The sequence below is a fragment of the Anomaloglossus baeobatrachus genome, chromosome 5, assembly GCF_048569485.1.
Source record: "Anomaloglossus baeobatrachus isolate aAnoBae1 chromosome 5, aAnoBae1.hap1, whole genome shotgun sequence".
In the NCBI taxonomy this organism is placed as follows: domain Eukaryota; kingdom Metazoa; phylum Chordata; class Amphibia; order Anura; family Aromobatidae; genus Anomaloglossus; species Anomaloglossus baeobatrachus.
In genome coordinates, this window is record NC_134357.1 from 241,727,583 (window position 1) to 241,799,671 (window position 72,089).

The 72,089-nt window shown below is 45.9% G+C and overlaps 1 protein-coding gene across 2 annotated transcripts; it reads right to left on the bottom strand.

Annotated features, from left to right (window-relative positions):
- Window positions 1–2,135: 2,135 nt before the first annotated feature.
- LOC142311130 (gastrula zinc finger protein XlCGF66.1-like) lies at window positions 2,136–55,743 on the bottom strand. Of its 2 annotated transcripts, none has more exons than XM_075349270.1 (7): window positions 55,596–55,743; window positions 40,979–41,116; window positions 36,568–36,750; window positions 36,361–36,484; window positions 35,913–36,010; window positions 35,676–35,787; window positions 2,136–5,578 (listed from the first exon to the last, which is right to left on the bottom strand). In XM_075349270.1, the coding sequence occupies exons 2-7, from the start codon at window positions 41,057–41,059 to the stop codon at window positions 4,809–4,811; spliced, it is 1,368 nt and encodes a 455-aa protein (XP_075205385.1). In that variant the 5' UTR covers window positions 41,060–41,116; window positions 55,596–55,743; the 3' UTR covers window positions 2,136–4,808. The 2 variants fall into 2 exon arrangements, with proteins under 2 accessions (XP_075205385.1, XP_075205384.1); XM_075349269.1 differs by having other exon boundaries at window positions 2,136–5,581.
- Window positions 55,744–72,089: the final 16,346 nt, after the last annotated feature.

A 72,089-nucleotide genomic window follows, 5' to 3' on the forward strand; every position in this document is an offset into this window, starting at 1 on the left:
AGGTGATGTCAGGTCCAGAGAGGTAGATCTGCGTATCATCAACGTGATACTGGAAGCCGTGGGAATCTATGAGTTGTCCCAGGCCAAAGGTGTAGATGGAGAACAGAAGGGGTCCTAAACTGAACCTTGCGGGACACCGACAGATAGGGGGCGAGATGAGGAAGTAGTGTAAGAGTTTGAGACGCTGAAAGTTCGGTCGGTTAAGTATGAGGAGATCCAAGATAGTGCCAAGTCTGTGATGCCGAGAGATGAGAGAATCTCTAGTAGAAGGGAATGGTCAACTGTGTCAAAGGCAGAGGACAGGTCTAGGAGGAAGAGAACAGAGTAGTGTCGCTTGGCTTTGGCGGTTAGTAGGTCATTAGTGACTTTGGCTAGGGTAGTTTCAGTGGAATGATGCGGTCGGAAGCCAGATTGTAAACAAAGAGGGAGCAGGAAGAGAGGTGTGAGGACAGTTCAAGATGGACATGCTGTTCCAGTAGTTTTGAGGCATAGGGGAGAAGTGATATTGGGCGATAGTTTGACACAAAGGAAGGGTCAAGGGAGGGCTTTTTGAGGATGGGTGTAATGGAGGCATGTTTAAATCATGAAGGGAATACACCAGTTGTTAGTGATAGGATGAAGAGATGGGTTAGGGCTGGGATGAAGACTGTGGGGTGATTGGGAATGCGGTTAGATGGGAGTGGATCAAGCAGGCAGGTTGTGAGATGTGATCTTGAGAGTAGAGTGGAAAGATGATCTTCTGTCATGGTGGAGAAGCTGGATTTGGGGGAAGAAGGCTGAATAGTTGTGAGGAGGGGCTGTGGTAATTGTGGGCCAAAGCTTGCTCTGATGTTGTCAATCTTCTGCTTGAAGAAAGAGAAAAGTCTTTAGCTGAGATGAGAGGACAAGGAGGTGGTGCTGGGGGACAGAGAGGAGAGTTGAAAGTGTTGAATAGTTGTTTAGGGTTGTGAGAGGATATGAAAGATGAGAAGTAGGTTTGTTTTGCAGCAGTGAGTGCAGACTTGAAAGCGGTGAGGGCCTGTTTGTATGTAATGAAGTGCTCGTCGGAATGAGACCTCTTCCATCTGTGCTCAGCGAGTCTGGAAGCCCGTCTCAATTCTTTAGTCTGACTTGTGTGCCAGGGTTGCCTGTTGATTGTGTGGGTTTTGGTGTGTGTAAGAGGGGCAGCTGATTCGAGAGTTGCAGAGATGGTGGTGTATAAAGTGACAGCAGCATTTGCATTGTGCAAAGAAGCAATGTCTGCAAGAGGGAAAAGGGACTGAGAAAGTAAGTGTAAATCAAGGTGTTTGATATTTCTGCGAGGGTGGGAAAGTTTGTGGAGGAGGTTTGTGTGTTTGGAGAAGAGAGGGAAGAGAATGTGAGTAGATTGTGGTTACACAGGGGGAGAGGCGCGTTAGAGAGGTTAGATAGGGAACAGAGGCGGGTGAAGATGAGGTCCAGTGTGTGGCCATCTTTGTGAGTAGCTGCAGAGGACCGTTGGGTGAGGCCGTAGGAGAAAGTGAGTGTTAGAAGTTTAGAGACAGATGAGTGGGAGGTGTCAATGGGGATGTTGAAATCACCTATGATGATGGTGGGGATGTCGGTGGAAAGGAAATGTAGTACCCAGGTGGTGAAATGGTCAAAAAAGGCGGTGGCTGGCTCTGGATTTGAAGTATTGTGGGGTTTTTTTTCTTTTTCAAAACTGCAGCACTCGTGGTTTTTTGCAGTCTTTTTCACCTATTCAAATGAAAGGGAAAATTGCAAGGAAAAAAGTATTTTAAACAGTGTTTTTCTTTTGCAACGCTTGTTTTGGTGCAAAAAGTTCTGTTTCAAATACTCAACATGTGCACGTACCCTGGAAGGGTTTTCTGGTTTCGGAATAAGTCTGGTCCCCCAGCTGAGGTTTGTTTCTTAAATAAAAAAAAACAAAAAAAAAAACAAAAAACCTTCCCCAGAGTCCGGAGCTGCATCTCCACTGCTGCTCCCAGGGTCTGTCACTGTATGCATCGACAATGTCATGTCGACCGCTCTGCAGCAGATAACTGAGCTCAGGTGGACCCAAAGAGGGTGAGTAAAGCACAAAATTGTTTTTCTGAAATCGGAAAACCCCTTTAATGTATTTTTCAGGGATACTCTCCCACATGACGTTGGGTATGTTTTCATTGTCTTTCATTGCAGACACCAAACCGATGCCAAGTGAATACCGAGCATAGGCCCAATTCTAAATAATGGGACTTTTGCACGATACTCGTTGGCATACTTTTGCATTTGTCCACACCAGCAGGGTATACCTGGACAATCACTGTATTAGCTACTTATGTTTAAATTAAAGAGTTTTAAGAAAAACTAATAATGCTACCAAATTCACAGTATCTAAAAGTAAGAAAATTGTCAAGTTCATAGTGGGCGTCACTGTTTTTAAATGAGAGTTATGATGATAGGAACGTTTCCAATGTATCATATGTTTTAAATACATTTAGTTTTGGTGGAAACAGATATTTCAGATTTTTCTCTGGATTTATTTTTTTTTTATTTAAATTTAGCACTTGCTCCAATTGGTGCTGCACCACTCATTACTGGAAGTATTGCTTCTTCTTTTGTGCCCCTCCATTCCAAGGTAATGCTGACCCAAACTAAAAATCCAAATGTTCTCTTCCACCAGCTGGGCGTACAGCACAAAACTTTGCAGTGGCTGCAGACAAAGGGAACATTTCCTTCTTTATTGGGGAGGTAAAACTTTGGAACAGAGCAGCACAGAGGAAGTACAGAATCAGTGGGGCACCTCCAATTTAACAAGCTTTCTACTGTATTTCTTGACTTATATGAAACAACATACTGCTAGTACCTATAGTTCTCTTCACTGGCCCGGTTAGAAGCACAAAATAACATACAAATAATACTTCAATCTGTCACTTATACAAATGGCTTATAAAGTATGTCATACCAATGACATACTGAGTTACAGTATATGAAAACTGGTCTGAAAGTAAAATCAAAAGTTCGAGTTGAACATGAAAGAAACAGAGGTTAGCCTTTATAAAGTATTGGTAAGCAAAACATTTATCAGACATATTCAATAAATTGTATTAAAAGTATCACTAGGCGTTCCTATCTCAGTGTCCAATTGCAGCACAATATTACATTACTCCACCAAAATAAGTATATAAATATGGAACCATTATGGCTCAATAATAACTATCAGTGCATATGGAATATATAGAATTGTAACACCAATTATTGATCTTAGTATGGTTTGATACCAGCAGATTGGCTCTGTAAGAGACAGATCACAGGCATGTCCACAGTTTGATTCTGGGTTTGGGCGATGAACTCCCATTCGGTGTGTGCCAATTAGGAAGATTGGAAGCATAGCGCGTCTCGGCTGGAGCTGCGCTTAAAATACTGCTTCAATCTCAAATTCTGTTTAAAGTGATGTCACTGTGACAGAAAAATGTATGGACCAATTCAAGATCCTACGTGTTATAGAAAAATCGGTTTCCTTAGTCAGGGAATCCTTTGGTCCTCATTGTTTCTTTATACAGTTAACAGGAGTCCAATTTACTATCAGCTTGTTCTAATGGAAAGTAAATAATTCAATTTTGTTGTTCAGTCCTTCATGCATGAGAGTATCAGGTCAAAGATCCATGTACTTTCAATTCGGAACATTTTCACTCAATAATCACCCCTCCTCCAGTGTTTTAATTATCTGAATGTCTGTAGAAACAGACCCTGCAACAGATTCTCTTCCTATTTGGCACATACCGAATGGAAGTTACCTCCACCCAAACCCAGGATTAGATTGTGGACTGTGGATAAACCAGGGTTGCCAACTAGACCTTTTCTTTTTTCTGGACAGTGAATCAATATAGACACATTGATAAACCATAATAAATCATTATGACTCGCTGTCAAAATAAGGGTACTTTCACACTCGCGTTTTTTTCCTTCAGTCGCAATCCGCCGTTTTGGAAAACAGCGCAATTTGTTAACGGATTCCACTGCTTCCCATAGACTTGTATAGAATATGCATTGCGACTGATGGTCCTGCGTTGCATCCGCCAGCCGACGCTGCGTTGCATCCACCGGGCGGAAAGAACACAGCATGTAGGGTTTTTCTACGCTTCCCAGAGCGTAAAAAAAAACGCAAGGTGCTGGATTCTGTCGGCGTCCATCATTTTTATAATGGAAGCCTATGGTGGCGGAATCCGTCGGAATCCGTCATTTGACGGATTCCTTTGACGGATCCGTCTTTACACAACTGCGCATGCTCAGTTGAGTAATTGTTGAAAAAAAAGCTACAGCGGATTCCATTGTTTTGCAGGATCCGTCGCATCAGTTGTGCCACTATATGCAACGCATCCGTTACATCCGTCACACAACGCAATGCGATGGATGCCGCACAACGCAAGTGTGAAACTAGCCTTAATCTGTATAAGTTCCCTCAGCTTCAACAAAATCATGAACGCCTTAAATATTTTTACGGACAAGGCAAACAATGCCCTATTGATACCAACTTTACTGGATTTTCTGGACAGTTGGCAAACCTGGGACCTGTTTTTTACAGAATCGATGAGCTGGTTTGAAACCATAAAAAGGTCGCGAACTGGTATTACACTTCTATATAATTCATATGAGCCCATAGTTATCAGACGTAGGTAGAGCTTGACCAAAAGAAAGTCTATGTGAAGAAACTGGATGCAAAGTTTAGCTTATGTGAAGTCTTTTTCTCTACAACATTTTCCATGTGATCTCTGTATCTTCTCTGAAAAACGAGTTCAGTCTATTTGACTCGAGCCCATAAAGATGACGTATCACCTGGAAACAGAATTTTAGCCGGTGTGAAGTCTCTGATGATAAATAAGTTCGGATCTCTGAAGAAAACATTTTTCACATTCACAGTAAGGCAGTGGAAAGTCAACTGTGTGATTTGGAAGATGAGCCATAAGGCTGGCTTTTTTACTGAAACATTTCCCATAATTGAAGTTTAAATATGGCTTTTCTCGAGCATGGATTTTCTGATGTCTCTTCAAATGAGTTTTCTGTATGAAAGACTTCCCGCAACGAGGACAAACGTGAGGCTTCTCCCCTGTATGGATTTTCTGATGACGGACTAGCACCGATTTGTGACTGAAGCGTTTTCCACAGTCTGAACATGGATAGGGTTTCTCTCCTGTATGAAGTCTCTGATGATAAATTAGATCGGATTTCTGTACAAAACACTTATAGCAGTCAGAACATACAAAAGGTTTCTCTCCCGAGTGAATTTTTTGATGCCTGACCAGAACTGATTTATGAGTGAAACTTTTACCACAATCGGAACATGAATATGGTTTCTGTGTTGAGTGGGTCTTCAGATGCGAAGCTAGACTAACTTTTTTGCTAAAACATTTACCACATTCAGTGCAGGAAAACAGATGATTATCTCTATGAGGTATACCAAGAAAAAAGGGATCAGAAGATAGCTCTGAGCTGTGAAATGCTGGATATATAATTGACGAAATATCCTCTTCTGGGGAAACTATGTTGTCCATATCTTCTATTTCATAATCTTGAGGTAATATAAGATGTCCTTCCAAAGTATTCTGATGTGCCAGTCCATCTGCTGGGGTAATATAAATATTTGTCAATATGAACATTAAAAAAAAAAAAAGGTTTTCTGAAAAATATAAGCAGTCATCAAACATTTTCAAAGTTGGCTATAAACATGCTGACATACTTGATATGATATATAAGCATACTATGTTTGTTCACGTTGATAATTATATGTTAATAGGAGTCTATATTCCACAAATATTGCCAGTAATAGGTTATAACTATACTGGTGTAAAATATGTAAAATATGAGAAAATGAAAATGAAATGTAGGAATATTTTAACCCTTTCACCCTGAAACATATTTTCACCTTTATGACCTGGACAATTTTTTTCAATTCTGACCATTGTCACTTTATACAGTAATAACTCTACAATGGATCCCAGTGATTCTGAGATATTGTTCCTCATGTTAGTGGTGAAAATATCAGAAACACGGGGAAATTTTTTTCACTTTCAAACTTTGAATTTTTATGCCCTAAAACCAGAGTTATGTCACACAAATAGTTAATAAATAGCATTTAAGGCTACATGCGCACTCTGCATCTTTTTGTGTTCACAAACTGCAGCCAAAACTGCAACCATACTGCAGCCAAAACTGCACCTTGTCAGAGGGAGCCTGAAAATGTCACTAAAAATGCTTGTAAGCAGTGGCGTAACTAGAGTTTGATGGGCCCTGGTGCAAACTTTGGACCGGGGCCCCCCTCCATGTACACAACACTTAGGGTACGGGATAATGATGCTGACACTTGGCTTTTACCCACAGCACCCAGGTTTCCCATGATCTAAAATCCCTCTATCAGCACCCTGCTTTCCCATGTTCTGTCATACATCTTTCCCTCAGCACCCAGCTTTCCCATATCAGAGCATGGGAAAGCTGGGTGCTGAGAGATGTATAGCAGATCATGGGAAAGCTGGGTGCTGAGAGATGTATAGCAGAGCATGGGAAAGCTGGGTGCTGAGAGATGTATAGCAGAGCATGGGAAAGCTGGGTGCTGAGAGATGTATAGCAGAGCATGGGAAAGCTGGGTGCTGAGAGATGTATAGCAGAGCATGGGAAAGCTGGGTGCTGAGAGATGTATAGCAGAGCATGGGAAAGCTGGGTGCTGAGAGATGTATAGCAGAGCATGGGAAAGAGCCCTTTTCCCTCAGCACAAAACATTCCCATCCCATCCTTGTATCTTTTTCCTCCCTCATATATAGTTCTCCAAATACTATAATGGCCCCCACATAGCCTTCCATATAGTATAAAGGGTCCCATATAACCCTTTATATATTAGAATGCACCCCCATAGTCCTCCATGTATTATAATGCATTTCCCATAGTTCTCCATATTTTATACTGCACCACAGTCCCCCATGCTTTATAATGCACCCCCACAGACCATGTGTAAGGTAGCCTCCATAGTCCTCAATATATTATAATGTAGCCCCCATAGTCCTATATGTATTATAATGCAGCCCCATAGACCTCCATGTATAATGCGCTGCTATAGTCTATGTATAAGGTGTCCTTCATGTTTATTATGCAGTCCCATAGACCTCCATGTATCATGCAGCCAGCACCCCCAGGCCTCCATGTATTATGCAGCCAGTCCCACCAGGGCCTCCATGTATCATGCAGCCAGCACCCCCAGGCCTCCATGTATTATTCAGCCAGTCCCACCAGGGCCTCCATGTGTCATGCAGCCAGCCCCACCAGGTGTCACGCAGCCAGCCCCACCAGGGCCTCCATGTGTAATGCAGCCAGCTTCCCCCGGGCCTATATGTGTCATGCAGCCAGCCCCCCCAGGGAATCTATGCGTCATGCAGCCAGCCCCCCCAGGGCCTCTATGCGTCATGCAACCAGCCCCCCCCAGGGCCTCTATGTGTCATGCAGCCAGCTTCCCCAGGACCTCCATGTGTCATGCAGCCGGCCCCCCCAGGGCCTCCATGTGTCATGCAGCCAGCCCCCCAGGGCCTCCATGTGTCATGCAGCCATCCCCCCCAGGGCCTCCATGTGTCATGCAGCCAGCCCCCCCAGGGCCTCCATGTGTCATGCAGCCAGCCCCCCCAGGGCCTCCCTGTGTCATGCAGCCAGCCCCCAGGGCCTCCATGTGTCATGCAGCCAGCCCCCCCAGGGCCTCCATGTGTCATGCAGCCAGCCCCCCCAGGGCCTCCCTGTGTCATGCAGCCAGCCCCCAGGGCCTCCATGTGTCATGCAGCCAGCCCCCCCAGGGCCTCCATGTGTCATGCAGCCAGCCCCCAGGACCTCCATGTGTCATGCAGCCAGCCCCCCCAGGGCCTCCATGTGTCATGCAGCCTGCCCCCCCAGGGCCTCCATGTGTCATGCAGCCAGCCCCCCCAGGTGTCATGCAGCCAGCCCCCCCAGGGCCTCCATGTGTCATGCAGCCAGCCCCCCCAGGGCCTCCATGTGTCATGCAGCCAGCCCCCCAGGGCCTCCATGTGTCATGCAGTCAGCCCCCAGGGCTTCTATGTGTAATGCAGCCTGCCAGCCAGCCCCACCAGGGCCTCCATGTATCATGCAGGCAGCTTCCCCGGGCCTATATGTGTCATGCAGCCAGCAAAATAAAAAAACAAGTACCTCTCAGCTCCTTCTGACCCCTGCGACTGCGGTCGTTATGCCCCCATGTGTCATGCAGCCAGCCCCCCCAGGGCCTCCATGTGTCATGCAGCCATCCCCCCCCAGGTGTCATGCAGCCGGCCCCCCAGGGCCTCCATGTGTCATGCAGCCAGCCCCCCCCCCAGGGCCTCCATGTGTCATGCAGCCAGCCCCCCCAGGGCCTCCATGTGTCATGCAGCCAGCCCCCAGGGCTTCTATGTGTAATGCAGCCTGCCAGCCAGCCCCACCAGGGCCTCCATGTATCATGCAGGCAGCTTCCCCGGGCCTATATGTGTCATGCAGCCAGCAAAATAAAAAAACAAGTACCTCTCTTCTCCTTCTGACCACTGCGACTGCGGTAGTTATGCCCCTGCCCCCATATGTCACACACCCTGCTCCCTATACAGCCTGCACCCCCATATCACACACACACCCTGACCCACATATCTCACCCTGCCTGTACCCCAACTTACCCCTCTCAAACACTCTGAACCCCTTCACATGCTTCTGTCACAGTCTGCAGCCCTCATATCCCACTCACCCTGCAGCCCCCTTCCCCCTCATGTCCCCTCTTTTCTCATTACCACTCAAGTGTTTGAAGTATCTTCTGCTTTCTCCCCGGCATCCTGTGTCTCCTCCCACACAGTCACATGGGCGTGACGTCATCGCAGGTCCTGGTAGGGATGGTTTCCGTCTGCCGTGCAGGAGCACATATCCTCTGCGGCAGGTCAGGAACGCCTGGTGGCCTCTCCAGCTCAGGGGCCCCTCTGCCCCACTGCAGACACTGGGCCCCCCTGACTCACAGGCCGGCCCCCTAACGGTCGCGCAGTCGGCCACTACATAGTGGCACTACACATAGGGGCCCGGCAGCCGGCTCTGCAGAGCGGCTGCCGGGCCCCTATAACCCTGCGGGCCCGGTCGCAGTGGCGACCTCTGCGACCGTGATCGTTATGCCCCTGCTTGTAAGGCTACATGTGCATGCTGCATTTTTTGCTGCGTTTTTGCTGCGTTTTTTTTTGGTGCAGTTTTGTTGTCAGAACTTTCTGACATTTGACTTCCCAGCATAGTCTATGAGAAGTCAGATTTGCTATGCGCACATTGCAGTTTATTTGTCAGTGTTTTATTTGTCAAAAGTTTGAGACAAAAAAAATGCCGCATGTTCATTCTTCCTGCATTTTTGTCAACATTTGTCACAAAAACGCAGCAAAAACGCATGTTGTGAAAAATCGTTAGTGTATGCCATGTCACGTTTGGAGAGACCCTCATGTGGAAACACCCCACAAGTGACTCTATTTGAGAAACTAGACCCTTCAAGAAATTTATCTAGATGTGTGCTGAGAACCTTGAACCCCCAGGTGCTTAACAGAATTTTATAATGTTGGGCAGTGAAAATAAATAATGACATTTTTCCCACAAAAATGTTGCATTAGCCCTAATTCTTTTATTTTCACAAGGGCAACAGGAAAAAATGCATCATACAATTTGTTTTGCAATTTCTCCTGAGTACGCTGATAGCCCATATCTTGTGGAAAACTACAGTGTGGGCACACGGCAGGGCTTGAAAGGAAAGGAATACTGTTTGACTTTTAAAATACAAAATTGTCTTGATTCGATAGTGGATGCCATGTTATATTTGCAGAGCCCCTGATGTGCCTAAACAGTCCCCCACAAGTGACCCCATTTTGGAAACTAGAAAATGTTGCTTTAGCCCCAATTTTTTTATTTTCACAAGGGTAACAAGAAAAAATGTACCATACAATTTGTTGTGCAATTTGTCCTGAGTACGCAAGTATGCCATATGTGGTGAAAAACTACGCTTTGGGTCACAGCAGGGCTCACAGGGGAATGATGGCCATTTTGGCTGGAATAGATTGCGAACAGCATGTCAATTTTAAAGAGCCATGATATGCCATATCACCAGAAACCCCCAAAAGTGACCTCAATAATAGGGTAATTGGAGAAAATGAGTGATACAATTATTGCTAAATTTTTCCTAGTAAGCCAATATTTGGTTGAAAAACAACTTTTGAGGCACAGTACAAAGCTCAGAAGGGAAGGAGCGCCATATTGGACTAGATTTTGCTGGAATGGTTTGAGGGTGCCATGACACATTAGCAGAGCCCCTGAAGTACAAGTGCAGCAGAGCCTCCTTATAAGTGACCCTATTTTACAAACTACACCTCTCAAGTCATCTAGGGGTACAGCTATCATATTGACAACACAGGTGTGTACAAAATGTTATACCATTGTGCAGTGAAGAAAACTTACTTACATTTTTACCACAAAAATTTAGTTTTAGCCCCAGATTTTAAATTTTCAGACAAAGAAATGGGTAAAAATAGCATCACAACTTATCACACAATTTCTGCTGAACCTGGCAATACCCCATATGTGGCTGTACAGTATTGCTTAGACACACAACGAGATTCAGGAGGGAAGGAGTGCTATTTGACTTGTGGAGTACAATTTTTTTTACAATAGCTTGCGAATTCCATATACCATATTTTTCATTTTATAAGACGCACCCCAAATTTAGAGATAAAAAAGGTAGAAATAAAAAAAAATATGGGGTCCATTTTATAATCCGATGCTGTGTTACCGGGGAGGTGGGGCAGCAGCGGTGGTGGAGCGGGGTCACAGGAGGCAGGGGCTGGAGTACTGTGAGGCTGCAGGCAGTGCAGGGGGGGACCCAGATACTCACTGCGGGCTGCGGCTCTGTGCTGGGACAGCCAGCGCCACTCTATACTGATGCTCACTGTTTGCGGTGAGGTACTGGCCATTCTGAAGATGTCAGTGGTGTTGGCTTCAAAGAAATGGCGACCGCAGTCAGCACGTGCACAGATGAGAACTTGAGCCAAGAGCTCCATCTGCGCATGCGCCAACTCTGGGCGTCATTATTTGAAGCCTGCATTGCTGACATCTTCAGAATTGCCCATGCCTTACTGCCCACCGCACATAGGCGCACCAAGCGTCGCTGCCTGCCGCACTGAGCCTGTAATGCCCATACATTCTGCCCAGCTGGTGTTTCCGGAGAAACACAACCCATAAATTAAGCAGGCTCTCCTCACTAGAGATGAGCGAACCGGTCGCGGTTCGGCTAGAGTGGAACGGACGTCTCGTTCGAGTTCGGTTCGGCAAACCACTCGAACCGCATAGGAAACAATGGGAGGCAATCACAAACACATAAAAACACCTAGAAAACACCCTCAAAGGTGTCCAAAAGGTGACAAACAACTCACAACACAACACAAACACATGGGAAAGTGACAAGGACATATACTCATGCGAAAACAAAAGAGCTGGACAAGGAAAAAGAGGAGGAGACACAGATATAGGCATGGTATGCCCTTCTAAAATCATGTAACACACTGCAAGGTTACTCCAAGTGGAGTCTCCCTTTTTTCAAAAAATTGGGCCCCACACACACCCACCCCTTCAGTGGCAGCACTTGTGCCCCAGTTGTACACTTCACAGGTAGATTTGCATTAAGCACATTCAAAAATACGCCATCCTTAACCGTCCCCAGGATGACACCGGGGTAGGTAGCTAAGTCTTTCCTGATCCCAGCTCTGTTCATCTTGGCTCCTTTTAAAAAACACAGCAAGCAAGGGTTACTCCAAGCGGAATCTCCCTTTTTTCCAAAAATTGGGCCACACACACACACCCACCCCTTCAGTGGCAGCACTTGTGCCCCAGTTGTACACTTCACAGGTAGATTTGCATCAAGCACATTAAAAAATACACCATCCTTAACTGTCCCCAGGATGACACCGGGGTAGGTAGCTAAGTCTTTCCTGATCCCAGCTCTGTTCATCTTGGATCATTTTTAAAAACAAAGTAAGCAAGGGTTACTCCAAGCGGAGTCTCCCTTTTTTTTTCCAAAAATTGGGCCACACACACACCCACCCCTTCAGTGGCAGCACTTGTGCCCCAGTTGTACACTTCACAGGTAGATTTGCATCAAGCACATTAAAAAATATGCCATCCTTAACCATCCCCAGGATGACACCGGGGTAGGTAGCTAAGTCTTTCCTGATCCCAGCTCTGTTCATCTTGGATCATTTTTAAAAACAATGTAAGCAAGGGTTACTTCAAGCGGAGTCTCCCTTTTTTTCCAAAAATTGGGCCCCACACACACCCACCCCTTCAGTGACAGCACTTGTGCCCCAGTTGTACACTTCACAGGTAGATTTGCATCAAGCACATTCAAAAATACGCCACCCTTAATCGCCCCCAGGATGACACCGGGGTAGGTAGCTAAGTCTTTCCTGATCCCAGCTCTGTTCATCTTGGATCATTTTTAAAAACAATGTCAGCAAGGGTTACTCCAAGCGGAGTCTCCCTTTTTTCCAAAAATTGGGCCCCACACACACCCACCCCTTCAGTGGCAGCACTTGTGCCCCAGTTGTACACTTCACAGCTAGATTTGCATCAAGCACATTCAAAAATACGCCATCCTTAACCGTCCCCAGGATGACCCCGGGGTAGGTAGCAAAGTCTTTGCTGAACCATGACTTGTTCATCTTGGCTCCTTTTAAAAAACACAGCAAGCAAGGGTTACTCCAAGCGGAGTCTCCCTTTTTTCCAAAAATTGAGCCCCACACACACCCACCCCTTCAGTGGCAGCACTTGTGCCCCAGTTGTACACTTCACAGGTAGATTTGCATCAAGGACATTCAAAAATATGCCATCCTTAACCCTTCCCAGAATGACACCGGGGTAGGTAGCTAAGTCTTTCATGATCCCAGCTCTGTTCATCTTGGCTCCTTTTAAAAAAACACAGCAAGCAAGGGTTACTCCAAGCGGAGTCTCCTTTTTTTCCAAAAATTGGGCCACACAGACACCCCATCAGTGGCAGCACTTGTGCCCCAGTTGTACACTTCACAGCTAAATTTGCATCAAGCACATTCAAAATCCACAAGCATTTACTCTCCCCAGGATGACACAGGGGTAGTAAATTCCTTGTGGATCCATTACTTGTTCATTTTGATGAACATTAGTCTGTCCACATTGTCACTGGACAGACGCGTGCGCTTATCTGTCAGCACACACCCAGCAGCACTGAAGACATGTTCAGAGACAACGCTGGCAGCTGGACACGACAAAATCTCCAAGGCATAAGTGGAGAGCTCTAGCCATTTTTCAAGATTTGAAGCCCAAAATGAGCAAGGCTCCATTTGCAAAGTAATGGCATCGATGTTCATTTGGAGATACTCCTGTATCATCCTCTCCAGCCGTTGACTATGTGTCAGACTTGTTATCTCTGGTGGCCTTGCAAAGGATGGTGTAAAAAATTATGAAAAGATTCAATAAAATTGCTGTTACCAGCACCAGATACGGTGCTACTGGTACGGGTAGACTGTTGAAGATGACGAGACCGTCCCATGTTTGTCAAGTTACAACTGGGAGATTCACTCCCTGCACCACGGTTGTTTGGTGGAAAAGCCATGCTAAGATCGAGTAACAGCTTCTGCTGATACTCCTGCATACGTGCGTCCCTTTCTATGGCTGGAAATATGTCACAAAATTTGGACTTGTGTCGGGGATTTAATAGTGTGGCAAGCCAGTAGTCATCATCACTTCTAATTTTGACAATATGAGGGTCATGTTGGAGGTAGTGCAGCAAGAAGGCGCTCATGTGTCTTGCGCAGCCATGCGGACCAAGTCCACGCTGTGTTTGCGGCATAGAGGTGATAACCGTTCTTTCTTCCTCTGACATCTCCCCCCAACCTCTTTCAACAGAAATTTGACCAAGGTCTCCCTCATCCGCTGAGTCTTCCATGTCCATGGACAGTTCGTCCTCCATTTCTTCATGTTCTCCTGCACCTGCCTCAACATTTCGCCTGCTACTATGCGCCCTTGTTGATCCCTGTTCCCCATGGTCCCATGCCTGCTGCGTTGGTGATGATGAACGTCTGGACCTTGGTGATGTTGTTGTGTCTTGCGCATATGAATCCTCCTGTAGTTCCTCCCCTTCCTGTTGTCCCACCCCCTGACTCCGAATAGTGTTTAGCGTGTGCTCCAGCATGTAAATGACTGGAATTGTCATGCTGATAATGGCATTGTCAGCGCTAAACATATTCGTCGCCATGTCGAAACTGTGCAGAAGGGTGCATAGGTCCTTGATCTGAGACCACTCCATCAGGGTGATCTGCCCCACCTCTGCATCTCATTGGCCCAGGCTATACGTCATGATGTATTGCACCAGGGCTCGACGGTGCTGCCACAGTCGCTGTAACATGTGGAGAGTCGAATTCCAGCGTGTTGGCACATCGCATTTCAGGCGATGAACCGGCAGGCCGAAATACTTCTGGAGCGATGCAAGTCGTTCAGCAGCGGTGGTTGAACGGCGGAAGTGAGCAGACAGTTTTCGTGCCCTGTTCAGAAGGCCATCTAAACCGGGATAGTGTGTTAAAAATTGCTGGACAACAAGGTTCAACACGTGAGCCATACAAGGCACGTGTGTCACCTTGCCCAGGCGAAGGGCCGCACCCAGGTTTGCAGCATTGTCGCACACGGCCTTACCAGGCTGCAGGTTGAGTGGAGACAACCATTTATTAAACTCAGTCTCCAGAGCTGCCCACAACTCAGCCGCTGTGTGACTCTTATTTCCAAGACATTTCAAGCTAAAGACCGCCTGATGCCGTTGCGCTCTGCTGCCAGCATAGTAATGAGGGGTGCGTGATTCCTTCTGCGCAGTTAGAACGCTGGTGGCCTGACCAGGCAGGCTTGGGGCGAAGGTGGAGGACCCAGACGAGGTGGAGGAGGCAGAAGCAGTGGCGGAACTTGGACAGACAGAGGATTGACACACAAGTCGTGGGGACGGCAAGACTTGTGCAGCAGACCCTTCACCATCTATCACCATAGTTACCCAGTGCCCAGTCAGCGACATGTAACGTTTCTGTCCATGCTTACTGGTCCAAGTATCGGTGGTGAAATGCACCCGTTCACACACAGAGTTTCTCAAGGAAGTAGTGATGTTGTGTGCAACATGCTGGTGTAGCGCAGGCACACCTTTCTTAGAGAAGTAGTGGCGGTGGATGGTTCGCTCCGCTAGACCACATTGCAGCACGGTAAGCTTCCCACTGGGACATATGATATTTATTCATGTGATAATTCATGGAAGAAGTTGTCAAACTGCTGAGGTTTTGCCCTCTACTAACAGAATCACGACAAATTTTACATATCACATGATTTGGGCGATCTTTTTCTATCTCAAAAAAGGTCCAGGCTAGGCAAGGCTTAGAGGGCATGCGACCTGCTGAGCCCCCCCGACTAGTGCTCAGAGGCAGAGTGGTGGCTGAGGATGCAGTTGTAGACGTGCTACCAGTACTACTCCTCTGTCCAGGAAGGCGCAAGGTAACTTCGTCGTCAGTAGCATCCTCCTCCACCTCCTCTGTTGACCTCCTCGAGTGCCTGATTGTGGGTTGACAGTAGGTGGGATCTAGAACTTCCTCATCAAGCATTGTGTTTGCACTTCCCTCACCCTCAGACCGAGCCTCTTCCTGACGTGAACCAATATTTAAGTTGTCATCCCAATCTGGTATCTGCGTCTCATCGTCATCAGTATGTTCCTCATTGTCTATAACAACAGGTATTACAGTTTGTGAATAAGGGTCAACATTATGCTCAGAAACTTAGTCCTCACGGCCTGAATCAGAGTCACAAAAGTTCTGGGCATCACTGCAGACCATTTCCTGGTCTGTACTCACTGTAGCTTGGGAGCAGACATCTAATTCCCAGGCTATAGTGTGACTGAACAGCTCTGCAGACTCAGTCATCTCAGTTCCACCATACTGTGCAGGGCGGATGGAGACTTCAGAGCTGGGAGAAAGCAAGTGTGATTGGGATGACAACTCAGAGGACTGGTGTTTTTTGGATGCGGTAGTTGAGGTGGCGGAGAGGGCACTTGTTGGACAACTTGAGATCCATTCAAGTATTTTCTTTTTTTGGCCATCATCTACCTTTGTTCCAGTTGTTCGTGTTCTTAAAAAAGGGAGCACATCGGATTGTCCACGGTAAGTAGTAGACATCTTACTTTTGCTGGAAGATGGTCTATCTTCAGCAGATGTTAATGGAGCTTTCCCACCTTCCCCACGGACAAACCCTTTTTTTCCTTTTCCAACACGCCTCTTCCCCTTTCCACCAGCATCTGTCATTTTGCCACTCATTTTGATTGCGACAAGATTGTGCACTTAAAATGTAGTAGTAAAAATTGAGAGGTGGTGTAGTTTGCAGCGGTGGTCTATCTTTATTAACAGCAGAATAAACAACAATAACTATCCCTGACAATGCAACTACGGCCCTTAAACTGGCAGCATAGTTTGCTAGTATAATGGCTTAGTAACAATGAGTTTGAGTGTGCAATGCAGAGGTACTGCAAATAGATTTGCACCAGTGGGACACTAATGGAAGTCCAACAGCCACTTTTAGGATGCCACTAAGTTTACTCAGTGTTTGCTAGTATAATGGCTTAGTAACAATGAGTTTGAGTGTGCAATGCAGAGGTGCTGCAAATAGATTTGCACCAGTGGGACACTAATGGAAGTCCAACAGCCACTTTTAGGATGCCACTAAGTTTACTCAGTGTTTGCTAGTATAATGGCTTAGTAACAATGAGCTTGAGTGTGCAATGCAGAGGTTCTGCAAATAGATTTGCACTAGTGGGACACTAATGGAAGCCCAACAGCCACTTTTAGGATGCCACTAAGTTTACTCAGTGTTTGCAAGAATAATGGCTTAGTAACAATGAGCTTGAGTGGGCAAAGGGCAGGAGGGTACAGTGGCAGGGTTGTGGGTCAGTGTACAGGAAAGGAAGCCTCACTTTCTATCCCTCCTAATGGGGAAAGGCAGCGAGGAAGTCCCTGACCTTAGCTACACAGACGCTGTTATCTTCTGTAGCTGTTAAAATCTGTTTCCACGGACCTGACTGTCACCTATGGCTCTGAGCCTGCTGTTATTAGCCCTTACAAGGGCTAATAGAAACTTCTATCCCTATTCTGTATAGCGCTGTGTGTAGAGCGTACACAGCAGTATCGGAGACAGGAGCTACGCCAGCGGTGACTGACACCCAGACGCAGAAGAGATAATGGCGTCCGGACGGGCAGATACCCGTTTTTATAATGCAGTGACATGTGACATGGACATCCTATCACACATGCCGTTGCTTCTCTGGCTAAAAGTCCACTTAGCTGTGTGTGTGTCTGGGATTGGCTGACATGTTGGCACGCCCCACTACACGCGCGCGCTTAGGGAAGGAACACAAGGGAAAAAAAAAATGGCCATTATCCCAGCAACAGTGATCTGAATGCGCTGTTGCCGCCCAATATACGCTGAAATTTCAGAATAGTGTGAGTCACAGAGTGACTTACACTATTACAGTGGAAAGCCAGCTAGTAATTAGCTTGGCTTTTTGCTGCTAGAACCGTTCTCGAACGTAACTAGAACTATCGAGCTTTAGCAAAAAGCTCGAGTTCTAGTTCGATCTAGAACAGCCACCAAAATCACTCGAACCGCGAACTGGAGAACCACGAACCACGAACCGCGCTCAACTCTACTCCTCACAGAAATGCCACCGCTGGATTATAGGAAAAACTGATTCCAAGGTCACTCCATCTGCCTCATTAGAAGAAATTTTCTGTCAAGGGTTCCGTCTGAATCACGTATTGCACTCAGCGTAGAGCAAAGGATAAATGTGACCCAAGCCTTACGATAATCTTTGGGACTGAATAAATCAACAGCAGCTCAAAAAATGCTTTATATATTTTCACCGTGCAATATAAGTGATTAGGCAGCTTTATTCTTTGAGATAGTGTGATTACAGCAATACCAGATTTACAGTCCCTGACAGAAGTTCTGTCGCTTACCTATGTTCTGTAAATAAAAGCTTATAACCTGACTTTAAATTCATCCATTGATTTAATAAATTTCTCTTTTGAAAGCTGAAACCCTGCCAAATTTGGTTTAGGTTATGAAAATAAAGTTTCTGCAAAGCTGAAATATTGATCAGTTAATGAACACAGAAAGGTCAGATTTTGGCAAGACAAAAGATTTGTCGCCCACAGAAAGTAATGTGAAATTCAAACAAATAATTAACTTCTAATACAAAGATATATTGCATAACATTGGTGAATGAAGTTGTGGTGTTATTAGAGCCATATTTAATATTTTGTGTGACTTCCATGAGCTTGAAGGACTCCATCCATGCAGTTCAACAATGATTCATACAATTTATTGATGAAGTCATCAGGAATAGCAAAGAATGCAATCTTACATGCCTCTCAGAGTTCATCTAGATTCCTTGGTTTTGTCTTCCAAGCTTTCTCTTTCATCCTACCCCAAACATGCTCAATGATGTTCATGTCTGGTGACTGGGCTGGCCAGTCCTTGAGCACCTTGATCTTCTTTGCCAGGAGGAACTTTGTTGTAGAGATGGATGTATGAGATGGAGCACCATCCTGCTGCAGAATTTGACACCTTTTATGATTGGGAATGTAAGAGGTAGCTAATACTTCTTGATATTTTAGGCTATTGATATTGCCTTCCACCTTGAAAATGTTTTGCACACCCCCATACTGAATGTAACCCCAGACCATGATCTTTCCACCACCAAACATAACTGTTTTCTGGATCCATACGGGCTCCAGTAGGTCTCCTCCAGTATTTGCGGCAGCTGTGGTGTAATTCAACTGAAGATTCATCAGAGAAATCCACCTTCTACTACTTTTCCAGCGTCCATCTGTTTAGCAGGCTGTGGGACTTGGCAAATGCCACACGGTTTTTTAATTGCCTTTTGTTTAGTGCTGGCTTCTGGGCACTTATTTGACCATGGAGGCCATTTCGAGACAGAATCCTACAAACTGTTCTAGTTGACACAAGGCCTTGAGGTGACCAGGCCTTTTGGAGCTCTGCTGCAGTGGAAGAGGGGCTGGCTTTGGATTTTCTAACCAACAAACGTTCTTCCTGAGCAGTTGTCTTGCGGGGTCTGCCGGACCTGGGCTTGTCAAAAACATCTTCAGTCTCTTCAAATCTTTTTTGAATTCTTTGTACTTGACGCTGAGACAAATTAAAGGTGCCAACCACCTCTGCAGTTGATCTGGTCTTCAGCCACTTGATAATCAAGGCTTTGGTCGCAGGGTGGATTTTTGGCATGTTGTCACAGGTCAAGTTGCAGTTCAACTGAAGGTCTGGGGTGCTGGGTTTATTTTTATACACACCCACTAATTAACCGATCATTTAGTGAGCACAGGTGAGGATGTAAACTAGGATTGGGTGCATTATATGACAAGGCGACAAAACTTTTGTCTTGCCAAAATCTGACCTTTCTGTGTCCATTAAATGATCAATATTTCAGCTTTGCAGCAACTTTATTTTCATAACCTAAACCAAATTTGGGAGGGTTTCAGATTTCAAAAGAGTAATTTATAAAACCAATGGATGAATTTAAAGTCAGGTTATAAGCTTTTATTTACATAACATGGATAAGCGACAGAACTTGTCAGGGACTCTATATAGTTGTTTTTTATGTTTGGCAATGATCACACACTGAAAAATGTTTTGTTTTGTTTTTTTTCTACAAAAAAAGTTTTTGCATTGCCATATTTTGAGCGCTATAATTATTCAAGATTTCTGCTGACAGTTATGAGAGGGCTTGTTTTTTGCAGAATAAGTTGACGTTTTCATTGTTATCGTTTATGGGCACATAACATTTTTTGATAATTTCAAGGTAATTTCTTGATTGCATCTTTTTGGGAGGCAGAATGAACATGAAGCAGCAATTCAGGAATTGTTTTTTTTTTTTATGCCGTTCACTGTGTTATAAAAATAATAAGACAGCTTTATTCTTCAGGTTAGCCTGATTAGAGAGATACCACTTTTTTGTTGTTTATGTTTTGATGCTTTTACACAATAAAAACAATTTAATAGAAAAAAAGATTTGTTTTTGTATCGCTATATTCTGAGAGCTATAGTGGGTTTTTTATTTTTATGGAGCTGAATAGGAGTTCATTTTGTTGTGGGAAAGATTACGTTTCCAGCTATGCCATTTTTATTTACATCCAACTTTTTTTATTGCATTTTACTACATTTTTTACCACATTTTTTTCTTTACGATTTTCACTGAAGGAGTTAACTAGTGTCACAGTTTTATAGAGTGGGGCGTTCTGAATGTGGCAATACCATGTACTGTATATGTACTTTTTTTATTTGTTTTTCCATAAGTATATATATATTTTTACTTTTTTTATTTTGTGATTTTTTTTTTTTTATAAAAAAATATTTTTTACAATTTTTAAAAACTTTTTTACTTAGTCCCAGTGTAAGGAAGTGGACTGAGTGCTGTCTCATTCCTTCCCTTGAAGACATCAATCGAGTTATTTTATTGTTATCATGTAGTGTAATATAAATCGTGTCATGCATCTTGTAGATATTTCGATGTGTGCATTATATTGGAATGTAAGGGTACTTTCACACTTGCGTTAATTTCCTTCCGTCGCAATCCGCCCTTTTGGAAAACAGCGGAATCCGTTAACGGATTCCGCTGTTTCCCATAGACTTGTATGGATGACGGATTGTGCCAAAAGTACCTGCGTTGCTTCTGCTGGCCGACGCTGCGTTGCGTCCGCCGAGCGGAAGGAACGCAGCATGTAACGTTTTGTGAGCGGCGGAATCCTCTATTTTTCACTGCGCATGCTCATCATTTTTTTTTTTTTATCACAGAAACTTTATTTTGTCTCTCGGTGGCCAAACGTTCAGCTGAGCGCTCGGCAGCCGGCATGTGAGAGCGCTCAGCTGAGCGCCCGGCCGCCGGCATGTGAGAGCTCTCAGCTGAGCGCCCGGCAGCCGGCTATTGAGAGCTCTCAGCTGAGCGCCCGGCCGCCGGCTATTGAGAGCGATCAGCTGAGTACCCAGCCGCCGGCATGTGAGAGCTCTCAGCTGAGCGCCCGGCCACCGGCATGTGAGAGCGCTCTGCTTAGCGCCCGGCAGCCAGCATGTGAGAGCGATCAGCTGAGCGCCCGGCCACCGGCATGTGAGAGCTCTCAGCTGAGCGCCCGGCCGCCGGCATGTGAGAGCGCTCAGCTTAGCGCCCGGCAGCCGGCATGTGCAACGCATCCGTTGCATCCGTCACACAATGCAATGCAACAGATGCCGTTCAACGCAAGTGTGAAACTAGCCTAAGAGGTAATGTGATGTGACGCGACATGTTACAATGTTGTCAAGAGAGATGTTGTGCACTGTCCTGTTGAATTGTGCCCAGTAACAGACAATGAGCAGGGTCAGAGACAGTTAAAGCGTAATTGTCATTTTTATTTCCTAAATCAATAGTACACATGAAAACAAGCAATTTTGTAAAATATCAGACAAATTTGCTTCTTTAGAATTGATCAGTCATTGAGGTAAAATCTGTATTCATTGAAGACTTTTTTCCATTAGTGCGTTAGGAGATAGGAGATGTTACGGAGGAGGTTCTATGGAGATAGAAAGGGAGGAGGTGTGAAGCTCTGCCTCTAGCTCTTCCCTCTAGCTCCTCCCATCATCATAGAATCCCATCAGTAACAGCCGCTACTTCCTATCTCAGTAATGGGAAAGTGTTCACTGAATACAGATTTTACCTTAGAATTCAGAATTTTGATAATGACTGATCAACTCTGGTAGAGAATGAAGCAAATTTCTAATATATCTTATAAAACAAAGTTGATTATTTTCATGTGTACTATTTTTTATTAAATAAAAATTAAAACGACAGTTACGCTTAAGTGTTGGGACTTAAGAGGCCTATAAGTGGCCTTAAGTGGCCCATAATGGAGGGTTTATCTGATAGGGAAAGAGATGGTTCCTTCTTGAAAATTAGTGACGAGCTAGGGTGCGAGAGATAAGGATGGATAGTTTGTAGGTCACATACAGTGGCTGACTTGTGGCAGCAAAAAGGAGACTGGAGACGAGATAATGTAATCCCTGAGAGCTGACCTAGACACGATAACAATGCTGAGGCTAGAGACCAAGCTTCGAATGGAACAACCCCAGACAATAGGTTCCAGAGGACGGTACTCTAGTGGCCAGGCTCCTATCCATCAAGGTAACGGGTTAATGGATAAGTGACATGTGAAAAAAGTTAGCTACCCTGGCAGTTTCCCTCCAAGCGTCCGAGAGCACAAGATTCTGCTCTGGCAGTTGATGCTATCACTTACCCCCCTCCTCTATGCAAAGATAAGACATGGATATGGAAACGTCTGTGAGCACAAGGTTCTACTCTGGTCATAATGACAGAACCCTAGAACCACGCCTGTACTAGGAAACTGTATGTGGAGCCACTAAAAGGGAAAGTGACTGTAGCGTTAGGCTGGGTTGTGATGGGAATCACAGGAACAGTAAGATTGAAAGCAACCCAGTGGGAACTAAGGGGTACTTTGCACGTTGCGACATCGCTACTGCGATATCGTCGGGGTCAAATCGAAAGTGACGCACATCCGGCCCCCCTAACGACGTCGCAACGTGTAAAGCCTAGGAGAGAAGATGAACGAGCGTGAAACAGTCAAAAATTGGTGATATGTGTCACGTCGTTCATTTCCATAATTTCGCTGCAGTGACAGGTACGATGTTGTTCCTCGTTCCTGCGGCAGCACACATCGCTGTGTATGAAGCCACAGGAGCGAGGAACTTCTCCTTAACTGCGTCCCGCCTGCAATGAGGAAGGAAGGAGGTGGGCGGGATGTTTACGTCCTGCTCATCTACGCCCCTCCGCTTCTATTGGCCGCCTGCCGTGTGACGTTGCTGTGACGCCGCACGACCCCCCCCCCCCCCCGTAGGAAGGTGGCGGGTCGCCGGCCAGAGCGACGTCGCAGGGCAGGTAAGTGCGTGTGAAGCTGCCGTAGCGATAATGTTCGCTACGGCAGCTATCACAAGAGATTGCATCTGCGACGGGGGCGGGGACTATCGCGCTCGGCATCGCTAGCATCGGCTAGCGATGTCACAGTGTGCAAAGTACCCCTAAGAGTGTGTCTGAATATGTCTTGTACAATAAAAATGTACAGGAAGATATGTGCCCTCTATCTGATGTGAAAGTTGGTGCTCAAGATGAACTGTTGAGTAAAGTGCTGTCGTTTAAATAAATTGGTAGTCTCCATTTGGAAACGAGTCATCATTCGGTCCTGAGCAGCCGATGTCAGTGGCAATATGCAGCCTACATGGGTTCACAGCCTACAAGACACAAGTTCACACACCCAGTCAGGATCAGCTCTTTTCGTAGTGTGCCGGGAAGTCTGGAGTCTACACCAGGATGGGACATCAACTTCTGTGCCTAGATCAGTGATTGTCACAAAGGCAGGAAGCATGTCAGGTCCTGCTCAAGGAAGGACCTTACAGGCCCCGTAACTGGGTGACCCCCGTGGCCATTACTCAGCCTGGGGTCACCATGGAGACCACTGGCAAAATGCGATTGCATTCTTCAGTTGGGAATTTTATCTGGATGACAATTTTCAGAGATTTACATGTTATGCCCGGTGTAAGTGCTCACCATAGAGCGTAGGATAAATATCAGCCGTTTAGTACTGTGAAACAGAATGAACAAATCAACAGCAGTTGAAAAATTGGCTTTATTTATTTCTTATGTTACACACCGTGCGGTATAAGTGATTATGTGACATTATTTCTCTGGTCAGAACGATTACAATGATACTAGATTTATATAGGGTTTTTTAGGTTTGGCTGTCATGCTAAAAAACGTTTTTTTTTTTACAAAATAAAGGTTTTATGCATCACCAATTTTTGAAGGCTATAGCATTTTTATTTTTCTGCTGACAGACTCATGTGAGAGCTTTTTTTTTTGCAGGATGAGTTGGAGTTTTTATTGGTACCATTTTGCACCACGTAATGTTTTTTGATCGCTTTCTATTCCGCTTTTTGTGAGGCAGAATCAAGACGAAACAGCAATTCAGGAATTGTTTTTCTTTACGCCATTCACTATGTCGTAAAAGTGATAAGACAGCTTTATTCTTTGGGGCAGTACAAATAGAGCTATACCACATTTATATTTTTCTTTTATGTTTAGCCGCTTTTACATAATAAAAAACAATTTAGAAAAAAATAGCTTTTGCATTTTTGTATTTTCAGACCCATAGCTGTTTTTTTCTTTTCTGACAACTGAATGGCAGCTTGTTTTTTTTTGCGGGACAATATGTAGTTTTCATCAATACTATTTTTATTTACATGTGACTTTTTGATTGTGTTTTATTCCACATTTTTGTCAGCTTTATGATGAAAAGACATAGTTTTTGCTAGGTTTGTTTTTTTTATGGTTTTCACTTACAAGTAGTGATGGGCGATCCTGAACTGTAAAGTACGGAGTCTATTATACTTGATTCCTAGTGTCTTGCATGCACCCTGAACACTGACTTCTCAGGACAGTCTGTGTAACTGTTTTTGGGTTCGGCCACCCAGATAATTAAAAAAAGGAGAAAGAAAACAAGGAATAACGTAGGACCGTTATGCACACTGACCTTCCCTGCGGCTGTAACACAGCTTCCGGGTCAGCTCACTAACACTCAAACATATTCACTGCTTCCCCTGCTCACCATCAGTCCCAGTGCCTGTGACCGTGAACATGATCGCACACTGCAGCTTCAAGCAGAGACTGTACCATGTATATGTACATTGTAGCTGAGAGCGGTGATGTCACTGAGTTTATGTGCGGTCATAGGTGGGGTACTGTGGTAACTTCCAGCTGTGACCGCACATAAACTCAGTGATGTCACCACTCACTGCTGCACTCAGTCTGTGCCTTGATTTAAGGGAAATGCAATTCAAATGTGCATAAACCATCTTAATTGTCTGTAGTCACTAGGAGTCATTAGGAGTCAAATATCTGCATGCATGCAATTTATCCACAAAGACCAACAGGTTTGCTTTGATCAAAGCGGAACAAGACTAATTTTATTAACCGATTACTTGCCAAATTAGAAATTTTCATTTTTTTTTATTAAATGACAGATTTTTAATGAAAAATAAAATTAAAACTGGAAATGAAATTTAAACAAAATTAATGAATGTAATGTATAAATTAAATAAATTAATGAATGATTAATTAATTTAATTTAATGAATTTTAAGCAAAAGATTAGGTGTCCCAAAAAAAGGACATTGGTAGATAATAGGTTAAGGAAGTTCAAAATCTTATAGCCAAATCTCTTGGATAGAATCCAAGGGTGCATATTTTTTATACTATTGGTCAAGCTGCAAGAAAGAACTTCTACTGATAAATACATGCATACATACATACATATATATATATTTCATCATTTTATATTAAGCTAAATCAGCATGCATCACCAAACATCTTATGATTAAGTCTTATGATTTCTGAGTGCAGACATGGGTGCGGTACACAGTTCAAGCGCCATTTTCAGTACATTTTATTTTGGATATCTTCATATTTTCTTATCCATAACAGCCTGAAGCTGCAGCATGCAGTCATATGTTTAAATGTGCCCCTCGCTGTGACTTCAGTACATAGCAGAGCTTGGATCATCGTGGGACCTCGTATGGATTACGTTGGAACTGTTTTTTTTGGGTTAAGAAATTGGATAAAGAGGGCGGGTTTTTTTGTGTACTATTTCTAATAAAGGATTTTTCAAAGTTTGTTTACTTCTTTTCACTTACAGGATTAATAATGGGGGTCTCATAAACACCTCCTGTAGCACCCACAGGGCAAGGGGTTAACTTTACTTGTCGCCGGGCCGGTGATATCGGGTCTGGGGGATGTCATGGGTGGCCCTGCCCGGCTCCATGGCCCCGAGGCACACAATAAAAGCGAGAATGATTGGATGGTAATTTGTCTCATGACGCTACCTGTGGTACGCGGCCAGGGATTAGCCGCTGCTGCGGGTGATGTCCTCCGGGGCTGATGGTTTCGCTGCTAGGGTGATTCTGCTCCCCACAGGTAGTGCGGGCCCCGGGAGGATGAGGGACTGTAACAGCCGTTGACACCTAAGCGCGGGGCGACGGCAATAAGAGGCCGAGTCAGCTGCTGTGGTTCCAGGTCTTTTTACTCACAGTTCAAGTACAGCCTCAGGGTACCAGTCTCTTCTGTTATGGGCCCCAGCCGATCCCGGATCCTTTGGAGGTCAGTAACAGTCCGGTAGTCTGTGGGGCCTTCCTTCAGGTGCTAGTATAGATGAATTCCCGTGGCCTGAAGCTACTTGGGGATCCCGGTCCTTGTAGTTTTTGGCTCCCGTCCTATGTGCAAGTGACGCGGGTCCGTGGTGGGGTCGTACTTGTTATCACGACCCCGGAACCTATGCGCCACTGTGCTCCAGGAACTGGTGGCGGTCAGAGGGATGTACAATCCCTCTGTCCTGAAGATTCTGGTGATACAACTTAAAGTCTGTTCCACTCTAGGGCTCTGCACCCTGCACTGTGCCGGTCCCGAGGGAGCAATGAAGCTCTCCACCCCCAGCGACCGAATTGTCTCCTATGTCCCACAGGAGCTACTAAAGAACCTGTCTTCTCCTTTCTTCTCCTGCTGGAGAACTCCTTCACTGTTGTGTTGCTCCTAACTCCCCCTGGTGGCTGCTCCTCCCCCGGTTCCCTGTCACTAGTGGGTGGCAGCCCCAATGTTTGGTGACTACCTTAAAACCCGACTCTAGCCTGGTCCCCAATGGGGAGGGCAACCTAATTGTGTGTATGAGGTTGTGTGTTGTGGAACCGGTATCAACCTCCTCTGGACCCAGGATGAGTACTTTAAGTGAGGTGCAGTACCCTGTGGCGACTGAAGCCTTAGGGGTGTCACACTCCCATTACTAATGTAGGGCTTAGTGGCAGCTGCGAGCTGTCATTAACCCCTTATATTACCACGATTACCACCGCAACAGGGCAATCGGGATGAGCTGGGCAAAGTGCCGGAATTGTCACATCTAATGGTTGCGACGAAGGGAATTTTGTTACTTACCGTAAATTCCTTTTCTTCTAGCTCTTATTGGGAGACCCAGACGATTGGGGTATAGCTACTGCCCTCCGGAGGCCACACAAAGCACTACACTAAAAAGTGCAAGGCCCCTCCCCCTCTGGCTATACCCCCCCGTGGTATCACGGGTTCTCCAGTTTTAGTGCCAAAGCAAGAAGGAGGAAGCCAATAACTGGTTTAAACAAATTAACTCCGAATAACGTCGGAGAACTGAAAAACCGTTCAACATGAACAACATGTGTACCCGCAAAACAACCAAGAAATCCCGAAGGACAACAGGGCGGGTGCTGGGTCTCCCAATAAGAGCTAGAAGAAAAGGAATTTACGGTAAGTAACAAAATTCCCTTCTTCTTCAGCGCTCTATTGGGAGACCCAGACGATTGGGACGTCCAAAAGCTGTCCCTGGGTGGGTAAAGAGATACCTCATGTTAGAGCTGCAAAACAGCCCTCCCCTACGGGGATGTCACTGCCGCCTGCAGGACTCTTCTACCTAAGCTGGCATCCGCCGAAGCATAGGTATGCACCTGATAATGTTTGGTGAAAGTGTGCAGACTCGACCAGGTAGCTGCCTGGCACACCTGTTGAGCCGAAGCCTGGTGTCGTAGCGCCCAGGACGCACTCACGGCTCTGGTTGAATGGGCTTTCAGCCCTGAAAGAACCGGAAGCCCTGCAAAACGGTAGGCTTCCAGAATTGGTTCTTTGATCCATCGAGCCAGGGTGGCTTTAGAAGCCTGCAACCTCTTGCGCGTACCAGCGACAAGAGCATCGGAACGGCGTACGGGCGCCGTGCGTGAAATGTAGATTCTGAGTGCTCTCACCAGATCTAGCAAACGTAAATCATTCTCATACCGGTGAACCGGATGAGTGCAAAAGGACGGTAAGGAGATATCCTGATTAAGATGAAACGAGGATACTACCTTAGGGAGAAACTCCGGAATGATGCGCAGCACTACCTTGTCCTGGTGAAACACCAGGAAGGGAGCCTTGGATGACAGAGCTGCCAGCTCAGACACTCGCCGAAGCGATGTGATCGCAACGAGAAACGCCACCTTCTGTGACAGGCGAGAAAAGGCAACTTCCTTCAGAGGCTCGAAAGGCGGCTTCTGGAGAGCAACTAGAACCCTGTTCAGATCCCATGGATCCAACGGCCGCTTGTACGGGGGTACGATATGACAAACCCCCTGCGGGAACGTGCGCACCTTAGAAAGACGTGCTAGACGCTTCTGAAAAAACACGGATAGTGCTGAGACTTGCCCTTTGAGGGAGTCTAGCGACAAGCCCTTTTCTAACTCCTATTGTAGGAAGGAAAGAAAGATAGGCAATGCAAATGGCCAGGGAGACACTCCCTGAGTAGAGCACCAGATTAAGAAAACCTTCCACGTTCTGTGGTAGATCTTAGCAGACGTGGGCTTCCTAGCCTGTCTCATGGTGGCAACGACCCCTTGGGATAATCCTGAAGACGCTAGGATCCAGGACACACAAGCCACACAGTCAGGTTCAGGGCCGCAGAATTCCGATGGAGAAAACGGCCCTTGAGACAGTAAGTCTGGTCGGTCTGGTAGTGACCCCGGTCGGCCGACCGTGAGATGCCACAGATCCGGGTACCACGATCTCCTCGGCCAGTCTGGTGCGACGAGTATGACGCGGCTGCAATCGGATCTGATTTTTGCGCAGTACTCTGGGCAAGAGTGCCAGAGGTGGAAACACATATGTGAGCCGGAACTACGACCAATCTTGCACTAAGGCGTCTGCCGCCAGAGCTCTGTGATCGCGCGATCGTGCCATAAATGCCGGGACCTTGTTGGTGTGCCGAGACGCCATTAGGTCGACATCCGGCCCTCCCCCCAGCGGCAACAGATTTCCTGAAACACGTCCGGGTGAAGGGACCATTCCCCCGCGTCCATGCCCTGGCGACTGAGGAAGCCTGCTTCCCAGTTTTCTACGCCCGGGATGTGAACTGCGGATATGGTGGATGCTGTGTCCTCCACCCACATGAGGATTCGCCGGACTTCCTGGAAGGCTGCTGACTGCGTGTCCCTCCTTGGTGGTTGATGTATGCCACCGCTGTGGAGATGTCCGCGATTTCCAGCACATCGAACTGAAGGGTGGACTCCTGCTGAGTCCACGTCCCCTGAGCCATGTGGCGGAGACAAACTGCTCCCCACCCTGACAGACTCGTATCTGTCGTGACCACTGCCCAGGATGGGGGCTATGGCAATGAGGTGGGAATAAGCCACTATTGCAGAGAGTCCTCGGCCGTCAGGGAAAGGGAGACTTCCCGTCCAGGGAGGTTGACTGCCCATCCCATTGGCGGAGAATGTCCCATTGCCGTTGGCGCAGATGAAACTGCGCAAAGAGAACTGCCTCGATGGCTGCCACCATCTTCCTTAGGAAGTGCATGAGGCGCCTTAAGGGGTGCGACTGGCCTTGAAGGAGAGACTGCACCTCTGTCCGCAGTGAACGCTGCTGGTTCAGCGGAAGCTTCACTATGGCTGATAGAGTATGAAACTCCATGCCGAGATACGTTAGTGATTGAGTCGGAGACAGATTTGACCTTGCCAAATTGATGATCCACCCGAAAGTCTGGAGAGTCTCCAGCGTAACATTCAGGCTGCGTTGGCATGCCTCGAGGGAGGTTGCTTTGACGAGTAGATCGTCCAAGTACGGAATCACCGGGTGTCCGTGAAAGTGCAAGACTGCTACCACTGCTGCCATGACCTTGGTGCCCACCCGTGGGGCTGTCGCCAGACTGAATGGCAGAGCTACGAACAGAAGATGTTCGTCTCCTATCACAAAACGTAAAAAACGTTGGTGCTCCGTAGCAATTGGCACGTGGAGATAGGCATCTTTGATGTCTGTTGAGGCAAGGAAGTCTCCTCGAGACATTGAGGCAATGACGGATCGGAGGGATCCCATCCGGAACCGCCTGGCGTTCGCATGCTCGTTGAGCAGTTTCAGAACCAGAACAGGACGGAAGGAACCGTCCATTTTTGGAGCCACAAAGAGATTGGAGTACAAACCCTCGCCCTCGTTCCTGAGGGGGGACAGGGATCACCACTCCTTCTGCTCCTAGAGCGTCCACCGCCTGCAGCAGGGCATCTGCTCGGTGGAGAGGTGGGGCCGTTCTGAAGAATGGAGTCGGAGGACGAGAACAGAACACTGTCCTGTGCACGTGAGCACAATGTCCGTCACCCACCGGTCTGTGACCTGTGGCAGCTAAATGTCGCCAAAGGCGGGGGAGTCTGCCATCAACCGCGGATGCGGAGAGAGAGAGAGAGAGCTGAGAGTCCTGAGGAGACCGCCTTGGTAGCGGTTCCTCCGACCGCCTTCCTTGGGCGAGATTGAGCCCGGCCGGAATCTGAGCCCGTCTGAGGTTTTGTAGCCCTTTTGCACGAGGACAATTGGGACCTGCCGGAGCTTGGGAAGGACCGAAACCTCGACTGTACTTTTAGGACAGCATTAACAGGGTAAGTCGCAGTGCAGACATTGCGGGGTTACGGACGCCTCTGCGGTACAGATGTCCCTGCTCAAGGTCAGCTGCGCAAGAACAGCAGAAAAGGTTAGGTTGCCAATACGGCTGTGGATGCCGGAGCAACCGACACGCCGATAGCCTCCTAGACAGATTTCAACCAGAGTCCATCTGTCTGTGAATGGCATCTTGAAGTGAAGCCCCATCTCCAGTGCAACTATGGCTCTATATGCAAGCCTGGAGATTGGAGAATCCACCTTTGGACCCTGGGTCCAGCGCTGACCACGTCAGGGGAAAAAAGGGATAACGTGTATCCTAAAAACGTTTGGAGAAGACGCTTATCTGGTAAGCGTGGTGTTCCTGGACTGCTTCTCTGAAGTCAGCGTGGCCAGAAAAATACTCAATATCTGCGTGAGACACTGAAAAGGAACTTCTCCTGTTCGTCTCCTATCTCCACTGGGGGAGCTGAGGGAGAAAGATCCAACCTTCCATTGGTGGACGGTATAGGATCATTCCGTATGGCGTTACCACCCGGTGTATCCGGATTGAGAGCGATGTCAGTATCAAAGCCCTGAAGAGCTGCCTTTTGTTCAAGTAGATTGCCCATGGGTGCAAGTCTCTATATTATGACTACTCCGTCCCTGTCCATGGACAGGGTTGACAGGAGGTTTCTTTGGCCACAACTAGTAGAGCCCCGGCAGACGAAGTGCTAGAGACCCCGGCAGACGACGTGCTACAGGGGAGCATGCACACAATGGGACGGTGTCATGAACAGCATCCCATGTAGTAAAAACAGCACTGAAAACTGTGTTGCTTTTTTGCCGCTGCCGACTAGCCATCTAGAAGTATATAGCCAAGAATGGTGACCGTACAGTGCAATGTATAGCATACAAGCATAAAGTACAAATGACCACTGCAGCACAAGCAATACAAGCAGCATAGAAGCCTGTGCCCTGGCACCCCTGCTCTTCTGCTGCTGTATACTAGTCATCTAGGGGAATATAGCCCAGAAGAGTGACCCTACAGTGCAATGTATAGCATACAAGCACAAGTACAAATGAACATTGCAGCACATGCAATCCAAGCAGCATAGAAGCCTGTGCCCTGGCACCTCTGCTCTTCTGCTGCTGTAGACTGGTCATCTAGGGGAATATAGCCCAGAAGAGTGACCATACAGTGCAATGTATAGCATACAAGCACAAGTACAAATGCACACTGCAGCCCATGCAATACAAGCAGCATAGAAAAAAACCTGTGCCCCAGCACCCTTGGTTTTCTGCTGCTGTAGTCTAGTCATTCCAATAGCTAAGACTAGCGACTGTACAGTGCAATGTATAGCATATCAGCATAAACACAAATGAACACCTCAGTCGTGCAAAACAAGCAGCCTAGAAAGCCTGTGCTCTAGCACACCTGCTTTCCTGCTGCTGATGTGTCGCTCCCCAAGCGGGCATATAGCGACCTATGTAGTTAAAAACAACACATGTATACACTGCAGTTATATCGTGGTCAGCACTATATGTGCCTCTTACCGCCCGCCTATAAGCGGGTGTATGATCGCCACTGTCCTGCCTTGGTGCCCCGAGCTCTGCAGTAATGGCTGCCGGCTTCTTCCCCAGCTCGTGTGAGTAGGGGCGGGCCGTGGGCGTGCCCCCAAGGCAGAGCGGGAATCCGGCGTCCGACAGTGCAGTGAGAGGGCTGGAGCATGTAAAAAGGCTCCAGCCCTCGGCGCTGCTGATTGCTCAGCGCCTGTCCCCTTCCCTGAGTGACAGGGAGGGGGCGGGAACGAAGCGGCACTAGGCCGCAGAAGCCGGGGACTGGAGTTATAAGCGCCGCCGCCGTAAAAGCGCGGTCGGCGCCCAGTCCCCGGCGAACTACAAGTCCCAGCCGCGCCGCCGCTCCCGGAGCGTCCGGCGCGGTAGTTCCCAAAACACAAAGTCACTCAGCAAAGCTGCAGTGACTGTAACCCTTTACTGTCCCCGGCGCACTAGCACACCCAGCAAGCCTGGAGTGTGCTGTGCCTGTGTGTACGGGGACACAGAGTACCTGTAATGGTGCAGGGCCATGTCCCTGAACGGTACTCCAGCTCCACATCCAGCAGGTTCAAATGGGTCTGTGGATGGAGCCCGGCGTCAGAGCTTTGAGGCCGGCAGGATCCCACTTCCTCAGAGCCCCTCAGGGGGATGTGGAAGGAAAGCAGCATGTGGGCTCCAGCCTCCGTACCAGCAATAGGTACCTCAACCTTACAACACCATCCAGGGGTGAGAAGGGAGCATGCTGGGGACACTATATGTGTCCTCTTTTCTTCCATCCGAAATAGTCAGCAGCTACTGCTGACTAAAATCTGTGGAGCTATGCGTGGATGTTCTCCTTCGCACACAAAGCTAAAACTGGAGAACCCGTGATACCACGGGGGGGTATAGCCAGAGGGGGAGGGGCCTTGCACTTTTTAGTGTAGTGCTTTGTGTGGCCTCCGGAGGGCAGTAGCTATACCCCAATCGTCTGGGTCTCCCAATAGAGCGCTGAAGAAAATTATATTTTTTAGGCTAATAACCTAAAATAATAATAATAGGTTAATAACCATGGGCCTCCCAAGCCTGAGAATACCAGCCCCTTGCTGCTGGCTTTATCATGGCTGGGTATCAAAATTGGGGGGGACCAGACACCGTTTTTTAAAATTATTTATTTAAATAATTTAAAAAAAGCTGCATAGTGTTTATCTTATTTTGATACACAGCTAAGATAAGCACATGGCTAATGGCTGCAGCCTGTAGTTGTATGTTTTATCTATGCAGGGTATCACAATACAGGCAGACCTTACTCCATTTTTTTAATTCATTTATTTATTTTTACACCACTATAGGGACGCAGACAGCGTGTGTGATGCTAACTAATCACAGACGCTGTCACACAGGGTGGGTCACTGTCTAACTACAACCAATCATAGATGGCGGGATGCTGTATACTTTATCTGTGATAGGTATCACATTATAGGAGGAGGTCCCTATGCCAATTTTTAAATGTATTTATATTTACACCACTATAGGGATGCAGACGGCGTGTATGATTCCAACAAATCACAGACGCTGTCACAAAGAGTAGATTCGCAGTCTGACTGCAACCAATCACAGACGCCGGGACTGATGGTGAAAGCAGTTTATATGTATGAGTGTTAATGAGCGGACGCGGAAGCACTGTTACAGTCGCGCGGGAGACTCGGTAAAAATAACTTTCCTGCTTTGCAGCCCCTAGCCTTTTTTACCACCATTTTACAGCACGATGTTTGGGTCACCATATACTTTTATGCGGTTTGGTGTCCAGGCAGATGTTCAGGTTCAAGTCCGGTCCCAAACCTCATTTTTTTGTAAAGTCCGTCTGAACCCGAAAATTTGCAGGTTTGCCCATCTCTACTTTTAAGGTTAACTAGTGTGACAGTTTTATAGAACAGAATGTTCAGTAGATACCAAGTATGTGCACTTTTTTGTTTATTTTAGTTTTTTACCAAAATATCTATTTAATGTAATAATTTTTTCCCCAGTTTTTTTGTTCTTTATTTTCAAATTTTTTTAATTCTTTTTAATACTTTTTCAATCGGGCCCCCGTGATCATGTTGTAGGGGTCCCGATCAGGTGTGAGAGAAGCGCACTCCCTTTCCCAACCCCCTAAATGCTGTGATCAAGTAGGAAAAGTGGAAGCATGGATATCACAGGATGGATAAAAATGTTAATGATATTCAAATGATGAAAAAATAGTAACAACATTTTCAAAACATTTAATTTTATTCAGTATCTACTATGAGCACCACAGAAATCCCCACATTACTAGCCTTGGCTGCTGTTAATGAGGTTATTAATGGTTGTCTGTGGAATGTCCTGCCACGCTGAGTGCCTTTGGGCAATCATCAAGATCCACTGCTGGCAGCTTACTATGCAATTGCCAACCATCGATGTCCTAGATGTGCTCGATGGGGGCAGGTCTGGAGATGCTGAAGACCATGGTAACACGATAAGGCAACAGATGTCCTGGTTATGTAATGTAAAAAAATGGCTCCTAGTGGAAGCCACCAGCTAGTCTTTCTTCTAATTCCATCTGAGCATAAATAAAAACCTGCAGAGACCTGCTGTGATCTTAAAAAGGCAGGTTGATTAAACAATTAATAAAATCACTAATCCCATGCTGCTGCCAACCACAATGATCCCTGAGATGAGAAAACCTTTCTTCAACTTGCTCCTACCATGAATATACTAATTGACCCAGAGGGTTGAGGGCTTTTAACCCTGTGTGTTTCTGTTTCTATTACAGTGTGGTAAAAAAAAGAAATGGTGAGTGATGACCTGTAAAACTTGTTCAATGGAAAAGATTTCTTTCATAGCCAGCATGGTTGGAAGCACTCAGAACATATGTGACTTCTCCACATTTTGTTTCAGTACCAGAGGTTTTTGAGAAATATTGTTTTTTATGGTATGGTACACAACAAACGAGGAGAATAAGAAAATGTCAGACACTTTTGGTGAAAGTTTGTTTTCCGGTAGAAGAAAAATATTATGTGCTAAGATTTGTGAAGCTTCTCTCCATAGATTCAGTTGTCAAATATAGTTGATAGGCCCTTATACCCATTAGACATTTGGCTTGCTCCGGGCAAAATTAGCAGGCTATAACATGTTATGCCAGTGAACTTCCTTGGTGTCCATTAGTGACCCGGGCATATTCATACATACACATACTTTTACTGGGCCTGCTATATGAACTTTAAATCTTTAACTTAAAATATATAACTGAGTCACCTTGAAACTATTTTGCTAGGTATTGGATGTAATAATAAATGATGATTGTACATGTTGACAAGAAGAATGATGTCCTAAGTGATAGGATTTATAGAAAATACCAGTGTGGAAGACATCTTTTAGCTGGGGCACACAGTGATGTATATAATAACTTATGTATCCACACCATGCCACCGTCAAGATATGCTTCCTTTATTGGATTATACTGACAGAAGAAGTGTGACATGAAGGCCTGCCATAGTGACCTAAACTGGACAAATGTTCTTGTGTTCTTTTACTGTATCTATATCACTTACTTAGGCTGACATTTGTTGGGGTCTCCTTCTTAATCCCTCGCAGATCATGTCCCAAATAAGACTCTTCCATCTCTTCTAGAATTTCCACTTTAATACCAACCATACCTTCAACCTAGATAATCCACAGAACCAGAGAATTTTTTTTAAAGAAATTAAGATTAAATGTAAATGTTATTAAATCCATTTTTTTCTGAAAAGGCTCATTATGCAATTTAATAAGAACTTTATTGAATCTACCTGACAATCTTGAAGGACATTGTGATTTTCATATGGATCATCTTGGGAATTCAGAAGACGGAAACTTTTCTTGGGTGGATTTCTTTTACTATCTTCATCTGTAGATTCATTACACACAAGCTGTGATTTAATACAGTCTCTATTTGTACTGACTAGATGATTGGTGTATATGAAGGTGTACATACACCTTAGATGAACAAACGTTTAGCAAATAGTTATATGCCAATTGTCTCTATTAACGCCCCCACATCAGCTGTGTTCATTAGTACTCTATGTGGGTTTTCAATTAGAGGGAAAAAAAGATCAGCATTTAAAATCAAAATCCTGCCCAGCACCCCAGAGTCAATGGTGTTCTAAAAATAAATAATAATAATAATAACAACGTATCTAATGAGTATGGGTGTCTTTAATAATCTGAATAATGTGTCTCTTTCACATTCAGTATTACCTGGTGATGTCAGGAGTAGGTAGTTCCCAATCATAACATCCTTATATAGATCCTTGTGTCCTTCTACATACTCCCACTCCTCCATGGAGAAATAGACAGCGACATCCTGATATCGTATAGGAGCCTGGCACACAATAAGAAAATCAACACCCAGAAACCAAATTTACAGTTATTGTATAATGTCCCAGTATTCCCAGCAGCGCTCACCTCTCCAGTAAGTAGCTCAGTGATCTTATTGGTGAGTTCTAGGATCTTCTTTCTATCATTTAACAGTGGGTGAGTTGAAGGCTCCTTCGTATCTCCAATGGTCCTGCTGCTTCCTCCTGACACAATGGGACCATTGTTGGGTGTGACCGGCTCTCCTGATGACGTTATCACAACTGTAGAATCCTGATTGAAGCAGTATATAAATAGCAATACATGTATTTCTAAAATCCATGATTACTACATTAAAGGGATTTAGCGCTACAGAGTGCAACTGTCTCCTTTTTGTTACTAAGTTTCATATTCAGTTTGCACCTGTTCACATTAGAAAGGTAGGATGTGCCATCAGTCTTTTTCTTAGATTACAAGGTTATTTCCTTTGAGCACTTCTGCTCTTCAGCCTCAGGTGATTTTAATTCTCCATTTGCAGGTTCCTATCTGCCCACATATTGTAGTTTTTTTAACTAAAAGAGAGGCATTAGTTTGGTAGGGACCCAACAAAAAAGAGGTCGCCTTGCCGTTGGCTGTTGGGCTCACATAAAACTGGCCATTTTTGTGTGCTAAGTATCTCAATTTTTTCATGATTTTCTTAGCAGTAATGCATGTCTATATTCCAATATTCATTGCTCCACATGTCTTAGTGTTACGGGCAAGGGACAGACCACGGCAGGGGGGGCTGCCCGAGATGCTCGGATCCGGGCGGTTGCTGTGGCTCGAGTGGCAGCCGCACCTGGGCGCGTGCAGCCGTCCGTTGCCCGCAAGTGAAAAGGGGGGGGGGTTAAGTCTATATGGGGGAGGTTGTCTCAGTGACGCCACCCGTGGGTTGCGGTGATTGTTGGTGACACCGCCGCTGCCTTGGTATGGGGTGCCCAGGGCTGATGGAACGGGGCAGCAGGATGGTATTCCCTCCACGGGTAGAGGAGGTGTTGTCCCGGGGCCCAGATGTCGGTGAGATAGAGTAATGAGGCGCAGTCTGCGGGGATGGACTGGATGATACCGGTGTACCCACTGTTTTGAATAAAGTCACACAGAGTCCAAATAGTAAACCAACTGCCGGTAACCGGTAGCCTCCAGAGGGGTGTGCTCGAGTCCCGCATACCGGTGGACAGAACAGGGGCCCTTCCTCCTGCACTTTAGGTTGGTGTCTTGTGTGTTGACTAGTCCATATGAAACGGGGAAGTTCACGCCCGATGACTTTTCCGTGGGAGCTGTGGCCCGCGAGAACTGACCCGTGGGATCTTAGCAGGCACTTGCAGACGCCCTATCCCCCCACGTTGGGATTCCGTCTCGCTCTATCTGAGCTGTTAGTCGGACGAGACTTGGAATCTCGTCCCCTGCTGATTAATTGGAAAGGTGCTTGCAGCTGTCCTCCCCCTAGGGTCCAGGTACCCCGACTGTACACGCCTCCGGACCGGATTCCCACTGTCAGCAACGGCGGGCTACAACCCTGCCCCGGTCCACTTAAGGTCTCCTGCGACCGGATCTCCGTCGCCTGTGGCCCTGCTCTGCCGTCTGCCACCTAGTCAGCTCAAGTAGTCCAGTAGTCCAGGAGCTAGAACCCCCGACTACCACTTCACTGTCCTCTCACTGCCACTGTCTCCTCTCAACTCTGACTGACTTGTTCCCTCCCATCACACCTCAGAACCCCTAGGTGGGCGTCACCATCTGCCTGGCCCCGACAACTGGTGTGTCCCTATTGTCCTGGTGGGGTGACTAGGCTTTTGTGGCTGGTGTTATGTGCCTGTGTGGGGTTGTGTTGGAAAGCCAAGGAGGAGAGAATCCTGCATCTGGAAGATGGATGCAGTCTTCTGTGACAACCTGATTTTGTCACGGCGTCACATTAGCGGTACAGAGTGCAACTGTCTTCTTTTTGTTACTATGTTTCATATTCAGTTTGCACATGTTCACATTAGAAAGGTAGATGTGTCATAACTCTTTTTCGTAGATTACAGGGTTATGCCTTCTGATTGAGACTCCTGCTCTTCAGCCTCAGGTGATTTTAATTCTTCATTTGCAGGCTTCTATCTGCCCATAAATTGAAGGTTTTTTTTTTTTAACCCAAAGAGAGGCATAAAGCCCGCTTTACACGCTGCAATGTATCTTACAATGTGTCGGCGGGGTCACGTCGTAAGTGACGAACATCCGGCATTGTAAGGTACATTGCAGGGTGTAACAGCTACGTGCGATTGCGATTGAACGAAAATCCGTTCATCGCATACACATCGTACCTTTCTCTAAAATTGAACGGCAGGTTGTTCAATGTTCCCAAGGTAGCACACATCACAGTGTGTGACACCCCGGGAACGATGAACAGATCTTACCTGCGTCCTGCAGCTCCCGGCTGACAATGCGGAAGGAAGGAGGTGGGTGGGATGTTTACGTCCCCCTCAGCTCCGCCCCTCTGCTTCTATTGGCCGGCTGCCGCGTGACGTCGATGTGACGCCGAACGTCCCTTCCACTCCAGGAAGTGGACATTCGCCGCCCACAGCGAGGTCGTATGGATGGATAAGTACGTGTGACGGGGTTAATCGTTTGTGCGGCACGTTCAACAAATTGAACGTGCTGCACATACGATGGGGGCGTTGCAAATCGCATACGATATCGTATGCGAAATTGCAACGTGTAAAGCAGGCTTTAGTTTCGTAGGGACCCAACAATAGAGGCTGCCTTGCTGTTGGCTGTTGGGCTCACATAAAACTGGCCAGTTTTGTGTGCTAAGTATCTCAATTTTTGCTTGTTATTCCCATATTCATTATTCCATGTCTTAGCACTACATTGTGCAACTGTCTACTTTTTGTTACATTAAAGGGATTGTCCCACGTGGAAAGTTCTTTTTTAATCAATATATCTTGGAATAATATGTTCTACAATTGGGTGTGTTAAAAAAAAAAATGTTCCTCTGCTGAGATAATCTTACATATGTTCCCCTGCTATATACTGTGTAATGGCTGTGTCTGACCATGCGGAGCTGCTCCACTTCATAGTCGGTCATATCCCAACTCCTGGCCGGGGAAGATAGCATGTCACTTATTATAAATGAATATACAGAAGAAACAGCAGGGGCTCACAGGTGATGCTTTTTTGAAATAACACATTTCACTGCCTGTTTTAGCACAGGAGTGAGTGTTTCTGCAGCGTCTTCAGCCCTCTGAGCTCATCATAAATCAAATCAGTGATATCCGAGCTACAGCAGCTGCTGAGCTTATATGTCATGAATTTGATTTATGATAAGCTCATAGGGCCGGTCACGCAACAGAAACATTCACTCCTGTGATAAAACATGTATTACCGCGGAAGCTATGTAACTTTTGCATTGCTGTAATCATAATGACCAGCAGAATAAGGTCACCCTGCCATTTATATGGAACAGTAAGGGCAGTAGAAACAAAATAACAAAGTCCAGTTCTTTCCACGCCATTCCCCAAACTATAATAACAAGATATGTACAACAATATAAGCAAATGATCCAGCACTATTCCAAGAAACTGTATTAACAGTTACATAATACTTAATATGTACCCTAATACAACTTGTTCTCTAAGCACAAGCTGTGATATTGCCACATGGAAAAATAAAAATCACTGCGGCAAATGATTAGCTGCAGGACTATAGGGGACCACCGGAGTTGCAGCGTTAGAGCAACAAGTTTAAAGAGAACCAATCACCAGGATTTTCCTCTATAACCTAAAGCCAGTGCAATACTGGCACTATCAGGCTGATTCTATACATACAGTGCTATACTGGCACTATCAGGCTCATACTAAACATACCTTTAGTGGTCAGCTCAGATGTTTAAGTTTTGAAATCCAAGAAAGTAAAAGTTATAAAATCAGCAGCTTCTTGAGTGACAGCAGCTGAGGATCAGATAATATCTGGGAGGGTATTCATAGTTATCCCCTCTCCGTTTTAATTAGCATAAGTATTATACAATCAATTTAATTTTTGACTTGCAGGAGCTGTGTGATGTCATACCCATGTGACCAAAAGGGGAAGGGCCTCAGCCAACAAAGCTAATACCAGGAAGCAACATTTTTTTGTTGTCTGAGGCCCTGCCCCTTCTGGTCACATGGGCATGACCTCAGCACAGGTCCTGGAAGTCAAAAATTAAATCAATTGTATAATGCTTATGCTAATTTTAACAGAGGGAGGGGATAAGTATGAATACCCCCCAGATATTATCTGACCACTACAGGTATGTATAGAATCAGCCTGATAGTGCCAGTATAGCACTGGCTTTATGTCATATACGAAAATCCTGGTGATTGGTTCTCTTTAAAGTAGTTTTGACTATTTTAACACATTTCCTGTTGCTAGCTTTTCTTCTAACATTTTCAGAGAACACTGTTTAGGTTTAAAAAAAACCTGCCTTTCTTACGGGGTTAATATACTAATAATAACTACAAGGATCCCTCACCTCTCCGGTCAGTAGGTAGATAATTTCCAAAGTGAGACTTAATATTCTTTCAGCCATGAGACTTTTTCCTTTCTCCATCATTAAAATCTGAAATACCGGACCAGGTCTTCTTGGATGTAATCAAACATGAGGAACCTTCTGCAATGTAAAAAGGAGAATAACTGTATGGTATGTATGTAGATTATAAAACTGCACATTTGTGAAGAAAAAAAAAAATATCTCACTCAAAAGGAGTACAGCAATTCTTTTTGTGTTTTTAAACAAGGTAGCCCAATGATGTCACAACACTGTCATTCAGCCAGGAGCGGAGACAACAGGGCAAGTGGGAGTCTCCGATTTAAAGGGGTTATTCACTACTTAGACAACCCCTTCTCAAATAAAGCAATGCCCTATAAAAAAAACAAAACTGATGTAACCTCTTTCCTCTTCCATCCATACTTCCTTGACATGCTTAGGCTATGAGCGCACGCTGCGTTTTTTGCCGCGTTTTTGCACGTTTTTTGGGTTCAGTTTTGATCTTCCCCAGCAAAGCCTATGAGAGTTTATTTTTGCTGTCCGCACATTGCATTTTTTTCTGTCTGCATTTTTGTGGTGACCACAAAGATGCAGCATGTCAATTCTTTTTGCGTTTTTCACTACGTTTTTAACCCAATGAATGCATTGAACAAAAACGCAGCAAAAAACGCATCAAAAAGCGCACAAAAATGCATGTGTTTTTTATGCATTTTTCCTGTGGGTGCGTTTTTGTGCGTTTTTTTGGGGGCCAAAAACGCTGCATATTTGTGGTAAAAAAAAACCGCTGCGTGCGCACATAGCCTTACACCCCTTTTGTCTAAACCATGGTGTCAAATGGACCTGCATATCTTTGCGAACATAATCGACTATAGAGCTAGATCCCTGCACTCCTTTGAGGGCCTTCAATCCAAATTTTGCCTCAAATACCAAAGTGCATATCACTATTTCAAAACTTTCATCTCTTTATCTCAAGGTAACCAAGATTCTATTCCAACTAAAGGTCCAGTCACACATAACGAGATCGTTAACGATATTGTTACTACGTTTCCAGATCGTTGTTAAAACGTTGGTGAGATCGTTGGTGAGATGTCACACAGTCATTTTCCCAACGACTTTAGTAACGATGCAGCGACCTATATGGGACCCTGTCACACAGCAGCTATGTAACAATTCCAACCTCGAATAGGGGTGTAGTGTTTCACGCTGTAAGCCACGTAGGCGTGCATATGTGTCGCCTTTTCCACACCCCTCCGCTCCGATTGGTGGCCAATACTGCGTTCTGATCAGGCGGCTGGCCTAGAAGGCAACTTTGTATCGCTTCATCCTTTGTCCCTATTTGAGCCTTGCTTTGAGGATAGAACCTGCGACTTCAGCTTCGATCCGAAAAGCAAGCAAGCAATCAGGAACAAAGTAGATTGAATCCGGGTGTAGTCGCAGGTTCTATCCTCAAAGCAAGGCTCAAAAAGGAACAAAGCATGAAGTGATATCCAATCAGAACGCAGTACTGTTCTCAGCGCCAACCAATCGGTGCAGAGGGGGCGCGGAAAAGGTGACGCAGCTACACGCCTACGTGTCACACTTTAAGTTCTCATTTAGGTCGTTAACGAGATCGTTGGTAGGTTTCAAACATAAAGAGCCATCCTGCCCAGCAGGACTCCAACGAGCCAAAAATGGCCCAGAACATTCAGCAACGACCAATGATCTCACAGCAGGGGGCGGATCGTTAGTCAAACATAACGAGATCGCTGGTGAAGTTGTTGTTTCGTCACAGAAACTATGAAGTAGCAATGATGTCGTTAGCGATCTCGTTATGTGTGAAGTGGCCTTTAAGGGTCTAATCTCATTTATCTATGGTATATTACTTAATCCCTCACCAGAATAATTCACTAGGCACCCATATATGTTTAAATGGGAGGAATTATTGGGTGGGTTCCTGTCGGAATATATGGAAGAACATTTAAAACTTCCAAATGTATTACCTAGTAAAATCCCTTATTTATCAAGTCCTATTTAAGAAACTCCCGCTAGCTCCTTGGTCCTATTTCTCAATTTATCTCCTAAATTTGTTGGGAAGGTAGCCACCAGATTACTCTTGCATATTCAATAGCAACACATTGCTTTCTTCCTACTGTGCTTAGCCTATATACTAAATGATCATGTCATAAAAGAACATCATAAACCTAGACCACCACACTGCCTTATGTAATTATAAGATATGGTATCTTCGGGAAATCTACCGAGCTGCTCATGATATATAGAGAGTACATTACTTTATTTCTCCGCTCCTAACCTTTCCTTCCTCATAATCTTTTGTCCTTCATTATTAATATTTATTTGATTCTTGCAGTAAGTTCTAAGCCACACGGCGAGAAAAACAGTGCGAGTGAAGTGCGATAAAACATCACATTCCCCTCGGACCAATTCTAGCCTGTCTGTCAGCGTACATGAGCTATTATTTTCTCAGCCCTAATCGGACTGAGAAAACAATCGCAGCATGCTGCAACTGTAATGCGAGACTCTTTCTCTCGCACCCATTCAAGTGAATGGGGCGAGAGAAAAATCGCACTGCACTCGCGGTACACTGGTAATCGTAATCCCACCACCGCTCTGAATCCTGCACCCACACTCTATGCCTGCTGTATTACCGGTACTGACAGTCCAAGGATCGCATCGCAATCCTTGGTGACTCTCCTCAGCTGAGAATGACAGCGAGTATGTCTATACAGGTGTTACACTCAGCTCAGGACAGATACCGGGTATTGTGGTGCAATCCTCTGGCAGTGATACGGTACAGCTGGCATATAGTGTCAGTGCACTTGCAGGGTTCAGAGCAGTGGCGGGATTATTGGTGAGGAAGAGGGTGAATATTCAATCATTTAGAGCAACACAAGGGGACAATAAAAGATACGTATCCTAAAACAGGGCTGCACAAGCCCTATTTCAGGTTACTATTAGTTTGAGCATGCAACTAGGTTTTATATTTCAAGCCTACTCCGAAGAGGCTAAAAAATCCTACTAGGGCTTATTTTCGGGGAAACATTGGTTACTCCAGGCCCAACAAGGTGCATAGTTTATATGCAGCTCAGATGGTACAGCTCTCCACAGGCAGAGCTCAGGCCACCAGGGAGGATGTTAGGAATAGTAGTACACTCTAATATGAGAGCGAGGGGCGCGGGAAGGATCAGACAACACAGTGGTTGCAGTTTAAGGTCTTCACTCACTCAGTTGCTCCTGCCTTTAGACTGTCGGACTCCGCTGTGATGGGCCCCAGCAGATCTCGGATAGTTCAGAGGTCAGAATTGGTGGGTTGCTCTGTGAGTCCTTCCTCCCTGAGCTGTGTTGTGTGAGTCCCTGCGGCTTAAAGCTACGTGGGGACCAGAGTCCTGGGAATGGTTCTTTTCAAGTCCCATATAGCAGGCAGCGCGAGTCCGTTATTGGTGCCGCCTGTGGGTAACGACTCCTGGCTCTATATGGTGCTTTGCCCCGGGATCTGTGTGTGGGCTAGCAGACTTGAAATCCTCTGCCTGGCGGATTCTGCTGGCGGGACTTGCAGTGCTCAACAGCCTAGGGCTCCACACCCTGAGGTGTGCGCCGGTCCCGAGGGAGCTTTTAGCTCTCCCCTCAGCAACCGTGTTCTCCTGCGTCTCACTTGGTTTCCCGTGGTTCTCAACTTTCTGTGACTGTCTGTATCTGTTCTCCTCCTTCTGGTCCTGGGACAAATTCCTCCAGTCGCCCATCCCCAGGACCTTTCTTCTTCAGCCATGCTTCTTCCTTCTCTCTCCTCAGATTGTCACTTTCTGTCTGTCTGAAACTGAAACTGTGTGTGTGTGTGTGTGTGTGTGTGTGTGTGTGTGTGTGTGTGTGTGTGTGTGTGTGTGGGCTTACACCCCTTGTCCAGCTCCTGCCCCCCCCCCCCCGGGTTCCTGAACTAGTGAGCAGAGGGTCCACTACATTAGTGAAGGCCACCCCCCAAAGTCTCTACCTTAGCCCAATCCCAGTGAGAGGCAACTTATGTGTGTTATGGTGAATTATTGTATCGGCAATGACCTCCTCACCTGGAATAAATACTGCACCTCTGGTGAGGTGCAGTACCCTGTGGCGACCGAAGCCTCAGTGGCGCTACATATATATATATATATATATATATATATATATATATATATATGTGTGTATATATTTGTATATATATATATATATATATATATAATCTGTAGGGGAACAGCTCACTCAGCGGTGTTTAGGAAGGCATAGAAGGCCACTTGAAACAAAATGACCAGGCTGCTTTAGGGTATGTGCGCACTAGGCGTTTTTTTTCACGCTGCGCTTTTATGTGCGTTTTTTTCTCAAAAAACGCACCCGCGGCTAAAAAACGCGACAAAAACGCATACTTTTTTACCGCGATTTGGTGCGTTTTTTGCTGTGTTTTTGCTCACTGCGTTTTTAATCAGTGCACAATGCCATTAAAGATTGTTGATGAAAAAAAAAAAAAGGTCTGATGTCATTTCCTTCTTCAAAATGTTCATTGTATGCAGGAGAGCAGACAGCTGCAGAACTAGTGTATGCAGGAGAGCAGACAGCAGCTGTAGAACTACAAGGCTCAGCATCCTCCATCCAGGACTGTATGTAGGAGTTTTTTGCCCAAAAAGAAAAAATAATGACATGGGCTTCGCTATATTTTTGTATGCTAGCCAGGTACAGCAGGCAGGTACAGGCTGCCCCCAATCCCCACCTGCCTATTTGTACCCGGCTGGGAATCAAAAATATAGGGAAGCCCTTTTTTTTTTTTTTTTTTTTTATTTCATGAATTTCAAGAAATAATTAAAAAAAATGACATAGGCTTCGCCCAATTTTTGAGTCCAGCCAGGTACAACTAGGCAGATGGGGATTGGAATCCGCAGTGCAGAGTGCCCATGCTTTCTGGGCACCCCCACTGCGAATTGCAGTCCGCAGTAACCCCAGAAAATGGCGCTTTCATAGAAGTGCCATCTTCTGGCGCTGTATCCAACTCTTCCAGCTGCCCTGATGCTGGGTGGCTCACTGGGTAATAATGGAGTTAGTGCTAGCTGTATATTATCAGCTGGCCCTAAGCCCGAAATTCATGGTGTCACGCCAATATTAGACATGGCCACCATGAATTTCTAGTAATGATAAAAAAAAAACACAACACAGAAAAATATTTTTATTAGAAATAAAACACAACACAATTAGTGACTCCATCTTTATTGAAATAAAGAACCCCCCTCTGCAGTAATCCTGGGTCAAGGGTCCCGCGCCGTCCAATCCAGATCCAATATCATCTGATCGGTTTGCTGGAAGGCAAAGCGATCAGATGATGTGTCAGGATCAAGTGCCTGAATCACATGACACAGCAGCTGATTGTATAAAAGCCAATTATACAATCAGCTGAAGCATCAGTGCAAAAAAAATAAAATAAATACTCACGTCTGTGCTCCTGCAGCGATCGGATGAGAGTCTGATCCTGTCCCATCGCTGCACGAGCTGCCGGTAATCAGCTGATGAAGTCCCCTGACGGCAGGATCAGCTGATAGCCGGCCGGGCGCAAAAAAGCCGGCGACACCGCGAGAATTACGATCAGCTGATGCATCAGGTGACTGCATCAGGTGATCCACCGCCAGGTCCTGCAAGCTTCGTACGTGCCCCGGGAAGACTGCACACAGCCAGAGCGGCGGTACCGGGAGGAGCTGGGAGCGGGCATGGCACCAGGACCCTGCAGACAGGTGAGTATATATGACATTTTTTTTTTTCTACTGTTCACTTTTGTTTTCGCCGCTGCCTCCACCTCCCGCCCAGACATGGCGCCGCACGGAGCTGACATGGCACCGGGCGGGTTGTGGACGCAGCGGTGACGGTACCGGGAGGATTCATGCTTCTGTGTTTAGCAACAGAAGGAATCCTCTTCCTGTACACGTCACTTTACTGCCCACCCCTTGCGTTTATCGCTGCGTTTTTAGTCATAGAAACGCAGCTATATGCGGTTTTCATTGCGTTGTTGAACATCTCATTGAACTCAATGGGTGAAAAACGCAGTGAAAAACGCAGAAATAATTGACATGCTGCATTTTTGTGGCACCACAAAAACGCAGCTATAAAAAAATGCTGTGTGCGGACAGCACATATGAAAACCCATAGACATTGCTGGGGAAGCAATGTCACTGCGTTTTCAGCACAAAAACGCTGTAAAAAACGCCGCTAAAAACGCAGCAAAAACGCCTAGTGTGCACAAGGCCTTATTATGGCTTCATAAGGCAAGCCAAATACAAGCACGATAAACACCCTTTCTTTGCAGGGAAACATGATACACAGTCCTAGCAAAGGCGCTACAGTGGTAATGCAACATACAAGTCCACGCATGGAGATTTCACACAGGAGGACTTCTTACCTCCTCACACAGACAGCTAATGAGTCCACCTGGACTTTCATATGTACACCATACCATGCTTTGGGGTTGAGATATGTGAGCAGCTAGGCCCACCTCTCTGTCTGCACGTTAACCTGGTCCATGTCAGCTCTATTAAACCTCTCAGTACTATACATGCTGGTTTCCAGGCTTACAACACAGAGGATAACCACCTCTTTGATACATATCTCCCCTCCATGATGTCTTGCGGCCATCTTAGATAACCCCCTCCTCCCCCCCTATACCCGAAGCAGGAGGGATTGACACATTCCATAATAAAGTTTTATAGAAAAAAATGCAAGCCTACATAATTCAAAACATAATATTTTATTGTTACATAATTTAAGAATACATACATGTTGAAAACCTCAAGTATAGGAAAAGAATGGGCCAGAAAGCCAGGCAATGATTAACAGAGTAGGTCACAGAGAAATTAGGCCTCCATAATAAATAAGTATAATGAGTCAAAAGGACTCACACTATATGAATATTGAATTTATATATAATTTCCTAAAATACACTTACATTTCTAAAACTATTGGTGAAAACCCTACCACTAATAAATCCTTATTTAAGGGAATCTAATAACACTATTGAAAATAAATAGTGGTAATAATTAATACATCTATATAAACAAAAATATACAGTGCCTTGCGAAAGTATTCGGCCCCCTTAAATTTTTCAACCTTTTCCCACATTTCAGGCTTCAAACATAAAGATACAAATTTTAATGTTATGGTGAAGAATCAACAACAAGTGGGACACAATTTTAAAGGTGAACGATATTTATTAGTTATTTTAAACTTTTGTAAAAAAGAATAAACTGAAAAGTGAGGTGTGCAATATTATTCAGCCCCTTTACTTTCAGTGCAGCAAACTCACTCCAGAAGTTCATTGAGGATTTCTGAATGATCCAATGTTGTCCTATATGACTGATGATGATGATAAATATAAGCCACCTGTGTGTATCAAGTCTCCGTATAAATGCACCTGCTCTGTGATAGCCTCAGTGTTCTGTTTGAAGCACAGAGAGCATCATGAAGACCAAGGAACACAACAGGCAGGTCCGGGATACTGTTGTGGAGAAGTTTATTGCCGGATTTGGTTACAAAAAGATTCCCAAAACTTTAAACATCCCAAGGAGCACTGTGCAAGCGATCATATTGAAATGGAAGGAGTATCATACCACTGCAAATCTACCAAGACCCGGCTGTCCATCCAAACTTTCATCTCAAACAAGGAAAGACTGATCAGAGATGCAGCCAAGAGGCCCATGATCACTCTGGATGAACTGCAGAGATCTACAGCTGAGGTGGGAGAGTCTGTCCAAAGGACAACAATCAGTCGCACACTGCACAAATCTTGGCTTTATGGAAGAGTGGCAACGAGAAAGCCATTTCTCAAAGATATCCATAAAAAGTGTCGTTTAAAGTTTCTACAAGCCACCTGGGAGACACACCAAACATGTGGAAGAAGATGCTCTGGTCAGATGAAACTAAAATCGAACTTTTTGGGCACTATGCCAAATGATATGTTTGACGTAAAAGCAACACAGCTCATCACCCTGAACACACCATCCCCACTGTCAAACATGGTGGTGGCAGCTTTACGGTTTGGGGCTACTTTTCTTCAGCAGGGACAGGGAAGATGGTTAAAATTGATGGAAAAATGGATGGAGCCAAATACAGGACCATTCTTGAAGAAAACCTGTTGGAGTCTGCAAAAAACCTGAGACTGGGACGGAGATTTGTCTTCTATCAAGACAATGATCCAAAACATAAAGCAAAATCTACAATGGAATGGTTCACAAATAAATGTATCCAGGTGTTAGAATGGCCAAGTCACAGTCCAGACCTGAATCCAATCGAGAATCTGTGGAAAGAGCTGAAAACTGCTGTTCACAAACACTCTCCATCCAACCTCACTCAGCTCCAGCTGTTTACAAAGGAAGAATGGGCGAAAATTTCAGTCTCTCGATGTGCAAAACTGATCGAGACATACCCCAAGCGACTTGCAGCTGTAATCGCAGCAAAAGGTGGCGCTACAATGTATTAACTTCAAGGGGCCAAATAATATTGCACGCCCCAATTTTCAGTTTATTATTTTTTATAAAAGTTTAAAATGAGCAATAAATTTCGTTCAACTTCACAATTGTTGTTGATTCTTCACCAAAAAATGTATTTTTTTTTATCTTTATGTTTGAAGCCTGAAATGTGGGAAAAGGTTGAAAAATTCAAAGGGGCCGAATACTTTCGCAAGGCACTGTATATATTATAGGTGGTTAAAACTTACCAAAAGTGCATATCATAAGAGTACTAAAGGCTGCTTTACACGCAGCGACATCGCTAGCGATGTCGCTGGTGAAAGCACCCGCCCCCGTCGGTTGCAAATCGTTGCCCGTGGCGCACAACATCGCTAGGACCCATCACATGGACTTACCTGCCTAGCGACGTTGCTATGGCCGGCGACCTGCCTCCTTTCAAAGGGGGCGGTTCGTTCGGCGTCACAGCGGCGTCGCTAAGCGGTCACCCAATAGAAGTGGAGGGGCGGAGATGAGCAGCTGTAACATCCCGCCGACCTCCTTCCTTCCTCATTGCCGGTGACCACAGGTACGATGTTGTTCGTCGTTCCTGCGGTGTCACACATAGCGATGTGTGCTACCGCAGGAACGAGGAACAACCTGCGTCCTGCAACAGCAACGATATTTGGGATTAGAACGACACATCAACATTCAACGATAAGGTGAGTAATTTTGATTGTTAGCGGTCGTTCGTACGTTTCACACGCAACAACGTCGCTAACTAGGCCGGATGTGCGTCACGAATTGCGTGACCCCAACGACATCTCGTTAGCGATTTTGTTGCATGTAAAGCCCCCTTTATAATTGAAAATCACAGACGAATGGTAAAAGATAGAATAGAGTCTTTGAAGGTGCTATAAAAAGTGGTAGTATCCCTTTAAAGTGCACGGGGCTGGGAAGGAGGACGGCAACTGCACAAGACTGAGGAGGCGTTGGACTGAGAGCAGCGACATCCTTTGGACCAGACCGTCCCCTAATTGAACATAATAAACGTCTTTTTTACGTTCTACAGAGAACCTGGTGACAGGTTCCCTTAAACGGGTTAAACATACTGCCCGAGATACAATAGAACGGTTTACATTACAATTTTAATTTTCAATTTTCCATTTAGGAACTAGAGTGGAATTTCTAACGTAGAAAAGAAAATCACTTTTGATGAATTGGACACTGTGGCCAATGTTTCGTCCATTTCGGCAGAGCTGAGTCAAACTGGCATGATAATGCCATTAGTTACAAAATTTACATGCAACTCCACAATCCATTATGTAATATATATACAGCAGTCTCAGTGTTTCCTATATGATGTCTTTACATCGTCTCAGTGTAATCTATGTTATTTTTGCAGATTGTAAGTTTTTACACGACTGTCTTTATTTATGCTTTAATTATTCTATGTTCTGTAACTGTTACTTATGTTTGTTTCTAGTTGAACCTCTGAAATGTAAAGTGCTGTGGAATATGTTGGCACTATAGAAATAAAGATTATTTAGCGGAACGTCTGAATAACTGGCTTCCTCACCTGGTACACAAAGATCAGGTGGGCTTTGCCCGTATCGACAAGTGGGAGACAATACCCGCAGGATTTTGAATCTGGTGGAAGTGGTGAATAGAGAGGGACGGGAGGCTCTTCTTTTGGGATTAGATGCGGATAAGGCCTTCGACAGGCTCGATTGGTCCTTTATGTTTGCGGTGTTGGGCCACTTCGGCCTGTCGGGGCCTTTCGTTTCGGCATTACGGGGCCTGTATTCATCCCCCTCTGCGACAATACGTCTTCCTCATGCTCATTCGGGTTCCTTGTCTATTGGAAATGGCACTCGGCAGGGTTGCCCATTATCTCCACCATTGTATGTGCTTAATATTGAGCCACTGGCAGCCAAAATTCGACTAAACCCTGACATTATGGGGGTGCGGGTAAAAGCTAAATCCTTTAAGGTAGCCCTATTCGCAGATGACGTATTGCTATCCCTGACAAATCCGGTAGTCTCCCTGCCCAATTTACACGCAGTAATAGCCTGCTATGCTAGACTCTCTGGGTATAAATTGAACTCAGATAAAACAGAGGCGCTACCTATTAATATACCAGAAGCTAAATTACAAGCACTTAAACAAAATTTGAACTACACTTCGTGCATAGATTCTTTGCGGTACCTGGGAGTTAAAATTACCCCTAGCTATAAGTCGGTTTATCAAGCGAACTTCCCTCCCCTGATAAGGGAGGTAGAAAATCAGCTCAAAAAGTGGTCCTCCTTGCAGATCTCATTCCTCGGTAAAATTGTGACAGTTAAAATGTCTATCCTCCCTAGATTCCTTTACCTGCTTGAGACGCTTCCGGTACGGGTGTCTATGGCGGTTCTAAAAAAAGTGCAATCTTCCCTCATGCAATTTATCTGTCACTCGGGGAGGCATTGCATCCCAGATTCAGTCCTCCGCGCGCCTCGCGCAAGGGGGAGGCTTGGCGTGTCCGAGTCTCCCTCTTTATTACTACGCCTCGCAGCTGCGCTGTTTGACTTCGTGGTCAACCCTTCCCGCCTACACCAAGTGGATGGAGATCGAGAAGCTGTGGCTTGCTCCTTTTCATCTGAGCTCCCTCATATGGGGTCGATCTTATGATATACCCTCTAAGGATCTTTTAGGACCAATGGCACTTACAAGGGATGTGTGGCGACACTGTAGAATGAAATTCCAGTTAGCAACTCTCTCCTCCCTTTTGACCCCTTTTCTGTTTACCCCTCACACTACAGAAGGTATGGGCTCAAAGGTGGTGGGTGAATGGATGAAGGCCGGGCTTTTCTGTTTCTGTGACATAGTAAGCTCAGTTACATTAAAGCTAAAGTTTTTCACTGAGCTACGTAACCAACATAGTTTGCCCTTCCACCTATATTTTTCATACCAGCAGATTGCACACTTCTTTTCAGATATCATGAGGAGGGAGGTGCCACCTCGTCCATCGGAGTTTGAGAGCCGTTCTTTACCGGAGGCAGTTTGATCTGTGGTGTGGTCCAGTACTTTTTGGTCCTCTGTCAGCACTCTTTATAAAGAGAACCAAGTTAAGGTTCCTATGTATCACACCCCAGATCTTCTGCACAGGTTTAATCGTGCCTACTCAGAGAGTTGCTGGAGATGCGGTGGGGGAGCTGCGTCTTTATATCACATCTTTTAGACGTGCCCAGGGATTATGGGGTTTTGGGTAGAGGTGGAGTCTTTAATAGGAAAGGTGTTGGGTAGGGGAGTAAGTAGAGACCCGGTGGCATATTTATTAAATATCCTTCCATCGTCACTAGGCAAGAATGAAATTAAACTTGTTTTGCACATTCTTTACAGCTGCTAAGTGTTTGATATCACTATTTTGGAAGAGGGTAGCCCCGCCATCAATTTCCGACCTGTACGTAAGGATACAAGATGTTAGGGTCATGGAGCGATTGACAGCGCAGCTACACGACATGATGGATAGGTTTATTTCGATATGGTCTGCCTGGGACGTCTTTATAGACACTTTTCAAATTTAACATACTGCCTTGAGCTGTACCATCTTGATCCCTGAATGCGGGTCCTGTCATGGGGGGGTGGGAATTCTTAAATCTGCTATAGTTCTAGTTCTATGTATGTGATATGACTCTTTGAGCAGGATGCAGTCTTCATTTGAGTCCGGTTGTAAGATTTGATTCGATTCTGTCTTGATGTATAGTTCTGCTTTTCTGTGAACTGATGTACATCCTGATTACCTGTGATTGTTTACATGTTTACATAATTTTAATGTGTTTTTTTTCTTGACTGTAAGAATCTTTTAAAAAATAAAAAGTTGCTAAAAAAAAGATTATTTTTATTACGTATATACAGTAGTTTCAGTGTCTCCTATGTAATGTAGATACATTAACCTCAGTGCCGCCCATCTGATGTATATACGAGTCTCAGTGTATCCTAGGTGATGTATATCCAGCAGTCTCAGTGTCTCCTATATGACATATATAGGGCAGTGTCTCATTATAGCCTTTGTGATGTATATACAACGTTCCTGGTATCTCCCATGTGATGTCCATACAGCAGAGTCTCAGTGTCTCCTCTGTGGTGTATATACATCAGCCTCGGTGACACCTTTGTGATGTAAACAGCAGTCTCATTGTGTTCTATGTGATGTATATATAGCAGTGTCAGTGTATCCTATGTGATATATATAGCAGTCTCTATGTATTGTATGTTATATATGTACAGCAGAACCTCTGTTTCTTTTGTAATGTATATACAGCAATGTATATACAATGTATCCTATGTGATATGAATCCAATGTATATACAATGTATCCTATGTGATGTATATACATCAGTCTTGGTGTCTTCTAAGTTATGTATATATACCAGTCTCATTGTATCTTATTTGATGTATATACAACAGATTCTCAGTGTATCCTATGTGATGTATGTACAGCAGTCGCAATGTATCCTATATGATGTGTATACAGCAGTCTTAGTGTCTCTTATGTGATGTATATACAGCAGTCTCAATGTATATCCTATGTGATATATATACAGCAGTGTTAGTGTCTCCTATATAAAATATACATCAGTTTTAGTGTCTCTTATGTGATGGATATACAGCAGTCCCAGTGTCTCCTATGTGATATATAACCAGCAGCCTTAGTGTCTCTTATGTGATGTATATACAGCAGTGTCAGTATCTCCTATATAATATATACATCAGTTCTAGTGTATCTTATGTGATGTATATACAGCAGTGTCAGTGTCTCCTATATAATATATACATCAGTTTAAGTGTATCTTATGTGATGTATGTACAGCAGTGTCAGTATCTCCTATATAATATATACATCAGTTCTAGTGTATCTTATGTGATGTATATACAGCAGTGTCAGTATCTCCTATATAATATATACATCAGTTCTAGTGTATCTTATGTGATGTATGTACAGCAGTGTCAGTATCTCCTATATAATATATACATCAGTTCTAGTGTATCTTATGTGATGTATATACAGCAGTGTCAGTATCTCCTATATAATATATACATCAGTTCTAGTGTATCTTATGTGATGTATATACAGCAGTGTCAGTATCTCCTATATAATATATACATCAGTTCTAGTGTATCTTATGTGATGTATGTACAGCAGTGTCAGTATCTCCTAAGCGATGTATATAGCAGTGTCAGTGTCTCTTATGTGATGAGTACGGCAGACATCCCACTCCTGGAGTTGTTTAAATGATATATGAGTTGATACATTTCCCACTGTTAGGAGATCTGCAGTGTAATATGCAACTGTGTTCAGAATAACTTAGTGATGTGAGTTATTTACAAGACAACTGCGCTCAGGACCGACGCAACTTGTCAACATCAACAGTCCCACGTAACATCACGCCTCACCAACGGGAATCCGTTTCAGTCATTACAATAGAAGTAAATAAATGAAATGTTTGACCAAATACACCAGGATAATGTTTAAAGCGTAACCAGTGTTTTAATGTTTATTTCATAAATAAATAATACACATGAAAATAAGCAACTTTGTAATGTATTTTATCAGACAAATTTGCTTCTTTCGCTGCCAAAATGGATCAGTCATTATCAGTATGCTCAATTCTGAGGTAAAATCTGTATTCCGTGAGTTTTGATAATGACTGATCAATTCTGGCAGAGAAAGAAGCATATTTCTCTAATAAGATATATTACAGAGCTGCTTATTTTCATCTGTACTAAATATTTATTAAATAAACATTAAAATAAAGGTTACACTATATAATTTGATAATTTTGTATGACTGTGAATAATGGTCTAAATATCCAAATGTCCCTTGGCATAAAAAAGTCTCCTCACCCTGGTATGTAATATTAGTGCAAAACAATATAATATTCAATAAATGATATTGTATAAAGTAACATGAATGGCAAGAACAATAAAGACACAGTAATTATGCTTGTTCCCAAAAATCAGAATAATATTTAGCATCTCCTGTGATAAAACAAGTAACAACATTAATCATTGTATCCTGCACCTATTATATAATTACAGCTTTTTTAGTTCTTACTATGAATATAAAAATATATTGATCATTAAGATAATGCTTTAAAAACCTCTCACAGAGGGATTATTACCTGCCAGGAGCCTCTACACTGAGGGACACACAGCTCCTGATCTACTGCCCCAGAACACAAGAAAAATAAGAGCAGCATTCTGGGGATTGTAGTCATCCATCAGCAGAGGAGGATTCTGGGACGTACAACCCATACCATCAGGATCTTTGGGGAGTGCAGCCTGAATAACAGCTGATGTGATGGGTTTGTCAGCTCTGTCCACAACAAAATGGCGTCTTCCTCGCTGAGGACACTGCCTTCAGTTCTCGTCAAATACGACTGTCACTCTAGTGTTCTGCCAGTGCTAATGACGTCACTCACGGGCCTTTACTCCTCGGGGTTCCGTTCAGGATAACGGGCTGCGGGCGATACTTTGCTAGACAACCGGCGTGGTCAGAACAATAAAGCTTCACAACTTAAATCGTCGGCGTCCGCTTCCGGGTCAGAGGTCAGGTGGCAGGGATGCTGTGCGGTTAGCAGCAGTCGGTTGTCCCAGAGCTGTGTTGTGCCTGCATCATTCAGTGCTTAGGGAGTTTCCCTTGAAATGCTCCTGGGTGTTTAGCAGCAACCCCATGGATTATAATCTGCAGCACATATTTAGCCTTTACTATACTTTTTCTAGCCATATTGCGTGTTTAAAGGGAACGACACCTTGGAAAACACTATTTAGCTGGAGGCCCCAACTTTTGATGTTTTCCTCCAGTTTCAACAAAATAGAGGCGCTGGGAAGGTGCAAAACAGGGCGTGTCATTCTGTACACCAGAAACGTCGCTCCAGTATCTGGCTGCACTGAGATGTGGTGAGGCGGACACAGAGGCACACGCCACACGCTCCAGATTCATGGAGTGCACCTCATCATGAATCTGGGGCTTCTGACTCGCACACTGCGTTTTTTTGACGCTGCATTTTGTGCGTTTTTTGAGTGAACAATGCCATTAAAGATTGTTAAAAAAAAAAAGTCTGATGTCATTTCCTTCTTCAATATGTTCTTTGCATCAGTGCAAAAAAAACTACTCGCTTCTGTGCAGACTCCCGTCCGATTGCTCCAGGAGCTGCCGGTAATCAGTGATGCGGTCACCTGACGGCATCAGCTGATAGTTTAAGTGGGCCGGTTGGTAAAAGCCGGCCTCACCGCTGGACTTATACTGTCAGCTGATTCCGTCAGGTGACCACATCAGCTGATCAGCGGCAGGTCCTGCAGCCATCGGACGTGCCCGGGAGTCTGCACACAGCCAGAGCTGGGAGCTGGGAGCGGCTGTGGCACCAGGAGTCTGCAGACAGGTGAGTATGACATTTTTTTTGCTACTGTTCACTTTTGATTTCGCAGCTGCTTCCACCTCCCGTCTGGACATGGCGCCGCACGGGAGCTGACATGGCACCGGACGGGAGGTGGAAGCAGCAGTGGCGGTACCGGGAGGATTCACGCTTCTGTGTTTACCAACAGAAGGAATCCTCTTCCTGTACACGTCACTGTACTACCCACCCCTTGTGTTTATAGCTGTGTTTTTAGTCATAGAAACGCACTAAAACGCAGCTATATTTGCAATTTGCGGTTTTCATTGCGTTTTTGAACATCTCATTGAACTCAATGGGTGGAAAACGCAGTGAAAAACGCAAAAATAATTGACATGCTGCGTTTTTGTGGGCACCACGAAAACGCAGTTAAAAAAACGCTGTGTGCAGACAACAAAATGAAAACTCATAGACTTTGCTGGGGAAGCAAAGTCATGCAGTTTTCTAAACAAAAATGCACCCGAAAAACGCACAAAAACAATGCGAAAACCGTACTGTGCGCACATAGCCTAACACCAGTCTTGATGAATCGGACCCATAGTGTTCACTTACAATTGTACAGCAGTTACAATGCTCACTGAACGTACGGCTACTGGGAGAATGATTTTTTTTTTCCTCCCATGATCAGCCAATTTACAGTCATACAGTTGTATATGTAGTAATTAAAGGTAAAACCATCTTAAAAAGATGCAGAAGTAGGGGCCTAAATCAATTACCAACCTAACAGAAAAACCCCTAAAAAGATATCTTTAATAAATATACATTAAAAACAACACTCCAATAATAGAGGAGACCAGGGATAGATCGCTACAGTTAGGTCCAGAAATATTTGGACAGTGACACAATGTTCGCGAGTTGGGCTCTGCATGCCACCACATTGGATTTGAAATGAAACCTCTACAACAGAATTCAAGTGCAGATTGTAACGTTTAATTTGAAGGTTTGAACAAAAATATCTGATAGAAATTGTAGGAATTGTACACATTTCTTTACAAACACTCCACATTTTAGGAGGTCAAAAGTAATTGGACAAATAAACCAAACCCAAACAAAATATTTTTATTTTCAATATTTTGTTGCGAATCCTTTGGAGGCAATCACTGCCTTAAGTCTGGAACCCATGGATATCACCAAACGCTGGGTTTCCTCCTTCTTAATGCTTTGCCAGGCCTTTACAGCCGCAGCCTTCAGGTCTTGCTTGTTTGTGGGTCTTTCCGTCTTAAGTCTGGATTTGAGCAAGTGAAATGCATGCTCAATTGGGTTAAGATCTGGTGATTGACTTGGCCATTGCAGAATGTTCCACTTTTTTGCACTCATGAACTCCTGGGTAGCTTTGGCTGTATGCTTGGGGTCATTGTCCATCTGTACTATGAAGCGCCGTCCGATCAACTTTGCGGCATTTGGCTGAATCTGGGCTGAAAGTATATCCCGGTACACTTAAGAATTCATCCGGCTACTCTTGTCTGCTGTTATGTCATCAATAAACACAAGTGACCCAGTGCCATTGAAAGCCATGCATGCCCATGCCATCATGTTGCCTCCACCATGTTTTACAGAGGATGTGGTGTGCCTTGGATCATGTGCCATTCCCTTTCTTCTCCAAACTTTTTTCTTCCCATCATTCTGGTACAGGTTGATCTTGGTCTCATCTGTCCATAGAATACTTTTCCAGAACTGAGCTGGCTTCATGAGGTGTTTTTCAGCAAATTTAACTCTGGCCTGTCTATTTTTGGAATTGATGAATGGTTTGCATCTAGATGTGAACCCTTTGTATTTACTTTCATGGAGTCTTCTCTTTACTGTTGACTTAGAGACAGATACACCTACTTCACTGAGAGTGTTCTGGACTTCAGTTGATGTTGTGAACGGGTTCTTCTTCACCAAAGAAAGTATGCGGCGATCATCCACCACTGTTGTCATCCGTGGACTCCCAGGCCTTTTTGAGTTCCCAAGCTCACCAGTCAATTCCTTTTTTCTCAGAATGTACCCGACTGTTGATTTTGCTACTCCAAGCATGTCTGCTATCTCTCTGATGGATTTTTTCTTTTTTTTCAGCCTCCGGATGTTCTGCTTCACCTCAATTGAGAGTTCCTTAGACCGCATGTTGTCTGGTCACAGCAACAGCTTCCAAATGCAAAACCACACACCTGTAATCAACCCCAGACCTTTTAACTACTTCATTGATTACAGGTTAACGAGGGAGACGCCTTCAGAGTTAATTGCAGCCCTTAGAGTCCCTTGTCCAATTACTTTTGGTCCCTTGAAAAAGAGGAGGCTATGCATTACAGAGCTATGATTCCTAAACCCTTTCTCCGATTTGGATGTGAAAACTCTCATATTGCAGCTGGGAGTGTGCACTTTCAGCCCATATTATATATATAATTGTATTTCTGAACATGTTTTTGTAAACAGCTAAAATAACAAAACTTGTGTCACTGTCCAAATATTTCTGGACCTAACTGTATATAGCTGCTCAAGTAACGCAGGCAAGTCCTATCATTCCTCGTCATGTACGGGGGAAAGATGCGGCCCCGGCGTGCAAACCTGCATCAAAATGTGCAAATTAATGTCCTATGTCGTGAAAGGGTTAAACATGCTTGAACATGTATTTTGTTCTGCAATGGAGTCTTGCGTGTTGAGTGAGCATTTATGTCATTGAGATTGAGCTCATTACGTCTTTGAAACAATTGTACCTGCTGATTCCAGATCTTTCTGTAGCTCTCTATAGGCGGTTTTTGGCTCTTGGACAACTCTTCTGATAATTCGTTTCAATCCTCTGCCTGAAGTCTTGAGGGGAGAACCTATTCGTGGCCGGTTTATGGTGAAATTATGCTCTTTCCACTTTCATATTTTGAACCCAACAGTACTCAATGGAACATTCAGTAGTTTAGAAATTCTTCTGTAACCAATGCCATCAGTTTGTTCTTGAGACAGCTGACTGGTTTTACCCATCATGAGATGTTTCATGTGTAGTACCTTGGTAATAAGACACTTTTTTATAGACCAGGGGTCTCAAATACGCGGCCCGCGGGCCGCTTGCGGCCCCTCAGGCTGCTTCGTGCGGCCCCCAGGCCCGTGCCCCTGTTCACTATCGCGGCAGGTGCAGGGCCGCAGCCACTGTCTGCACTTTATGTCAGATGAATGTTTTGCAGGCGCTGCGCTCTCACGCCGGCAACATAATCATCTGACATAAATCACTGACAGTGTCACTGCAGCTGCCGTGATAGTGAACAGGGGGCACGGGCCTGGGGGCCGCACAAAGCAGAGATGAGGCAGCCGAGGGAGCGCGGGACAGGTGAAAAGAATGGTTTTTTTTTTTATTGTGTGTGTGTATGTAAAGCACGGCACATTAACACCTTAGCGACCTATGATGTACTGGGTATGTCATGGCTCCCTGGTACTTAAGGACCCATGACATACCCAGTACGTCATGGCGAAATCGCAGCCCCAGTGGCTGCGATCGCTTTGCAAATAAAGTATCTTAGATTCGGGGAGCAGGGGACCTCTGCCTGACCTCAGGAGGGGTGGTGTCTCCTCCCCGGACCTACGGAGGCTGTGATTGGCTGAGCGGCGTTCGTCAGCCAATCACAGCCACTGTAATGTTTTAGCCATTAAAAATGGCTGAAACATTGAAATCCAGCTATGTTCAGTGCAGCTGTAGCACCGATCATTGGCTGGAGCTGGATGACCTCAGTTTCACCCGCCCCCAGCTCTGATTGGAGACACCGACCTTGTGTCCGATCTGTCCAATCACTGTGGATCTGGGGCCGGAGACCGCTCCCCTCAGCTTCACTCCGGAGTCTGAGAAGAGCAATCGGTAAGTTATAGCCACTGCCCCCCGCCCCCCCCCCCCCATTACTACAGGATGGGCACATTACTATGGGATGGAGATAAGGCTGGGGACATTACTATAGGATGGGGACATTACTATAGGATTGGGATATTACAAGGATGGGCACAATACTATTGGATGGGGACATTATTACTATAGAATGGGGACAAGGCTGAGGACCTTACTATAGGATGGGGACAAGGTGAGCACATTCCAATAGGATGGGGACTAGGATAGGCACAGTACTATAGGATGGGGACATTACTAGAAGGGGACAAGGATGGGAAACATTACTATAGAATAGGGATAATGCTGGGGACATTACTATAGGATGGGGACAAGGTTGGCACATTACTATAGGATGGGACATTACTATAGAATGGGGACATTGCTACAATGGGACAAGGATGGGGAACATTACTATAAGATGGGGGACAAGGATGGACACATTACTATAGATTGGGGACATTACTATTGGATGGGGATAAGGTTGGCACATTACTATAGGATGGGCACATTACTATAGAATGGGGACATTACTATAGGATGGGGACAAGGATGAACACATTAGTACAGGATGGGCACATTACGATAAGATGGGGACAAGGCTGGGGACATTACTATAGGATGGGGATAAGGATCGGCACATTACTATAACATGGGGACAAGGATGAGGCACATTACTACAAGATGGGGACAAGGATGGGGAACATTACTTTAGGATGGGGACAAGTATGAGCACATTACTGTGGGATGGGGACTAGGATGGGGCACAATACTACAAGGGGACAAGGATGGGCACGTTACAACAAGATGGGGAACATTACTAAAAGATGTTGGTCACAATTGGGTCATTCCATATCAAGTAGACCAGTTTTAAAAATCGTCCCCACTCGACCTCCGATTTTGTTGAAAATTTATAAGGATGTACATGTATGTTTGAAAAGAGGTTCTGTAAATTTTTAGGGCCAGATCTGACCTTTCACTGGAGGTCCCACCAAGGCTGCGGCTTCAGCTAAGAGGATTTTGCACACTTTGGCACATAGCCATTAGAGTTCTATACTGGCTATGATGCTGAAATTTGGCATACTAGCTCAACTTTTGCTGCTAAACATGATAAAATTATTGCCGGCTATGACAAAACAATATTTCGGCCGCAATTTTGTGTCAAAGTAGCTTGTAAAACGCCTCGCATAAAATTTAGGCCTATCTTTGCCCATATATAACTCAAGACCAAAAAACAATAGTAACTGGTGATTTGCCCTGTACACTAAACAGCTACATGACTTTGCATTGCTGCAATATCACGGTCAAAGCATATGTATTTGTGGAAATATTCACACCCACATATGATGAAAAACTTAAAAAAAACGAATTTTACCTATTTTTAGGTCAAATTTCTCAAAAAGATACCCCTAAAATATATTAATTATGATATCATTAGAAAGAGCACATTTTTCTCTACAAGGATCATTGGGTTTTTTTTTGGAGTCTCTCAGTTTAAGAAAAGAAAAATGCCACTGAACTTGGTGTTATTTATTAATACGCAATGAATGGTAACTGCACTATTCAAACCCTTGCGTTGGTCCATGGTGGTTATACCACAACCAATTCCCTAAGAATTGGTATTATAATCCTATTAAGAATTGTAATAATGCTGTCTTTCGAGAATTGGCAGCCCCATCGCCTAGGAGCCATGGCCGATAGCCGTGCAAGGCCAGCCGCGGGCGGTCTCTTTATCGCAGGTTCCAAAGCCTGAGGGTGGCTGTCTTTGCCTAGGATCCCAAGCCTAATATTGGGTATCTTTTGTTGGTTCTTGAGCCATAATGTTCAGTCTAAGTGGTCTGGAATTGTTGCTGAATTTGCAACATAATCGGTTCAGAGAAGCTGTATTGTGGGCCCTTTGCTGTTGCAGCTGGTGCTGGAATTATTGCAATGATCGACTGCTCGGGAATCCAGCATGTATCATTTCTCACAGGCCAGTGAAAGAAGCTAGCTGGTCCATGAGGATGCATAAAATGTATTAATGCATCATGGTCGTAGACTGAAATTTCAGAAATATTTCCAATCCACCAGTTCCTATCGTAAATGCAGGCAATGTAATGCACTGGCTGGAGGTTTCCAATTGGCACAAAAGGCATTTCTGATCTGACAGATCTATCTATATGGACAATGAAAGATGAAGGGTCATTTGACACCCTTGAAATACAAATCTTTTGTCATCAATTGGCACAAACTGGTGATTTTCTCTTGTTCCAGCAATTGTATGTCCATCTTTGAACCTTTCCTCTTGAACTACCCCTATTTCGTCAATTTTTTCTTTTGGAACAAAAAAAATTTGATTCCATGCGGTTGCTCGTTGCAAAAGTTGAATAAATCCACCGGGGTCAGTATTTGGTTTTCAGTTGGGCGTTGAAGACTGGCACGAGCTGCCAACCTCTTTGCTGTCCCTCCAATCCCATCACAGGGCGACTTTCCATGACTACTACCAAAAAAATTCCATTCAGCGCTGATATTGAAGTCAGCATTGTGGTGGCACAAGTTGAGAACATTTTTGACATTTTTGTACTGGGCTGCAGATCCATCGCTGTAGTAGTGGATATGACGAATCCCAAAGATTTTGCAAAATCCTCTTAGCTGAAGGTGGAACCTCCAGTGAAAGGTCAACAATGCCCAATGTATTTGAGATCTGGCCCTAAAAATTTATAGAACCTCTTTTCAAACATACATGTACATCCTTATAAATTTTCAGCAAAATCGGAGAAGGTCGAGTGGGGACCACTGGTCCACTTGGCATGGAATGACCCAATTTCTATATAGTGCTAATTGTAAGACTATTAGTTACAAGAAAGGAATAAAATGTAAAAAAAAAATAATATATATATATTTTTTTATATTTAAACAAAGAATGTGCACGTTTGCTATAATAAACAAGTGAAAATGTTCAAAATCAGTGATCCAAAGGTGTGTAAAAAAAAAATAAAATTATATACTGGAAGGTGGCCCGATTCTACGCATCGGGTATTCTAGAATTTACGTATTGTGTAGTTAATGTATGATTTTTGTTATATATATATATATATATATATATATATATATAGATGTTGTTGTGTGTAGTTACCAAGTTTTTGTGTAGGGCGCTGTACATGTTCTGGGTGTTGTCTGGGTGTGGCGGGGGGTGAGAGCGGTGTTGTTTGTGTGTTGCGTTGTGTGTGTTGCGTTGTTTGTGGAGCGCTGTGTGTCTGTAGCGTGTGTGTGTGTTGTGCGGTTTGTGTGGGTGTGGGGTGTGTGTGTGTGTTTTGGTGGGAGGTATGTTTTGTGCAATGTGTGTGTTGTGCGGCATGTGCGTATATTTGTGTGTGCCGCGGTGTTTGTGTGTTGGGTGTTGTGTGTGTGCGGCGTTGTCTGTGTGTGTGGGTGTCTGTGTAGGGCGGTGTTTGTGGTTCCCAGTGTGTGTGTGGTGTGTTGTGCAGTGCGTGTGTGGCGGTGTGTGTGTGTGTGTTTTGGGGGGAGGTGTGCACCCCCCATCGTGCTGCATCCCCCATGCTGCGCACCCCCCATCGTGCTCCATCCCCCATGCTGCGCACCCCCCATCGTGCTCCATCCCCCATGCTGCGCACCCCCCATCGTGCTCCATCCCCCATGCTGCGCACCCCCCATCGTGCTCCATCCCCCATGCTGCACACTCCCCATTGTGCTCCATCCCCCATGCTGCGCACTCCTCATCGTGCTCCATCCCTCATGCTGCGCATTCCCCATCGTGCTCCATCACCCATGCTGCGCACTCCCAAACGTGCTCCATCCCCATGCTGCGCACTCCCCATTGTGCTCCATCCCCCATGCTGCGCACTCCCCATCGTGCTCCATCCCTCATGCTGCGCATTCCCCATCGTGCTCCATCACCCATGCTGCGCACTCCCAAACGTGCTCCATCCCCATGCTGCGCACTCCCCATTGTGCTCCATCCCCCATGCTGCGCACTCCCCATCGTGCTCCATCCCCCATGCTGCGCATTCCCCATAGTGCTCCATCCCCCATGCTGCGCACTCCCAAACGTGCTCCATCCCCCATGCTGCACACTCCCAAACGTGCTCCATCCCCCATGCTGCGCACCCCCCATCGTGCTTCATCCCCCATGCTGCACACTCTCCATTGTGCTCCATCCCCCATGCTGCGCACTCCCCATCGTGCTCCATCCCTCATGCTGCGCATTCCCCATCGTGCTCCATCACCCATGCTGCGCATTCCCAAACGTGCTCCATCCCCATGCTGCGCACTCCCCATTGTGCTCCATCCCCCATGCTGCGCACTCCTCATCGTGCTCCATCCCCCATGCTGCGCATTCCCCACAGTGCTCCATCCCCCATGCTGCGCACTCCCAAACGTGCTCCATCCCCCATGCTGCACACTCCCAAACGTACTCCATCCCCCATGCTGCGTACTCCTCATTGTGCTCCATCCCCCATGCTGCGCATTCCCCATCGTGCTCCATCCCCCATGCTGCGCACTCCCCATCGTGCTCCATCTTCCATGCTGCGCATTCCCCATCGTGCTCCATCCCTATGCTGCGCAGTCCCCATCGTGCTGCATCCCACATGCTGCGCACCCCCCATCGTGCTCCATCCCCCATGCTGCGCACTCCCCATCGTGCTCCATCCCCCATGCTGTGCACCCCCCATCGTGCTCCATCCCCCATGCTGTGCACCCCCCGTCGTGCTCCATCCCCCATGCTGCGCATTCCCCATAGTGCTCCATCCCCCATGCTGCGCACTCCCCATCGTGCTCCATCCCCCATGCTGCGCATTCCCCATAGTGCTCCATCCCCCATGCTGCGCACTCCCAAGCGTGCTCCATCCCCCATGCTGCACACTCCCAAACGTACTCCATCCCCCATGCTGCGCACTCCTCATTGTGCTCCATCCCCCATGCTGCGCATTCCCCATCGTGCTCCATCCCCCATGCTGCGCACTCCCCATCGTGCTCCATCCCCCATGCTGCGCATTCCCCATCGTGCTCCATCCCTATGCTGCGCACTCCCCATCGTGCTGCATACCCCCCTGCTGCGCACCCCCCATCGTGCTCCATCCCCCATGCTGCGCACTCCCCATCGTGCTCCATCCCCCATGCTGTGCACCCCCCATCGTGCTCCATCCCCCATGCTGTGCACCCGATCGCATACACGCACACACCCGATCGCATACACGCACACACACACTGACGATATCGCACATACACGCTCACACACTCACAACATCCGGAGATACCACATGCTTCTGGCCATGTGATCCTCCGGCAGGTCCTGGAAGATCACTGCACGCACAGGATCGCCGCCGAGAAGCAAGCGATATCACGGGATGTTGTGAGTGTGTGGATGTGATCTGATGTGTGTGTGAGGTGTGTGTGAGAGTGAGTGTGATCTGATGTGATCTGATGTGTGTGTGTGTCTGTTCTTATGTGTGTGCGTGTGTGTGTGTTACGCCGCTGCAGGACCTTGATGTGCTCACCTGGGAGCCGGTGTACGCTGGTAACCATGCTACACAATATTACATGGTTACCAGCGTACCCCGCCCCCCGCACGGGAGCCCACACCAGCGTACGCCGTCAACCCCAGCAATGCGAGAGTATTTGTCGGCTGGGTTGGCGGCCTACGCTGATGTGGGCTCCCGGGGGTACAGCACTCACCTGGGAGTCGGGTCTCTGTGTCGTTTCGGGGAATGCGTGCAGGGGGCGGGGCCAGAGCGAGCGTGCCATGCGTGAGGGGGGCGGGGTGTAGCCAAGTTGCTAATGCGTGCAGGGTGCCGGGGCGAGAGGCCAATCCATGTGGGGGCGGAGCCTGGGCGAGCGGCCAATCCGTGCGGGGGGCAGAGCCAAGGCAGAGCCAAGGCGTGGCGAACGGCCAATCCGTGCGGGGGGGGCGGAGCCGAGGCGAGGTGAGCGGCCAATCCGCTGTTTGTCACCGTAAGGACACAATTTTGGGAGCAAGACAGACAGAATAAGGCAATTATATATATAGATGGTACCAATAAAATGTCACTTTGTCCTGCAAAGAATGCGGCCCCCCAAATTATTTTTTTTCCTCTGTGTGGCCCATACACCCAGCCAAGTTTGAGACCCCTGTTATAAACCATCAGGTGAAACAGCTGATATGCTTCACTAAGTGGATTGCTTTCTAATATGATACTGTCAGTGGGTGTCATGACTTTCCATGTGTCAGGTTTCCGGGTTTTCCAGTTCTCTTTTTAAAGAGCTTGCCCTCAGTTAACATGGAGTTTAATGTTCTGTTGCCCTACTTCCTGTCCAGCTGCTTAAAAGGCCGCCTCTAAGCCCAGTCCAGTGCCTGAGTATACTGCTTGCTGTGTGCTCCTGCTTTGCTGCTTCTACTTCCTGATTGCCTTTTGGATCTTCCTGAAAGACTACCGACCGACTCTGGACCATACCCGGTTTCTTCAAGCTGTAACCGGACTCCGTCTGCCGTCTTTGATCAGCACGTCTGCCCGGTTCCTTCTGGTTCGAAACCACTCTGGACTATCATTCCGTACGGACACTCCTGGACTTTTACCACTTGCCCCTTGTGTCCCGGCTGCTGCGCATTTAGGCCTTCCGGGGTGATTGCCGGACAGTCCCTGTATAGGGGTTCGCTCTGGTGGTCTCCCTGGGGGAGTCCGGTGCGTGGCCCCGGGAATCCCCTTCGCTCCGTTTCGGGAAGGTATTTCGTGTGTGTGTTCTACTGTGTTGTTCCGTTGTGTATCTACCGTGGTTACATGTTATAAACATCTTGTACCAAGAACTCATCTCTGGTGGTCATTGCCCTAACGCTATCGAAATCCTCAGAACATACAATAGTATTACACTATACTCAGGCCTAGGAGGATTTCGCTGGGGCAATGACTGAGACACGAGTAGATCAGCTCTTTTCCATGATTAACTCCTTACAGCAGGAGATGGAGGCTGTACAAACTAAACTTAGAGATGTGGAGGCACAGCTGGGCCATGATCACCAGGTACTGGGTCCGGCTATTCAGGATTTGCAAGTCAGAGTGGAGGCTCAGGAAGCCGTCCCCACTACGTCTGTATCAGCTGCCGGTATGCCTAGGTTACCCCCATTCCGTTTCAATGGTGATCGCAGTCAGTTTTGTGGATTTGTGAACCAATGTATACTATTTTTTGATGTACATGCTGATTATTACCGTTCTGACCGGTCCAAAGTGTTATGTATAATTATGTTATTAACCTCACGAGCACTGGCTTGGGCTAATCCTATGATAGAGAATCGGGACATCCGTTTAAATCACCTGGATGACTTTCTGACCGCAATGGCGCAAATGTTTGATGATCCGAATCGCCGTGCTACCGCTGAATCGGCTCTCCTTTCCTTACGTCAGGGAAAGCGTTCTGTCGTTGAATACGCCACTGAGTTCAAGAGGTTAGTGGTAGACACCGACTGGGGAAACAATGCATTATTGTCTGTCTTCAGAAAAGGTTTGTCCGGTACCATCAAGGACGAGTTAGCTCGTTCCGAGTCTCCAGGGGATTTTGAACTGTTTCTCCAGCACTGTGTGCGTATTGATACCCGCTTGACGGAACGTAGACAGGAAAAATGGGCAGCTGTAAACCGTGTAAACAACTTTGCGTTTCCTTCCAGAGAACCCGCTCTCAGGACGCCACGGGAGGCCGAGGACGTTCCTATGCAAGTGGACTCTCTGCAAAAGCGAGAGACCAACGAACGTCGTGAACACCGGCTCCGTGAGCGTTTGTGTTTCTATTGCGGTCAATCGGACCATTTCTTGATTGACTGCCCGAAACGTCCGACTCGCCCAAATAAGGTATTGGCAGCCATGGCAGAGTGTGACAACACGGACGCAGAGTCCGATATCTCTGAGGCAAGTGGACACCTGGATGCGGTATTTCCCTTGACTGTAATGTCCACCTCACCGAAGGACTCAGAAGGGAAATATACCCATTGCTCGCTCCCCATTCAGATCCGGTGGGAGGGACAGCTAATACCTACCTCTGCAATGATAGATTCTGGGGCAGGGGGAAATTTCATGGACTCCTCTTTTGCCAGGAAACACGGTATCCGGACTCAGCAAAGATCCTCACCGGTTACCATGGAGACGGTAGACGGATCTCCGTTAATCTCTGGACCAGTTGATCGGGAAACAGTACCGCTAGAATGCGTGATGAAGCCAGGTCAGCAGGAGACCCTTGTGTTCATGATAATTTCTTCTCCTCATTTTCCGATTATTTTAGGTATTCCGTGGCTACGGTCTACAAATCCAGTCGATTGGGAGACTAAGGAAATATCCTTCCCACCGCAGAGTAGTCCGACCATTAGTCCAACTGTTCCGGTTCCAGTAACACCGACTGCGGAGGGCACTGTACAGGTACCTGTTCTACCACCGGTTTATAATGACTTTGTTGATATATGCGACAAAAGAAAAGCCGATCGGCTTCCCCCGCATAGACCGTATGATTGCCCCATAGACTTACTCCCAGGGGCGGAGATTCCGTTTGGTCATGTCTACCCGTTGGCGGCACCTGAGCTAGAAGCATTAAAAGAGTACATTGATGAAAGTCTAGTCAAGGGATTTATTCGCCCGTCTACCTCACCAGCAGGGGCACCCATCTTTTTCGTGAAAAAGAAAGAGGGGACTCTGAGACCCTGTATTGACTACCGGGAACTGAATAAAATAACCATCCGGAACCGGTATCCGTTACCGTTGATTCCTGAGCTATTGGAGAGGGTCCAACAGGCAAAAATTTTCACCAAATTGGATCTCCGTGGGGCATATAATCTACTTCGCATACGTCCCGGAGACGAGTGGAAGACCGCGTTCCGATGTCGGTATGGACATTTTGAGTACCTAGTGATGCCTTTTGGACTTTGTAACGCTCCCGCGGCTTTCCAACATCTAGTTAATGATATTTTTAGGGATATCATGGACCAATTCATGGTGATTTATCTGGACGATATCCTAATCTCTTCTGATTCCTTACAGGAACACCAGGAGCACGTCAAAACCGTACTTACCCGGCTGAGGGAAAACCACCTGTACATCAAACTGGAGAAATGCGAATTCCATTCCTCACAAATACAATTCTTAGGTTATGTCATCTCTCCTCAGGGACTGAACATGGAGTCTGGCAAGATACAAGCAATTCTAGATTGGCCGGAACCGGGAAACATTAAAGAGGTACAACGCTTTGTCGGTTTTGCCAACTTTTACCGACACTTTATCCGTAATTTTTCAGAGATCGTTCGTCCCATCACTCTGTTGACCAAGAAAGGACAGAAGTTTGTGTGGTCCGCCCAGGCCCAGGAAGCATTCCATCGTCTCAAGGTTTGTTTTACCTCAGCGCCAATATTGGTACATCCGAATCCCGCACTTCCCTTTATCGTGTAAGTCGACGCTTCCGACTACGCATTAGGGGCCATCCTTTCTCAAAGGACTGGGGACAAGAGTCTCTTGCATCCGTGTGCTTTCTTTTCCCGCCGGTTGTCCCCTGCAGAAAGGAACTATGACATTGCGGACAAGGAATTGTTAGCGATTATTTCAGCTTTCAAGGAATGGAGACACCACTTACAGGGAGCCGCGCAGCAAGTGATAGTACTCACAGATCATCGTAATCTGGAATTTCTTAGGTCTGCCAGGTGTCTGTCTCCATGGCAAGCCCGTTGGAGTTTGTTCCTTAACCAGTTCAATTTTATCGTTACATACCGTCCAGGTTCACGTAATGGGAAAGCCGATGCCTTGTCCCGAATCCATGCCGTGGACTCCGTGCCTGGAACCCTGTCTCAGACCGTGTTATCAGATGCCAATTTCGTTGGAGTAATCCAGGACCAGGACTTGTGGCAGGACATCAAGCTGGCCTATGATGGTGACGTATTTCTTGCTGCCCCCCCGAATGATGTAACTCTTGTTCTTCGGAATGGTGTGTGGTTGAGAGAACGACGCATTTATGTCCCGGAGGCCGTAAGACTTCGGGTTCTCAAATTGGTCCATGACTCCGTGTTGGCTGGTCATAGGGGGGTACTGAAGACGCAGGAATTTCTGAGCCGTTTTTTCTGGTGGCCTACCTGTTTAAAGGATGTAAAGGACTATGTCCACTCATGTGTGGTTTGTGCCCGGTGCAAGGTCCCTCGTGTGGCTCCTACGGGACTCCTCCAACCGTTACCCGTGCCATCTTGCCCTTGGGGGTCTATCTCAATGGATTTTATTGTGGAGTTGCCAGTCTCCGGCGGTCACAATACCATTTTAGTGGTGGTGGATCGGTTGACAAAAGCGGCTCACTTTATTCCGTGTACCGGTCTTCCCTCAGCCGCAGAGACAGTGGATTTGGTTATCCAGAACGTATTCCGATTGCATGGGGTACCGGACGAGATCATCTCTGACCGGGGCGTGCAGTTCACGTCTAGGTTCTGGAAGGGGTTTTGTACGGCACTCCAGATTGATGTCTGTTTGTCTTCTGCATACCATCCCCAGACGAATGGGCAAACCGAACGGACTAATCAAACCCTGGAACAATACCTTCGATGTTATGTCAGCCATCTGCAGGACGATTGGTTGAAGATGCTTCCGTTGGCGGAATTCTCGTATAACAACACTAAGGCAGTTCCTTTTTTGCTAACTTGGGTTACCATCCGACTATTTTGCCTAGGTCACCGGTTACGGTTTCGGTGCCTGCGGTGGAGGACAGATTGACAGAGCTACGACAAAATCTGGAGGTTCTAAAGGACACTGTGGCTACGGCTCAGGAGCGTTACAAGAAGTCGGCTGACACTCACCGGAGACCGGCACCCATGTATAAGGTAGGGGACTCTGTATGGTTATCCACCAAAAACCTGAGATTGGGTGTTCCTTCGCAGAAGCTGGGACAAAAATTCATCGGTCCGTTTAAGATCACCGGGATCGTGAGCCCTGTGGCCTGTCGGCTGCGGTTACCGCACCATCTGAAGGTACACCCGGTCTTTCATGTTTCTCTCCTCAAACCCGTTTCTCCTAATACGTTTCATGGTCGTGTCGTGCCTCCTCCTCCGCCTGTGATGGTCGACGGCGAGGAGCAGTTCGTGGTTGAGGACATTATTGACTCCCGGCTCCATCGTCGTCGGCTTCAGTATCTGGTACGTTGGCAGGGGTACGCCCCCGAGGACGATTCCTAGGAACCGGTGGGTAACATTCGGGCACCCCGGAAGATTGCTCAGTTTCATCGACGGTACCCGGACAAACCAGGCCCTGATCCGTCCTGAGGCCGTTTCTGGGGGGGGGGGGGGGGGGGGAGTAATGTCAGGTTTCCGGGTTTTCCAGTTCTCTTTTGAAAGAGCTTGCCCTCAGTTAACATGGAGTTTAATGTTCTGTTGCCCTACTTCCTGTCCAGCTGCTTAAAAGGCC

Bases quoted from the DNA above. Each gene is read 5' to 3' on its own strand.
- LOC142311130 (XM_075349269.1), bottom strand. From the start codon at position 41,059: ATGATGGAGAAAGGAAAAAGTCTCATGGCTGAAAGAATATTAAGTCTC. The intron at 35,788-35,912 runs GTAGATTCAATA...TGGATTATCTAG, and splicing joins ATGTCCTTCAAGATTGTCAG to GTTGAAGGTATGGTTGGTAT. The intron at 5,582-35,675 runs GTAAGTGATATA...ATATTACCCCAG, and splicing joins CCCAACAAATGTCAGCCTAA to CAGATGGACTGGCACATCAG.